Source organism: Takifugu flavidus, chromosome 11 (genome assembly GCF_003711565.1).
Source record: "Takifugu flavidus isolate HTHZ2018 chromosome 11, ASM371156v2, whole genome shotgun sequence".
NCBI classification, from domain to species: domain Eukaryota; kingdom Metazoa; phylum Chordata; class Actinopteri; order Tetraodontiformes; family Tetraodontidae; genus Takifugu; species Takifugu flavidus.
This window is the reverse complement of record NC_079530.1, coordinates 29,446-92,500: the sequence shown is the minus strand read 5'-3', so window position 1 is coordinate 92,500 and position 63,055 is coordinate 29,446. Positions and strand designations below refer to the sequence as shown.

The 63,055-nt window shown below is 54.4% G+C and overlaps 3 protein-coding genes and 2 long non-coding RNA genes across 5 annotated transcripts in view; all 5 read right to left on the bottom strand.

Annotated features, from left to right (window-relative positions):
* LOC130534248 (uncharacterized) overlaps positions 1-1,580 on the bottom strand; it is a 2,953-nt gene extending 1,373 nt beyond the window's left edge. The window contains exon 1 of the long non-coding RNA XR_008952848.1: positions 1-1,580. This exon is cut by the window's left edge and continues 183 nt beyond it. This is a non-coding gene — a long non-coding RNA (uncharacterized LOC130534248).
* Positions 1,581-16,490: 14,910 nt separating this feature from the next.
* atp6v1ba (ATPase, H+ transporting, lysosomal, V1 subunit B, member a) lies at positions 16,491-38,892 on the bottom strand. The gene is made up of 14 exons (XM_057047856.1): positions 38,650-38,892; positions 28,843-28,898; positions 28,414-28,512; positions 27,488-27,581; positions 26,853-26,930; positions 25,607-25,746; positions 22,548-22,649; positions 21,889-21,986; positions 21,691-21,814; positions 18,044-18,194; positions 17,617-17,699; positions 17,441-17,545; positions 17,135-17,264; positions 16,491-17,057 (listed from the first exon to the last, which is right to left on the bottom strand). The coding sequence occupies exons 1-14, from the start codon at positions 38,747-38,749 to the stop codon at positions 16,915-16,917; spliced, it is 1,503 nt and encodes a 500-aa protein (XP_056903836.1). The 5' UTR covers positions 38,750-38,892; the 3' UTR covers positions 16,491-16,914.
* On the bottom strand, positions 35,725-36,789 carry LOC130534007 (uncharacterized). The gene is made up of 2 exons (XR_008952772.1): positions 36,507-36,789; positions 35,725-36,441 (listed from the first exon to the last, which is right to left on the bottom strand). It is a non-coding gene; the product is annotated as an uncharacterized LOC130534007 (long non-coding RNA).
* Positions 38,893-45,164: 6,272 nt separating the features above from the next.
* On the bottom strand, positions 45,165-52,355 carry vax1 (ventral anterior homeobox 1). Its single transcript, XM_057048120.1, has 4 exons — positions 51,627-52,355; positions 51,304-51,548; positions 48,624-48,811; positions 45,165-46,883 (listed from the first exon to the last, which is right to left on the bottom strand). Exons 2-4 carry the CDS (start codon positions 51,503-51,505, stop codon positions 46,380-46,382), a joined length of 894 nt encoding a protein of 297 aa, XP_056904100.1. The 5' UTR covers positions 51,506-51,548; positions 51,627-52,355; the 3' UTR covers positions 45,165-46,379.
* Positions 52,356-57,145: 4,790 nt separating this feature from the next.
* Positions 57,146-59,707, bottom strand: LOC130534164 (GRIN2-like protein). The gene is made up of 2 exons (XM_057048132.1): positions 59,425-59,707; positions 57,146-58,915 (listed from the first exon to the last, which is right to left on the bottom strand). Exon 2 carries the CDS (start codon positions 58,770-58,772, stop codon positions 57,822-57,824), a length of 951 nt encoding a protein of 316 aa, XP_056904112.1. The 5' UTR covers positions 58,773-58,915; positions 59,425-59,707; the 3' UTR covers positions 57,146-57,821.
* Between the last annotated feature and the right edge of the window lie 3,348 nt (positions 59,708-63,055).

The following is a 63,055-nucleotide window of genomic DNA, read 5'->3' as shown; positions in this document are numbered from 1 at the left end:
CTGGAGAATACTGGAGCCTCCTGGAGAATTCTGGAGCCTCCTGGAGAATACTGGAATCAACACATTTGTCATAAATATGTTTCCTGCATGAAAAGAGAGGTTGAAGCAAACACACAACTTACTCTCGCTCGCTCGCACACACACACACACACACACACACACACACACAGATGTATAAAAATCGTATTATCGTTATTATCAAATGTTTATGAGCTCGAATATTTCAGGACTTTGTCCAGCATATATACATACACACACACACACACACACACACACACACACATATATATATATATATATATATATATATATATATATACATGTAGCTGCCATAGCAGATTTTTATCTAAATGTAGAACCAGCGAACATCTTTTTGTGATTTTGAAAAGAAACTTTGTCAACTGCAACTTTCCTGCCGACGCGTTTTTACCCTGTAAAACAAGGTTTGAGTCCCCTTTGACTGATTAGATCCTGAGTGATGCAGGAGAAGCTAGTTCAGATGGACGATAGGGCCCAACACACGACTACGAGTCTATAATATTAATAACATCAACACCAATATAATAACAACAACAACAATAATAATAATCATAATCATAATAATGATAATAACAATAATAATGATAATAATAATAACAGTAATAATAATAATGATAATAATAATATTGTAATGGTGATAATAATTATAATGACACTAATAGTAATTATAGTAATAATATAATGTTACAGTTTAATTTCCTAAGTCTCATTCAGGACATTTAATTAGGACGCGCGTTAAGAAGAAAAGATGCAGAAAAGTAAATGTGATTTTACAGAGTTTCCCCCCGTGAATGAAGCCTGATCATGAGGAATTTGGCTGAATTTTTCTTTCAGTATTTGGAGCCGCGTAAAGCAGCAGCAGCTTCGCGCCGTGAGCGCGCCGCGCTGCACCTGTGCGGCTGCTGCGCGCTCACGTGCGTCCGATTCATGAAAATGAGCTAAAAAAATTAAAATAAAAATCGGAAACAGGAGCAAAGTTGATGGAAATGAAGATAAAAACCAGGAGAGCTCGGAGGTGTCGGAACGGCCGCTGCCGCGCGCGTGATCTCGCGCGCCCAGAAGCTGAAGCTCCGTCCAGCCTCGGACTGGTGAAGGTCTGAAGCTCCGTCCAGCCTCGGACTGGTGAAGGTCTGAAGCTCCGTCCAGCCTCGGACTGGTGAAGGTCTGAAGCCCCGTCCAGCCTCGGACTGGTGAAGGTCTGAAGCTCCGTCCAGCCTCGGACTGGTGAAGGTCTGAAGCTCCGTCCAGCCTCGGACTGTGAAGGTCTGAAGCTCCGTCCAGCCTCGGACTGGTGAAGGTCTGAAGCTCCGTCCAGCCTCGGACTGGTGAAGGTCTGAAGCTCCGTCCAGCCTCGGACTGGTGAAGGTCTGAAGCTCCGTCCAGCCTCGGACTGGTGAAGGTCTGAAGCTCCGTCCAGCCTCGGACTGGTGAAGGTCTGAAGCTCCGTCCAGCCTCGGACTGGTGAAGGTCTGAAGCTCCGTCCAGCCTCGGACTGTGAAGGTCTGAAGCTCCGTCCAGCCTCGGACTGGTGAAGGTCTGAAGCTCCGTCCAGCCTCGGACTGTGAAGGTCTGAAGCTCCGTCCAGCCTCGGACTGGTGAAGGTCTGAAGCTCCGTCCAGCCTCGGACTGGTGAAGGTCTGAAGCTCGTCCAGCCTCGGACTGTGAAGGTCTGAAGCTCCGTCCAGCCTCGGACTGGTGAAGGTCTGAAGCTCCGTCCAGCCTCGGACTGTGAAGGTCTGAAGCTCTCAGAGCTCCGCTGACGGTTGCACATCAGAGGTTTTTACTTCTTTATTCAGTCAGTTACCTGAGAGACCTTCAGAGGAAGATTGGACCGCGCTGGTTCGATTTAGCTGTTTACTAGTTTGTTTAGCTGTTTATTTCGAAGGCAGTCTGGAGGTAATTACCACTATTTAATGATAATTAACATTATTTATCGTTATTTAATGATAATTATCATTAAAATGAAACCTCACGGCCGCGAATCAGACCAACAAAAGAGAGCAAACGGAAGTGTGAGAAATTTAAGAAATCATTGTTTCCGTCTCGACACACGACAGACAAGTCTGTACGTGTGTGTGCGCGTGTGTGAGTGTGAGAGAGTGTTTGTGGGTGTGCGTGCGTGTGGGTGTGCGCGTGTGTGAGTGTGTTTGTGGGGGTGCGTGTGAGAGTGTGTGTGGGTGTGTGTGTGAGAGAGTGTTTGTGGGTGTGCGTGCGTGTGGGTGTGCGCGTGTGTGAGTGTGTGAGAGTGTTTGTGGGTGTGCGTGCGTGTGTGTGTGCGTGTGTGTGAGTGTGTTTGTGGGGGTGCGTGCGTGTGTGTGAGAGAGTGTTTGTGGGTGTGCGTGCGTGTGTGTGTGCGTGTGTGTGAGCGTGTTTGTGGGGGTGCGTGTGAGAGTGTGTGTGGGTGTGTGTGTCTGAGTGTGTGAGAGTGTCTGTGGGTGCGTGTGTGTGAGAGAGTGTTTGTGGGGGTGCGTGCGTGTGTGTGAGAGAGTGTTTGTGGGTGTGTGTGTGAGAGAGAGGGAGAGACACTGGACACGCTCTGGTCCAGGACAACCTCTGGCCCAGGACACTGGACAACCTCTGGCCCAGGACAACCTCTGGTCCAGGACACTGGACAACCTCTGGCCCAGGACAACCTCTGGTCCAGGACACTGGACAACCTCTGGCCCAGGACACTGGACAACCTCTGGTCCAGGACACTGGACAACCTCTGGCCCAGGACAACCTCTGGTCCAGGACACTGGACCCCCTCTGGTCCAGGACACTGGACCCCCTCTGGTCCAGGACACTGGACCCCCTCTGGTCCAGGACACTGGACAACCTCTGGTCCAGGACACTGGACCCCCTCTGGTCCAGGACACTGGACACTTGCTGACATCCTAGTCAGCAAACAGAAAACCGAGATGGTTCCAGGACATTCCGTCTTCCCTGAGGTGCCAGAGTTCCTGAAAATGAGGGACATTTTCCACGCGCTCTGCTTTTCCCAGTTTAGCTGTCAATATGAACAGGCTGTTTCCATGGTAACCAAAAACACAAAGACTGGGGAGACTAATGACACCTGACAATAGTCTTAGTAAAGGTCTATTTAGTGTCTTTCTAAAGGAAGCAGGACAGCTTTGACGTTAAACACAGCTGTAGATTTTGTAGAGTTAAAGTCCCCATTTATGAGAACAAACACACAAACAAACAAACAAACAAACATATGTGTGGGATGATGATCAGTTGTATTCTCACTGCTGCTACCATCACCATTAATAACCTCTGTAGTAGCTGTTTAAATACTGTGTGAGCATATTTGGAGCTGGAGAGAACATCTGTGGATCCAGGTGCTGTCCTGACTGAAGGTGCTTCAGCAGGAGCTCAGAGGGCCCAGGAGGTGTCAGGGACCAGGAGGTGTCAGGGACCAGGAGGTGTCAGGGACCAGGAGGTGTCAGGGACAGACCTCTGAAGCTCTGTCAGGATGGACGGGGTCCCTGGTGCAGGTCTCTCCAGAGACGTTTGGTTGGGTCATGTCAGGGTTAGGGTTAGGGCTGGCCAACCTCTGGTCAGGTTGGCCATGTGATCAGAGGTCGTGACCTCTGGTCAGGTTGGCCATGTGATCAGAGGTCGTGACCCCTGAGGTTTGTGTTGTGGCCCTCTTCCCTGCTGAGACCCTCTCTGAACCTGGGTTGGGTGATGGTGGATTCAGTCCTCTCTGTCGCTGTGGTTGAAAACAGTGAACTCCTTCAACTGATCATCTCAACGACCCTCCAGTCGCACAAGGAGACGATGAGAATAACAAACAGCCCAACAAAAGCGGGGGTGAAGGACGCTGCGATCTGCTCACAAAACGAGTAGCAACTGAGTTCATGCGGCTTTGTGGGAGCGCGCGTGTAAAAGGTAGAGGCAGGATTTGAAGCTCTCGCTGAAAGACCAACACAAAAAAGATAATTTCTATTTGATTTTCATGGCTTCAAATTAATTCAGGCATGCAGGCTAGAAGGTGTGTCAGAATCCTTATGAAGCATGGAAAGCCTTCCTGTTCAGCCGTTCTTCATGTAGCATTTAGCGCTCCACAGCTCTGACCCGCCCGGCTCCCAGAGCTCCAGCGTAGAACAACGAGCAGCAGCGTTTAAGAACCCACAACATCAACGTCCTCATTGATTAGTCCAGACTTTCACACAAGTGTGCTAAAACACTGACGAGTTCATTAGGATTCTAACTCAAGCATACCTAAACAGTCTAAGGTCGAACAAGGTCATTTGAGCAATGTCGTGCAACAGCAGAGGAACAGGGGCCCAGGAACAGGGGCCCAGGAACAGGGCCCCAGGAACAGGGGCCCAGGAACAGGGGCCCAGGAACAGGGGCCCAGGAACAGGGCCCCAGGAACAGGGGCCCCAGGAACAGGGGCCCAGGAACAGGGGCCCAGGAACAGGGCCCCAGGAACAGGGGCCCAGGAACAGGAACAGGAGCTGATGCTCTGCTGTGTGCACGTGGACACACACTGTCCATGTCCTCCAGGGTCTGAACATCAGCCGACCACTGAGCAAGGACACCTATCAACCACCCGGCGAGGCTTTTAAGATAAGAACAAATATGAACAGAAACGCTCTGATTTGTGCTGGATCCTCTTTGTTTCACTCAATACGGTTTAACTCTGGTTACTGGTTATATTCAGTCATTATTTTAATCATCACTCTTTATCATTAGAATAGATTCAGTGTATTAATGTTAAACAATGAGTATCAAAGGATCCCTGCTGGGAGACCCTGGTGGAGAAAGTAGTTCTCCCACGGAGCGGTGGCGAAGGTCATGGGTTTCTGACCCCTAGTCCAGAAGGCCTGAGCCTCTCTGGTGAAACAAAGACGTTGTCCAGGCCTCTGCTATCGCTTCCAGCTGTGGATGTAGCACGGTAGTCACATGTGGTTAACCCTACTGATGGGTTAGGGTTACGGTTAACCCTACTGATGGGTTAGGGTTACGGTTAACCCTACTGATGGGTTAGGGTTAACCCTACTGATGGGTTAGGGTTACGGTTAACCCTACTGATGGGTTAGGGTTAACCCTACTGATGGGTTAGGGTTACGGTTAACCCTACTGATGGGTTAGGGTTAACCCTACTGATGGGTTAGGGTTAGGGTTAACCCTACTGATGGGTTAGGGTTAACCCTACTGATGGGTTAGGGTTACGGTTAACCCTACTGATGGGTTAGGGTTACGGTTAACCCTACTGATGGGTTATGGTTAGGGTTACCCCTATTGATGGGTTAAGGTTAACCCTACTGATGGGTTAGGGTTAACCCTACTAAAACCTACCTCCTACCCAAGAGGCTCCTTTAGCTCAGGAGACTGAACCAATGCTGGTCCAGGAGGAACTCCTGAGAGTGTGGACACTCCACCAAGACACCGTTGGGTAACTGTGGAAGAGAAAGATGCTACTGACAGATAGGCTGTGCCTCCTGTCCAAGGACCTGGGAGTGGTGCTGGACCTCGCCATCTCCCGTGTCCAGAGGGCTCTTCCTCAGCTCTTCTCTGAGGTAAGTGTGTCTTTTGGCACATTGCCTGATGTTTCCTGGAGAGTACTCTGTGTTTCCTGTTTCTCTTTTGTCCCACAGTCATGAGCAGGCTTGGATGTACGGGGCGGGAACGCTGAGGGGACCTTTAACTCTTGATATCTCTATTTCCACCACAATATATCCTCCTCAGGAGTATTCGGAATCAGCCAGACCCCAGAAGACTCCTGCATGGGGAGGAGTGATGGATCAGCGGACCCAGAACGCCGTTGGCTTCAATGTTACAGATCTGAGAGGCCGACAAGTCTTTCAGGTCTATTTAAGACCTTCCATTGTGGTCGCCCTGGCAACACTTTTGCCTTTATCTTCTGTGAGGCTTCCACACATTTGATGTATGAGCTTTTTATTACTCTTTCTGGCGTGCATGTTATTACGTGTCCATCTTCTCCAGATCTATGAAAAATCCAGTCATCTCATCTTTTAATAGCAGCAGCTTTTAGCTTAAGGGCTCCTCCATAGGAGTGTGCTGTTCCTCCCACGCTGATGTTCAGCCCAACAACAATGAGGAACCAGTCAGAGGAATGAAACCAGGTACCTGAACCCCAAACACCCACCTCCAACCCAGACCAGTCAGAACCCAGAACCTCCTGTGATGTGAGAGGCTGGAGGGAGAAACACAAAAGAAGGGTTAGGGTTAGGCTTCTATAGTTAGGTTAGGGTTAGGCTTCTATAGTTAGGGTTAGGGTTAGGCTTCTATAGTTAGGGTTAGGGTTAGGCTTCTATAGTTAGGGTTAGGGTTAGGCTTCTATAGTTAGGGTTAGGGTTAGGGTTAGGGTTAGGGTTAGGGTTAGGCTTCTGTAGTTAGGGTTAGGGTTAGGCTTCTGTAGTTAGGGTTAGGGTTAGGCTTCTATAGTTAGGGTTAGGCTTCTATAGTTAGGGTTAGGGTTAGGCTTCTGTAGTTAGGGTTAGGGTTAGGCTTCTGTAGTTAGGGTTAGGGTTAGGCTTCTGTAGTTAGGGTTAGGGTTAGGCTTCTGTAGTTAGGGTTAGGGTTAGGCTTCTATAGTTAGGGTTAGGCTTCTATAGTTAGGGTTAGGGTTAGGGTTCTGTAGTTAGGGTTAGGGTTAGGCTTCTGTAGTTAGGGTTAGGGTTAGGCTTCTATAGTTAGGGTTAGGGTTAGGCTTCTGTAGTTAGGGTTAGGGTTAGGCTTCTGTAGTTAGGGTTAGGGTTAGGCTTCTGTAGTTAGGGTTAGGGTTAGGCTTCTATAGTTAGGGTTAGGCTTCTATAGTTAGGGTTAGGGTTAGGGTTCTGTAGTTAGGGTTAGGGTTAGGCTTCTGTAGTTAGGGTTAGGGTTAGGCTTCTGTAGTTAGGGTTAGGGTTAGGCTTCTGTAGTTAGGGTTAGGGTTAGGCTTCTATAGTTAGGGTTAGGGTTAGGCTTCTATAGTTAGGGTTAGGGTTAGGCTTCTATAGTTAGGGTTAGGGTTAGGCTTCTGTAGTTAGGGTTAGGGTTAGGCTTCTGTAGTTAGGGTTAGGGTTAGGCTTCTATAGTTAGGGTTAGGGTTAGGCTTCTATAGTTAGGGTTAGGGTTAGGCTTCTATAGTTAGGGTTAGGGTTAGGCTTCTATAGTTAGGGTTAGGGTTAGGCTTCTGTAGTTAGGGTTAGGGTTAGGCTTCTATAGTTAGGGTTAGGGTTAGGCTTCTGTAGTTAGGGTTAGGGTTAGGCTTCTATAGTTAGGGTTAGGGTTAGGCTTCTATAGTTAGGGTTAGGGTTAGGCTTCTATAGTTAGGGTTAGGGTTAGGCTTCTATAGCTAGGGTTAGGGTTAGGCTTCTGTAGTTAGGGTTAGGGTTAGGCTTCTATAGTTAGGGTTAAGGTTCTGTAGTTAGGGTTAGGGTTAGGGTTAACCCTACCGATGGGTTAGGATTAGGGTTAAACCTACTGATGGGTTAGGGTTAGGGTTAGGTGTGTGTGTGCGTGCGTGTGTATGTGTGTGTGTGTGAGTGAGTGTGCGGGTGTGTGTGTGTGAGGGAGAGTGGGTGTGTGAGTGTGTGTGTGTGAGTGAGTGTGCGGGTGTGTGTGTGTGAGACTCTTCTATCTCTTTGATGCGTGCAGACACAACAGACTCTTCTATCTCTTTGATGTGCAGACACAACAGACTCTTCTATCTCTTTGATGTGCAGACACAACAGACTCTTCTATCTCTTTGATGCGTGCAGACACAACAGACTCTTCTATCTCTTTGATGTGTGCAGACACAACAGACTCTTCTATCTCTTTGATGTGTGCAGACACAACAGACTCTTCTATCTCTTTGATGTGTGCAGACACAACAGACTCTTCTATCTCTTTGATGTGCAGACACAACAGACTCTTCTATCTCTTTGATGTGCAGACACAACAGACTCTTCTATCTCTTTGATGTGCAGACACAACAGACTCTTCTATCTCTTTGATGTGCAGACACAACAGACTCTTCTATCTCTTTGATGTGCAGACACAACAGACTCTTCTATCTCTTTGATGTGTGCAGACAGAACAGACTCTTCTATCTCTTTGATGTGCAGACACAACAGACTCTTCTATCTCTTTGATGTGTGCAGACACAACAGACTCTTCTTTCTCTTTGATGTGCAGACAGAACAGACTCTTCTATCTCTTTGATGTGCAGACACAACAGACTCTTCTATCTCTTTGATGTGCAGACACACACAGCAAAGGCCTTCCAGTTTGGAACACTTGTTAACCAAAGGTAACAGAACCCTGAAGCTACGTTCCTGGAGGCCCAGCAGCAGTCAGGTGCTGCCGCCCCACCTTTGCTGCCAGGTCAAAGGTCACTAAAGTCCCTGTTCTTTCCTTTGTCTGGCGTGTTGAATTGTGGCCTTGAACAATCTGCGTTCAGCAACAATGACATTTCCTCCACAGAGCTGGAGATTAGCCAGCAGCTACTAGAGCCCAGGCTTTCATTAGCACGGAGCACAAAGGGTGATGGACATCAGCCGCATTAGCAGCGCTCATGTTTCCGTCCCGCTGGGCCGGCAGCGTTTGGGCAGGTGTCACATGAAACCAGAACCAGGCGCCTTTGTGGTTCAGGTCACACCCCCGTTCCCAGAGAGTCCCGGCTGATCCTGGCCTTCACAGCCAATAAGGACGGAAGCTTAAAGGGAAGATCCACTAAATCTGCTGTAACACTGTTGCTGCTGCTCACAGCTGATCCACTTCCTGGCCTTTGATCCACCTGCTGATTATTATGGGATGTGTAGGACCGGCACAAGATTAGAGCAGCACTAAGAACACTAAAACTGGACCTGTTCCCAAACCAGAACAGAACAGAACAGAGCAGAACAGAACAGAACAGAGCAGAACAGCAGAACAGAATAGAATAGAATAGAATAGATAGAATAATAAAATAGAACAGAACAGAACAGAACAGAACAGAACAGAATAGAATAAAATAGAACAGAACAGAACAGAATAAAATAGAACAGAACAGAGCAGAACAGAACAGAACAGAACAGAGCAGAACATAATAGAACAGAACAGAATATAATAGAACAAAATAGAACAGAGCAGAACAGAACAGAACATAATAGAATAGAATAGAATAGAATAGAATAAAATAGAACAGAACAGAACAGAACAGAACAGAGCAGAGCAGAGCAGAACAGAACAGAACAGAACAGAATATAATAGAACAAAATAGAACAGAGCAGAACAGAACAGAACACAACAGAACACAACAGAACAGAACAGAACAGAACAGAACACAACAGAACAGAACAGAACAGAACAGAACAGAGCAGAGCAGCTCTAGTCCCGTTACACACTGGTGCAATGACATTAAAAAGCAACTTGTTTCACAGTGCAGATAAAATATAAAGCAGATGTACAGGTGCACGGCGCACAGGTGCGCGGCGCACAGGTGCGCGGCGCACAGGTGCGCGGCGCACAGGTGCGCGGCGCACAGGTGCGCGGCGCACAGGTGCGCGGCGCACAGGTGCGCGGCGCACAGGTGCGGCGCACAGGTGTGGCTGCATGAATAAAGATGGTGCTAGCTCCAGCGTAGGTTATTAAACACTGGGCAGGAGCCCAGGACACATGGGACAGACCAGTCCAAGATCTGGGCACGAGCAGCAGGTTGGAGTCCAGGTGGTGTCGCTCCTGCTGAGCCTCCTCCAGGACCGCTGTGTCCCAGGCCAGAACCTCACCACCAAAGCTCAGGGGCAAATGTGCAGACTGAGAAGGTCAGAAAGAGCTCCTGCTCCCCCTCCTCCTCTCCCTGCTCCCTCTCCTGCTCCTCCTCTCCTCCTCCCCTCCTCCCCTCCTCCCCTCCTCCCCCTCCCTCCTCCCTCCTCTCCCTGCTCCCTCTCCTGCTCCTCCTCCTCCTCCCTCTCCTCCTCCTCCTCCTTCTAGAAGGACCCGTGATTGCTGTAGGGTCCCATTACCATGACTCCTCCTCCTCCTCCCTCTCCTCCTCCTCCTCCTCCCCCCCTGCTCCTCCCCCCCTCCTCCCCCCCTCCTCCCCTCCTCCCCCCCTCCTCCCCTCCTCTCTCTCCTCCTCCTCCTCCTCCTAGAAGGACCCGTGATTGCTGTAGGGTCCCATTACCATGACTCCTCCTCCTCCTCCCTCTCCTCCTCCTCCTCCCCCTGCTCCTCCCCCCCCCTCCTCCCCCCCCCTCCTCCCCTCCTCCCCCCCTCCTCCCCTCCTCTCCTCCTCCTCCTCCTCCTCCTCCTAGAAGGACCCCTGATTGCTGTAAGGTCCCATTACCATGACTCCTCCTCCTCCTCCCTCTCCTCCTCCTCCTCCCCCTGCTCCTCCCCCCCCCTCCTCCCCCCCTCCTCCCCTCCTCCCCCCCCCCTCCTCCTCCTCTAAAGGACCCGTGATTGCTGTAGGTCCCATTACCATGACTCCTTAAGTTCCTGAGAGGCTGAATTAGGGGTCGACGCTGCATCTGCTGAAAGGAGCGACGGGAAAGGAAAAGATGGCTTTTGTAAATAAACAGTAGTTTGACACATTATACTTATTTTTGCTCATTTAGCACTTAGAGGATAAACTGCAGCTCTTCCCGCCGCGCCGAGATGGCGGCAGCCATGAGCACATGCGCTGTGTAGCAGACACAACATTGGAAACACAATCATTTTGCTCCCTCATTACCTGAAATTAGCTGGCGGAGCGGCTCCTAATGCTAGCTAATTTGGCTGAGTTGTTATGGCGGTGAGCACAGATTAAAAGATGTCTTGGCCATATGTCATGTTTTATCAAAACAAGCGTCTGCTCGATTACCCCCTGGCTGATGGCTTTAAGAGCAGCCAACAATGCTTCCTTAACAACTGCGAGGGGGCAACTGCACTCAGGCTGGGGCTGGGACCACAACGCGCCTGTGGCCAGAATAACAGCACAAATTCTGCCGCCACTCAGCGCTGACCTTCTCTGCGCGGCCTCTCTCCAGCATGCTGCTCCTGCACTCTATTCCAAATCAAACCTCTTTTTCTTCGCCTCCCTTGACCTGATAAACAAAGATGAAACAAAGATTCTTTTCCATCCTTTTGCCCGGACTTTCACACTGATCTCAGGACGTGATGCACCTGTGGGCCGACGTGGTGCCTCAGGCAGATGTTGAACTGGTCACCTGGGAAGGACTTCCTCCAGGGGTTCCAGAGGACCCCTGAATACAGTAGTTCGTCTCTACCCTATAGCAGACGTGTACTCCTGAGTCATACAGGTGACCCTCATCTCCTCATCTGTCTCTGGTAAGTGTGTGTGTGTGTGTGTGTGTGTGTTGCAGCTCAGGCAGATTCGTTATCGTAAAGAAATAAAGACCCCAAATGTGTTTAAATGGTTTGGAGAGTCAAAGCGCCGACCAACCAAAGGACGCGTGAAATGAAATCCTGTGTGGAGGCAGGAACGGAGTTTTGGAGTCACCCCTGTGTCTCTGCAGATGTGTCCCATCAGAAAAATGTCTCTGTGATGGACATCGGAGCAAAGGAAAGCCTGCTCTTCTGCTCTTCCCAAACTTCACAAGATTACAGAGGAGGATGTGAATATTTGATTCTGCTGAAGATTGAAGCACGTGGACAATAGAACTCATCACAAAATGACCAGAAAGACGCTTTAAAGCCACACAAAAACAGACTCTGTAACGGGGAAGTCAAATCTTTTCCTGTGAAGTGCAGAGAAAAGAGGCCATTATTCCGGTGTCAGTGCTGAAGATCCTTGGGTGGCACCTATTCAACCCGTCTGTAATTCCAAAAAATAGTGTTTGCATAGTGTCCAATTCAGGCCGCAGGTATTCAGACGAGTGAAAGGGAGTGAGGACACGCGGGTGCTCTCAGACTACCTCAGTGTCCAGGCTGCTCCAGCGAGTCAAGGCTCCTCCTTTGTTTGCCCAAATTGAAGAATTTACCACGATGACCACAAAGGCCGCCGATGGAGATCAGACATCCTGGGCACCACTTGTTCAGCGTTTGTCTTTGTCACCAGAACGACGGATTTGTAAGGAAAGGCCGGCGGGTGCGACGCCGGAGGCAGGGGGGCGGCGACAGGCGGGACAAACCCACGCAGAGACAACACCCGCAACACTCGCCGTGTTCGCCGCACAGCAGGCGCCGGAACCGGATCAGAACCGGACTGGCTTGGATCCATACAACAGCAGCGCTCGCAAGGCCACCCGGCTCCTTCCAGCCAAGACCAGAACATCTGGACCCGCGAGGAGATCCAGGAGGCAGCAGAGGTGCTGCAGCCCCGGGCCCGGGAGAACCGCTGGGGTCCAGCTGAGAGGAGATCCCCTGAGCCGGGGTCTCCTCCCTGCTGAGGCTCTGGTCCATGAAAGAGAAGCTGTCGACCCATTTGGAGGCTGAGGTTAGCTCGGGAGGTAAAAGAACAGGAAAGAAAAAGCTTGGCGTGTTTAATGGACCCGTTTGGGATGGGGGTGGGGGGGGGGGACTAATTGCAGCCAGTTTGAACAGGTCCAATTAAAAGCTGCTGTTAAGAAAGTGATGTAAAAGTGTGCAGAAAGATGAAATCTATTAATCTAAAAGAGCTCGCAGCAGGAGCCGGCGGAGACATTTGCAGAGTGCTACTTACCTGGAAAGGTCATTGGCACATAAATGTGTTTTAGGGTGGCCTTTGTTCAGGCTGCTGCAGAGGAAGTCCACGTCTCTGTCCACGTCTCTGTCCACGTCTCTGTTCACGTCTCTGTTCACGTCTGTGTCCACGTCTCTGTTCACGTCTCTGTCCACGTCTCTGTCCACGTCTCTGTCCACGTCTCTGTTCACGTCTCTGTCCACGTCTGTGTCCACGTCTGTGTCCACGTCTGTGTCCACGTCTCTGTCCACGTCTCTGTCCACGTCTCTGTCCACGTCTCCTAAAGTGCTGCAGAATATCCAAAAATACCACCGGCTTTTTAACCATCTGCCAGCGTCTCCTGCTCATCTCAGCTGTTTGCTAGAGGAGGTCAGCATGATGTCCTGTCCTGCAGGACAGAGACACTTGGTGAGTCTGTGGACGAATCAGGACCAAGTCAGCCTGTTCGTCTCCTGAGGGACTCGGTGAGCTCCCCGTCCAGAGCTGAGCAGCCTGATGAGACAAGGGAGGGAAACCCATTAGCAAGGCAACGACTGCAGCAGCCGTTCATGAGGACGCTATGAGGGACAGGACGGGACAGGGACAGGACAGGGATGGGACGGGACGGGACAGGACAGGACGGGATGGGATGGGATGGGACAGGACGGGGACAGGATGGGACAGGGATGGGATGGGATGGGACAGGACGGGGACGGGACAGGACGGGACAGGGATGGGACGGGATGGGACAGGACAGGACAGGACGGGGACAGGACGGGACAGTGACAGGGATGGGATGGGACAGGATGGGACAAGACGGGATGGGATGGGACAGGACAGGACGGGGACAGGACGGGACAGGGACAGGACAGGGACAAATTTTTAAAATAAGTAAGTGTGAGTGTGTGAGACGCCCCCCCAGACTCCTCTCAGACTCCCCCAGACTCCTCCAGACTCCCCCAGACTCCTCCAGACTCCCCTCAGACTCCTCCAGACTCCCCCAGACTCCCCTCAGACTCCCCTCAGACTCCTCCAGACTCCCCCAGACTCCCCCAGACTCCTCTAGCCTCCCCCCAGACCCTCCAGACTCCCCCCAGACGGCCCCCAGACTCCCCTCAGACTCCTCCAGACTCCCCTCAGACTCCTCCAGACTCCCCCAGACTCCCCTCAGACTCCCCTCAGACTCCTCCAGACTCCCCCAGACTCCCCCAGACTCCTCTAGCCTCCCCCCAGACCCTCCAGACTCCCCCCAGACGCCCCCAGACCCCCCCAGACTCCGTCAGACTCCCCCAGACTCCCCCAGACTCCTCTAGCCTCCCCCCAGACCCTCCAGACTCCCCCCAGACGGCCCCCAGACCCCCCCAGACTCCGTCAGACTCCCCCAGACTCCTCCAGACCCCCCCAGATTCCTCTAGACTCTCCCAGATTCCTCCAGACTCCTCCAGACCCCCCCAGATTCCTCTAGACTCTCCCAGATTCCTCCAGACTCCTCCAGACCCCCCCAGATTCCTCCAGACTCTCCCAGACTCCTCCAGACTACCCCAGATTCCTCCAGACCCCCCCAGATTCCTCTAGACTCTCCCAGACTCCTCCAGACCCCCCCAGATTCCTCTAGACTCTCCCAGATTCCTCCAGACTCCTCCAGACCCCCCCAGATTCCTCCAGACCCCCCCAGACCCCCCCAGATTCCTCCAGACTACCCCAGATTCCTCCAGACCCCCCCAGATTCCTCTAGACTCTCCCAGATTCCCCCAGACCCCCCCAGATTCCTCCAGACTCTCCCAGACCCCCCCAGCCAGAGCAGAGTAAAACTCGGGATTAAAGGCTGAGGAACATTCAGATAAAAGGCCCCTGAGTCACCTTCAGCTAGTCCTGCTGCAACAGGTCGCCTACGGGGGCTTTTGTCCAGAAATTGAATAAGAGATGATTACAGTGATCAGCTCCACACCAGAGGGCTGGAATCCACAGCGCCCCCCCCCCCCCCAATCACTGCACACTTTAGCAAGGACTCCCGAGTGTGGTCGGAATCAGGAGAATTCACTGCAATTTTAGACACAAAGGGGCGGCGGCGGCGGTGGCGGCGGCGGCGCTGAAGGACCACAGAGTGCTGCTGATTGCAGCATCCAGGTCAAATGTGTCCAAACCAGAATTACTGGAAGCAGAAGATAATTTAGAACAGCTGATTTGAGCGTAGCTTAGCATTGACGGAGGGGTTAGGGTTAGGGTTAGACACAGAGGATCCGGGAGGACCGGGAGCATCCTGCAGGAGCTGGAAGGAGGGTCCAGGCTAATGGAGCGAGGAGAGATTAGCGCCATCGCTGTGGAAACCTGCTCCTAATTAGGGAGGGAGGGGACGAACACCAGCGCGCGCTAGCACGCCGCCACCCTCCCCAGGAGCAATTAGCTGCCAGTTTTCATCTTTGGGCCGTCTCCACGAAGCCGCCGCCACTCTGGGCGCCTGTGGAAGACGGCGTGAACTAAGTGAGGCGCTAATCATAATTACTGGTAGCCATGGTAAGTAAACAGGGGAGGAAGTGTTGGGAGTGAGCGCAGGAACACGGCCCCGCCGCCTCGTCAGCGACAGGCTTAATTGGGAGGTTTTGGCCTCCCCATAATCATCATCACTCCATCGTTCCCCTCTTTTTGACGCTCTTGTTGGTGCCCCTCCCAGGGGGAGACAGTGATTACCCCCGTGCCACCGGCGCCATAATGGTATCAGCGGCGCCGCCGAGCAGCAAATTAAACTGTATCTGCATCAGGCGTGAAGCCTTGATGAGGGCAGATGCCTTTGTGGCGTTCGCACCAGAACACAATGGTCATGTTGTCATCAACCTCGCCACTGACAATAGAAAAGCCTTTGATGTGTGTGGGGCGGGTTTCCTGCCCCCCCCCAAAAAAAACACTTGCCTGTGAATAGCAGCAATTTTGGAAGCTATGAAATCACGTAATAGGTCCAAATATGCAGCTGCTTGGCAGCAGCAGCCGGTGCTGCTGGAGGACTGAATAATCAGCCCGGAGCAGGCGGTCGGCAGGCGGTCAGGCCCGGAGCAGGCGGTCACAGGCCTGGAGCAGGCGGTCGGCAGGCCCGGAGCAGGCGGTCGGGCCCGGAGCAGGCGCGGTCAGGCCTGGAGCAGGCGGTCGGGCCCGGAGCAGGCGGTCAGGCCTGGAGCAGGCGGTCACAGGCCCGGAGCAGGCGGTCGGCAGGCGGTCAGGCCCGGAGCAGGCGGTCGGGCCTGGAGCAGGCGGTCAGCAGGCCTGGAGCAGGCGGTCAGCAGGCCCGGAGCAGGCGGTCAGCAGGCCTGGAGCAGGCGGTCAGCAGGCCTGGAGCAGGCGGTCACAGGCCCGGAGCAGGCGGTCGGGCCCGGAGCAGGCGGTCGGGCCCGGAGCAGGCGGTTGGCAGGCTGCTCCAGTAGCAAGCTAGCTCGTAGGACCTTCTGTCCTGCTCCGCCTTACTGAACCAGTCAGAACAGCCGGTCAGAACAGCCCGCCTTCATCCCATCAAGAAAAGACATTTGAGAGGCGTCTTTGGTCCGTGGGGACGGAGCAACGATGACGGTGGCTCTGGTTCTGGTCTGTTCTGGTTCTGGTCTGTGGTGCACGTGCAGCAGGTTGTCGTGTTATTAGCACAGATCAAAGACAAAGGTCCAGCTACTCAGCAGGGACCAGAGCTGGTCCTGGTCCTGGACCCGGAGCCACCTGGCTGGTCCAGCTGTGAGCAGGAAGCTCTGGGAGGAGCCGCTGGCCGAGCGGCCACTTTGAAGCGCTCGTGGAGGACAGCTGGAGGACGTCTGCGTCCATCATGTGGACGTGTGGACACTCAGAGCTGCTCACTCCCAACACACGCTGGCCTCACCGTTCAGCGGTCACATGACTGTAGCGCGATTAAACGACACGTGGACACACGAAAGATAATTTATTCATTTATTCAGAGACACTGTCACAAAGTCATTGTTGCGCAATAATCAGACACGGGGGCGATTCCTAAGTATACGTGAGCACAACACGCACGCTAGCACACGCTAGCGCACGCTAGCGCCACCTGGCCTCTGCAGGCGTGGTGGGAGCACGTGGTAGAACCTGCAGAGGACCGTGGATCTGGGGGGGGCCTCAAAATAAATAAGGAGTGGAAACGCCTCGGCATGTCCACCTTTTCCAAACAACGAAGACAAAACAGCAACACACAACGTCCTACGCTAGCGAACATCTACTGAACCGGGCTGGGACTGGACCCTCCACAAGACGACGGGAAGGAGAACCCAGACTCTACAGGTGGGTTCGGGTTAGGGTTAGGTGGGGGGCCGAGGGGGGCGGGCTGAGACCCAGAGCAGCGGCTAGTGGCGGCCGGTGGACTCCCTGGGGTAGAACTCCGACAGGGTGCTCTGGGGAATCCTCTTCAGCATCTCCTTGGGGAAGATGCGGAGCAGCTGCCAGCCGATGTCCAGAGTTTCATACACCGTCCTGTTGTCATAGGGACCTACGGGGGACAGAGACAGCTTCTCAGGACACCCCGTCCCACGGAAGACACCATGGCTCACAGCCTCACGTTCTTACCCTGAGCAATGAAGTTCTTCTCAAACTTCTGGAGGAACTCCAGGTAGAGCAGGTCATCGGAGGTGAGGGCCTCCTCTCCGACCACAGCCTTCATGGCCTGGACGTCCTTACCGATGGCATAGCAGGCGTACTGGAGACGACACACACACGCGCACGCACACGCACACACACACACACGCACACGCACACACACACACACACACACACCACACACGCACACACACACGCACACACCAGGGCTGATGAGCATTTGAGCCTCCTGCATGAACGTCACCCAACCAGACGCCGGGCTGGAGGACTGGTTACCAGCTGGTTGGAGACGTCGGCGTGATCCTTCCTGGTCATCCCCTCGCCAATGGCCGACTTCATCAGACGGGACAGGGACGGCAACACGTTGATGGGCGGGTAGATCTGGAGGGCGAGAACGACACGCTGCTTCATCTCATCTTAGAAGGTGGTGCTGGTGCTCACAGCTGTCTGACCTGTCTGTTGTGCAGCTGCCGGTCCACGTAGACCTGCCCCTCCGTGATGTAGCCCGTCAGGTCGGGGATGGGATGGGTGATGTCTGTGGGGGGAGAAGAACCCAGCAGGGAATCAGCTCCACGAGGCTGCTGCTCACAGACCTCCACAACGCTCCACAGCCCTCATGGAGGCTTCAAGGCTCCGCAGGAACATCTGCTCTGATTGGCCCAGATCTTTAAAGGCCGTCCCTCCCCACCCGGCCTGACCACCCTAACGTGAGACGGCCGTGCTGAACCGGTTGACTAGGAGGGAGGGAGGGAGGGGGGGAGTTCTACAGGGGTTGCCATGGTAACAGCACTCTCCCTGCTCCATTTCAGATGATCTTCTCTGATAATTGGAATGAAAGAGCTTTTGAGTCCTTTTGAACAGTGCGTGCAGGGCGCTCACCGTCGTTGGGCATGGTGAGGATGGGGATCTGGGTGATGGAGCCGTTCCTGCCCTCCACACGCCCCGCGCGCTCGTAGATGGTGGCCAGGTCCGTGTACATGTAGCCAGGAAAGCCCCGACGACCTGGCACCTCTTCCCGGGCAGCGGAGACCTGCAGGGCGGAGTCAGAGAGGAAGAGGACCAGAATCAGACCTGGGCTCAGACCTGGGCTCAGACCTGGGCTGGGGGGGGCCGCAGCGGACCGGGCGAGGGGACCGGGCAAGGGGACCGGGCAAGGGGACCGGGCGAGGGGACCAGTCGAGGGGACCGGGCGAGGGGACCGGTCGAGGGGACCGGGCGGGTGAGGGGACCGTCGAGGGGACCGGTCGAGGGGACCGGGGCGAGGGGACCGGTCGAGGGGACCGGGCGGGCGAGGGGACCGTCGAGGGGACCGGCGAGGGGACCGGGCGAGGGGACCGGTCGAGGGGACGGGCGGGCGAGGGGGACCGGCGAGGGGACCGGTCGAGGGGACCGGGCGGGCGAGGGGACCGGTCGAGGGGACCGGGCGAGGGGACCGGTCGAGGGGACGGGCGAGGGGACCGGGCGGGTGAGGGGACCGGGCGAGGGGGCCGGCGCCTCCGCTCCGGTGCATCAAGTCATCCAGACTCGGCCGACGTCTCTCACTACGGCTCCTAACACCGGGGGAGCTGTGAACACAGACTCCCTTTCTCCTCAGAGAAGGACAGGAAATAAAGAGCATCCTTTCATCTTCACGTGCACATCCTTTCATCTTCACGTGCACATGTTGACGGAGCCACAAACACTCGCGGAGCGCACGTTCAATTAAAAGCTCAACCTTCACGTGAGATTCCAAGAACCAGACTTAAGCCTTATTGTGGTCCTGGGCCTTTGTGCACGTTCAAGCAAAGCCCGAGTTCAGACACCAATGGTGCATGTGCACGTGCCAAGGTTAGGGAGCGCACGTGCACATGCACCATTCTCAACCTTGAATTGTGTTGACTTGACTGTACAGCATGAAAAGATCCTGACACATAACACACTCCGGCTGGGAGAGGAGGCCATCCCAGAATAACCAGTGAGTCCGGGTCTGAGCCACAACCAGGAGACCCTTTCCTGGGGGGTCTGAGCCACAACCAGAAGACCCTTTCATGGGGGGTCTGAGCCACAACCAGGAGACCCTTTCATGGGGGGTCTGAGCCACAACCAGGAGACCCTTTCCTGGGGGGTCTGAGCTACAACCAGGAGACCCTTTCATGGGGGTCTGAGCCACAACCAGGAGACCCTTTCCTGGGGGGTCTGAGCCACAACCAGAGACCCTTTCCTGGGGGGTCTGAGCCACAACCAGGAGACCCTTTCCTGGGGGGTCTGAGCCTCCATAAAAGACACTGATCTTCATGGTAGCACCCAGCACGGATCAGACAACGCAGAAGCTTTGATCCTCAAAGGCAGGAAGTGAGGAGGGAAACGCTCACGATGTGCTGTAGGGACCAGGAACCGCATCTCTAGTGGGCCCTGCCGGGTCTGCAGAGCTCAGGATCCACCATCAGGGTCCAACGGGCCACCTGCTGTGGCTCAAAGACCAAATGAACCAGCAACGTAGCCGCAGCAGCAGCTAACAGCTTCAGCTGGGTTAGGGTCACAGGGTCAGGGTCACAGGGTCAGGGTCACAGGTCAGGGTCACAGGGTCAGGGTCAGGGTCACAGGTCAAGGTTACAGGGTTAGGGTTACAGGGACAGGGTCAGCGTCACAGGGTCAGGGTTACAGGTCAGGGTCACAGGGTCAGGTTACAGGGTCAGGGTTAAAGGGTTAGGGTTACAGGGTCAGGGTTACAGGGTCAGGGTCACAGGGTCAGGGTCACAGGGTCAGGGTTAGGGTTAAAGGGTTAGGGTTACAGGGTCAGGGTTACAGGGTCAGGGTTAGGGTTAGGGTTACAGGGTCAGGGTTACAGGGTCAGGGTTAGGGTTACAGGTCAGGGTTACAGGGTCAGGGTTACAGGGTCAGGGTTACAGGGTCAGGGTTACAGGGACAGGGTTAGGGTTACAGGGTCAGGGTTAAAGGGTTAGGGTTACAGGGTCAGGGTTACAGGGTCAGGGTTAGGGTTACAGGGTCAGGGTTAAAGGGTTAGGGTTACAGGGTCAGGGTTACAGGGACAGGGTCAGGGTTACAGGGTCAGGGTTACAGGGTCAGGTTAGGTTACAGGGTCAGGGTTAAAGGGTTAGGGTTACAGGGTCAGGGTTACAGGGTCAGGGTTAGGGTTACAGGGTCAGGGTCAGGGTTACAGGGTCAGGGTTACAGGTCAGGGTCACAGGGTCAGGGTTACAGGGTCAGCGTCACAGGGTCAGGGTTACAGGGTCAGGGTCAGGGTTAAAGGGTCAGGGTCACAGGGTCAGGGTTACAGGGTTAGGGTTACAGGGTTAGGGTTACAGGGTCAGGGTTACAGGGACAGGGTCAGGGTTACAGGGTCAGGGTTACAGGGTCAGGGTCACAGGTCAGGGTCACAGGGTCAGGGTCAGGGTCACAGGTCAAGGTTACAGGGTTAGGGTTACAGGGACAGGGTCAGCGTCACAGGGTCAGGGTTACGGGTCAGGGTCAACAGGGTCAGGGTTACAGGGTCAGGGTTAAGGGTTAGGGTTACAGGGTCAGGGTTACAGGGTCAGGTCACAGGGTCAGGTTACAGGGTCAGGGTTACAGGGTCAGGGTTAAAGGGTTAGGGTTACAGGGTCAGGGTTACAGGGTCAGGGTTAGGGTTAGGGTTACAGGGTCAGGGTTACAGGGTCAGGGTTAGGGTTACAGGGTCAGGGTTACAGGGTCAGGGTTACAGGGTCAGGGTTACAGGGTCAGGGTTACAGGGACAGGGTTAGGGTTACAGGGTCAGGGTTAAAGGGTTAGGGTTACAGGGTCAGGGTTACAGGGTCAGGGTTAGGGTTACGGGTCAGGGTTAAAGGGTTAGGGTTACAGGGTCAGGGTTACAGGGACAGGGTCAGGGTTACAGGGTCAGGGTTACAGGGTCAGGGTTAGGGTTACAGGGTCAGGGTTAAAGGGTTAGGGTTACAGGGTCAGGGTTAAAGGGTCAGGGTTACAGGGACAGGGTCAGGGTTACAGGGTCAGGGTTACAGGGTCAGGGTCACAGGGTCAGGGTTACAGGGTCAGCGTCACAGGGTCAGGTTACAGGGTCAGGGTCAGGGTACAGGGTCAGGGTCACAGGGTCAGGGTTAAAGGGTTAGGGTTACAGGGTTAGGGTTACAGGGTCAGGGTTACAGGGACAGGGTCAGGTTACAGGGTCAGGGTTACAGGGTCAGGGTCACAGGGTCAGGGTTACAGGGTCAGCGTCACAGGGTCAGGGTTACAGGGTCAGGGTCAGGGTTACAGGGTCAGGGTTACAGGGTCACAGGGTCAGCGTCACAGGGTCAGGGTTACAGGGTCACAGGGTCAGGTTACAGGGTCACAGGGTCAGCGTCACAGGGTCAGGGTTACAGGGTCAGGGTTACAGGGTCAGGGTCAGGGTCAGGGTTACAGGGTCAGGGTCACAGCTGGCTCTCACAGCTCTGGACCCTGAGCCTGTTGGTGGCTAAAGCCCAACCTGCAGCCTGCCAGGAGACCCTGGGCCAGACCTTTGATCTCGCTTTGATCTCAGAAAGATGGCGTACCTCTCTCAGAGCCTCAGCGTAGGAGCTCATGTCCGTCAGGATGACCAGGACGTGCTTCTCACACTGGTAGGCCAGGTACTCCGCTGCTGTCAGAGCCAGGCGAGGGGTGATGATGCGCTCGATGCTGGAGGATCAAAGACAACTCAGGTTATTAACACCAAAGAGCAGAAGCTCACCTGAAAGGTTCCGGGATCTTACGTGGGGTCGTTGGCCAAGTTCAAAAACAGGCAGACGTTGTCCATAGAGCCGTTCTCCTCGAAGTCAGACTTGAAGAAGCGAGCGGTCTCCATGTTGACCTGGAGACAGAGCTCAGGTCAGCCTGGGTGCTCACCCAACCCTCAAGCTTTAGCCTCCTCCCATGAGCCTTTGCAAGTCCCCATGAAACAGGAAATCCCATTTCTAGATCAACTATTACCTGAGAACTTTGTCTCGTGTTGTGGTTGTAAAAAAAATGCCATTCATGAGTTTAAACCACAACAATAACACGCTTTCACCTGTCAGCCAGGTTAATCCAGCTGGGTTAGGATGGAGGGAGGGGTCAAGGTTCGCAAGTGAAATGAGTGTGTGTGTGAGTGTGAGTGTGAGTGTGTGTGTGTGTGTGAGTGCGTGTGTGTGAGTGCGTGTGTGTGAGTGCGTCACCCCCGCTGGGGGGTAAAAGAGGGACTTAAAGGGTAAATTATCTTAAAAGAGGGCAGGAAAACAAAGACTGGGTGTGATGGGGTTCAGGGCGATGAGTGGGAGGTTGGTAACTGGGGAGGGCGGGGCCGAGGGCGCGATCTGGGGAGGGCGGGGCCGAGGGTGCTGACTGGGGAGGGCGGGGCCAAGGGTGCGATCTGGGGAGGGCGGGGCTTCCTCACCCCCATGGCTGCAAAGACGATGGCGAAGTTGTCAGCGCTGTAGTCCAGGACATCCTTGGACTTCTGCACCAGCCCGGCCTGTCGACAGATCTGGGCAGCAATCTGGAAGAGAGGGGAGAGGGTCGTCAAGGTGTGTGTGAGTGGGTGAGAGGGTGGGTGTGTGAGCGTGGGAGTGTGTGAGAGTGGGTGAGAGAGGGTGGGTGTGTGAGTGTGTGAGTGTGTGTGTGTGAGAGTGGGAGTGTGTGAGAGTGGGTGAGAGAGGGTGGGTGTGTGAGCGTGGGAGTGTGTGAGAGTGGGTGAGAGAGGGTGGGTGTGTGAGTGTGTGAGAGGGTGGGTGTGTGAGCGTGGGAGTGTGTGAGAGTGGGTGAGAGAGGGTGGGTGTGTGAGTGTGTGAGAGGGTGGGTGTGTGAGCGTGGGAGTGTGTGAGAGTGGGTGAGAGAGGGTGGGTGTGTGAGCGTGGAGTGTGTGAGAGTGGGTGAGAGAGGGTGGGTGTGTGGGAGTGTGTGTGAGAGTGGGTGTGTGAGAGGGGAGTGTGTGTGAGAGTGGTGTGTGAGTGGGTGAGAGGGTGGGTGTGGGTGAGAGAGGTGGGTGTGTGAGCGTGGAGTGTGTGAGAGTGGGTGAGAGAGGTGGGTGTGTGAGTGTGTGTGAGAGTGGGTGTGTGAGTGTGTGAGTGTGTGAGAGTGGGTGAGAGAGGGTGGGTGTGTGAGCGTGGGAGTGTGTGAGAGTGGGTGAGAGAGGTGGGTGTGTGAGTGTGTGAGAGGGTGGGTGTGTGAGCGTGGGAGTGTGTGAGAGTGGGTGAGAGAGGGTGGGTGTGTGAGTGTGTGTGAGAGGGTGGGTGTGTGAGCGTGGGAGTGTGTGAGAGTGGGTGAGAGAGGGTGGGTGTGTGAGCGTGGGAGTGTGTGAGAGTGGGTGAGAGAGGGTGGGTGTGTGGGAGTGTGTGTGAGAGTGGGTGTGTGAGAGGGGGAGTGGGTGAGAGAGGTGGGTGTGTGAGAGGGGGAGTGGGTGAGAGAGGGTGGGTGTGTGAGTGTGTGTGTGTGTGTGTGTGAGAGTGGGTGTGTGTGAGAGTGGGAGTGTGTGAGTGTGTGAGTGTGTGTGTGAGAGTGGGTGAGAGAGGGTGGGTGTGTGGGAGTGTGTGTGAGAGGGTGGGTGTGTGAGTGGGTGTGTGTGAGAGTGAGTGTGTGTGTGTGTGTGTGTGAGTGGGTGTGTGTGAGAGTGGGAGTGTGTGAGTGTGTGAGTGTGTGTGAGAGGGGGAGTGGGTGAGAGAGGTGGGTGTGTGAGTGTGTGTGAGAGTGGGAGTGTGTGAGTGTGTGAGAGTGGGAGTGTGTGAGTGTGTGAGTGTGTGTGAGAGGGGGAGTGGGTGAGAGAGGGTGGGTGTGTGAGTGGGTGAGAGGGTGGGTGTGTGAGTGGGTGAGAGGGTGGGTGTGTGAGTGTGTGAGAGGGTGGGTGTGTGAGTGTGTGAGTGTGTGAGTGTGTGTGTGTGTGTGAGTGGGTGTGTGTGTGTGTGAGAGTGGGTGTGTGAGAGAGTGGGTGAGAGAGGGTGGGTGTGGGTGAGAGAGGGTGGGTGTGTGGTGTGTGTGTGAGTGGGTGTGTGTGTTTGTGTGAGAGAGAGTGTGTGTGTGTGAGTGGGTGTGTCTGTGTGTGTGAGTGTGTGTGTGTGAGTGAGTGTGTGTGTGCTAAGGTTCATCAAGGTCATTGTCATGCTTTATTCCACCTTTGATCAGGCCTTTGAAAGCCTTTCCTGTCTAGAATCATTGTTAAACCTGTTTTATTCTGATTCCAAAGAGTCGAGTGTCTGAAGGATGTTTCCAGCCACTTCTTGACCTCTGAGCAGCGACGTGCTGAGGCTCAGATGCAGATGTTTGCTAATGCTGAGCAGATTGGGCCCTTTGACATAAAAACAGTGTTTGTGCATCTGGAAGGAAAAGGACGACTTTCTCTCATCCTGACGGTCAATTAAGTTTCCCGGTTGGATTCCCTCAGTGGCTTAAAGCCGCGGCTTAGCCGCCACCCTCACGTTCTAGAGAGTTCTGCCAGCACATGACGCTCTGTTGGCTCTATAACCCCACTTTACACTCTTAAACACATGTATGCTTAAGTGCTGTGTTGCTACGGCAGCAGCTACAGCAGCAGCAGCTACAGCAGCAGCTGCAGCAGCAGCTACTACAGCAGCAGCTGCAGCAGCAGCTACTACAGCAGCAGCTACAGCAGCAGCTACAGCAGCAGCAGCAGCAGCAGCAGCTACAGCAGCAGCAGCAGCAGCTACAGTAGCAGCAGCAGCTACAGCAGCAGCAGCTACAGCAGCTACAGCAGCAGCTACAGTAGCAGCAGCAGCAGCAGCTACAGTAGCAGTAGCAGCAGCTACAGCAGCAGCAGCAGCTACAGCAGCAGCAGCAGCAGCAGCTACAGCAGCAGCAGCAGCAGCTACAGTAGCAGTAGCAGCAGCTACAGCAGTAGCAGCTACAGCAGCTACAGCAGCAGCAGCAGCAGCAGCTACAGCAGCAGCAGCTGCTACAGCAGCAGCAGCAGCTACAGCAGCAGCAGCTGCTACAGCAGCAGCAGCTGCTACAGCAGCAGCAGTAGCAGCAGCAGCAGCAGCTACAGCAGCAGCAGCTACAGCAGCAGCAGCAGCTACAGCAGCAGCAGCTACAGCAGCAGCAGCTACAGCAGCAGCTACAGCAGCAGCAGCTACAGTAGCAGTAGCAGCAGCAGCAGCTACAGCAGCAGCAGTAGCAGTAGCAGCAGCAACAGCTACAGCAGCAGCAGCTACAGTAGCAGTAGCAGCAGCAGCAGCAGCTACAGCAGCAGCAGCTACAGCAGCAGCAGCAGCAGCAGCTACAGCAGCAGCAGCTACAGCAGCAGCAGCAGCAGCTACAGCAGCAGCAGCTACAGCAGCAGCTACAGCAGCAGCAGCTAGAGCTACATTCCCTCACTATGGAGGTCTCCAGCATGGTCCTGGCCCAGGACAAAGGTGTTCCGGTTAAAAGGGTTTCAGGGACTGTTTGGACTAGTGAGCTGGACTTGGACTTGCTCTCAGTGTCAGCAGCAGGTTGGAATCCCACCTCATTATGAGGCAGCCCTGCAGCAGAGAAGATGGGGATCTTCTGTCCTCTGGCGATGCTGTTCATGCCATCGATGGCCGAGATTCCGGTCTGGATCATCTCCTCGGGGTAGATGCGGCACTGAGGGTTTATGGGCTGACCTGGTGGGAACAAACGGATGGAATCAAGCCACCTGTGGAAGGCTGAAGGTGAGGAGCCCAGACTGGAGGAGCGTGAGGAGTTCAGGTGTCGGGGCCTAGCCCACCTGGCCCAGGTCTCAAGCAGTGGCGTTACCCCACCTACCCCACCTACCCCGCCTACCCCGCCTACCCCGCCTACCCCGCCTACCCCACCTACCCCGCCTACGCCACCTACCCCGCCTACCCCGCCTACCCCGCCTACCCCACCTACCCCGCCTACCCCGCCTACCCCGCCTACCCCGCCTACCCCACCTACCCCACCCACCCCACCTACCCCACCTACCGCCTACCCCGCCTACCCCGCCTACCCCGCCTACCCCGCCTACCCCACCTACCCCACCTACCCCGCCTACCCCGCCTACCCCACCTACCCCGCCTACCCCACCTACGCCACCTACCCCGCCTACCCCCCTACGCCACCTACCCCGCCTACCCCTCCTACCCCGCCTACCCCGCCTACCCCACCTACCCCGCCTACCCCGCCTACCCCGCCTACCCCGCCTACCCCACCCACCCCGCCTACCCCGCCTACCCCGCCTACCCCGCCTACCCCACCTACCCCGCCTACCCCGCCTACCCCACCTACCCCGCCTAACCCGCCTACACCACACCTAACCCCACCTACCCCGCCTACCCCACCTACCCCGCCTACCCCACATACCCCACCTACCCCGCCTAACCCGCCTACCCCGCCTACCTCGCCTACCCCCCCTACCCCACCCACCCCGCCTACCCCACTACCCCGCCTAACCGCCTACCCCGCCTACCTCGCCTACCCCACCTACCCCGCCTACCCCGCCTACCCCGCCTACCCCGCCTACCCCGCCTAACCCGCCTACCCCGCCTACCCCGCCTACCCCGCCTACCCCGCCTACCCCACCTACCCCGCCTAACCGCCTACCCCGCCTACCCCACCTACCCCGCCTACCCCGCCTACCTCACCTACCCCGCCTACCCCACCTACCCCACCTACCCGCCCGCCCACACACTGCTCAGGGGAGACAACCTTCTCCCCTCTCCCTCTGCTCCTGTAGGCAACATTGCAACAACATTCCGGCCGTTCCTACCCATGATGTCCAGGTAGTCCTCGGCCAGAACACTGGGCCCGCGGTCGATGGGTTTCCCCGAGCCGTTGAAGACGCGCCCTGGAAGAGACGGTTGCTGAATGGGAGCGCGCAGAAATCGGCTCTTTCATTCAATACATCACTGCTGAATATGAATGTTGGCCTGAAAGATAATTACGGGATTCCAAGGAAAAGGAAACGAATTAGATGATCTATTGTGTGTTCAGTGAGACCCTAAACAGACGAGAGTGGTTCTGATGGCTCTTCTTCAATGTGCAAGTATCAGGAACAAATAAGTCGAAACGTAGCGACATAATTAATGATACTCCCCAGACAAAGGCGGCTCCCGTGGCACCGCCACTCAGAAGCTCACAACCTTGTGCTGGATTGAGATAATCACCCCGATTGAGATTTTCCATTTAGGTTCTACACTTTGAAAGGCTCTAACTCGCTGCCGTTACTGTCGCGGCACGCCCACGTGCACGTGGACATGCACGCCCACGTAGACGTGCACGCCCACGTGCACGGCGACATGCACGGCAGCGACGCCACAAAGCAGCTTGGGAATTGGAAGTGTCCTCACAAAGACAGGAAGGTGGGAGCAGAGCCGGGTTAGACGTGTGGCAGGGAGTCCTTACCCAGCATGTCCTCCGACACAGGTGTACGCAGGATGTCACCTGTGAACTCACAGGCCGTCTTCTTGGCATCGATGCCTGAAGTCCCTTCAAACACCTGCACACAGGCAGGACAAGGACGCACGTGGTAACATTACAGCAAGCTACAAAGCTTCTTCCTGTCCCTTGGTCCTCCAGCTGGAGCCCCGGCTGGACCCACAGCTGGACCCACAGCTGGAGCCCTGGCTGGAGTCCTGGCTGGACCCACAGCTGGAGCCCTGGCTGGACCCACAGCTGGACCCACAGCTGGAGCCCTGGCTGGAGCCCTGGCTGGAGCCCTGGCTGGACCCACAGCTGGACCCACAGCTGGAGCCCTGGCTGGAGCCCTGGCTGGAGCCCCGGCTGGAGCCCCGGCTGGAGCCCCGGCTGGAGCCCCGGCTGGAGCCCCGGCTGGAGCCCTGACTGGACCCACAGCTGGAGCCACAGCTGGAGCCCTGGCTGGAGCCCTGGCTGGACCCACAGCTGGAGCCCTGGCTGGAGTCCTGGCTGGAGCCACAGCTGGAGCCCTGGCTGGAGCCCTGGCTGGAGCCCTGGCTGGACCCACAGCTGGAGCCACAGCTGGAGCCACACCTGGAGCCCCGGCTGGACCCACAGCTGGAGCCCTGGCTGGAGCCCTGGCTGGACCCACAGCTGGAGCCCTGGCTGGAGTCCTGGCTGGAGCCCTGGCTGGACCCACAGCTGGAGCCACAGCTGGAGCCACACCTGGAGCCCCGGCTGGACCCACAGCTGGACCCACAGCTGGAGCCCCGGCTGGACCCGCAGCTGGAGCCCCGGCTGGACCCACAGCTGGAGCCACAGCTGGAGCCCCAAGATTGAGGTTTGACCACAGCAAACCAGAATTGGGTGGTTTCACCACAATGGCGCGGTTCCTTCCTCCAAAGTTGTCTCACCTGCACCACGGCCTTGCTTCCAATCACCTCCAGAACCTGCCCGCTCCGCTTGGTCCCATCAGGTAGAGTCAGGTGAACGATCTCAGCGTATCTGGGGAACTAGATCATTGAGGCCAGGTCAGCAGAGCCGCAGGGCGCGGGCATGCTAAAACACACCGGTACGCTAGCTTAAAACATGCATGCTAGCGTGGATTTAGCAATGTCGTCGCAGACATCATCTTCTGTATCCGAAATGGCTTCAACGACAGCCCAAAAGAATTAACGGAGTGTGGAACACAAGGCGCCCCGTCCACTTTGGAGCAAATGTAAGAATTTTAAGAGCGCCTCCTGGTGGCAGAACGCCGGTGCACGAGCATTCTGCAGGTGCTGCAGTGCTAGCAAGCTAGCGTCAGTGCTAGCAACTTAGCAGGGAGAAATGTCAGGCCTCACCTTCACATTATCCAGAATCACCAAGGGTCCATTCACCCCCGACACGGTGGAGTAGGCTGGAAGGAGGAAGCACAGTTGATGCTTCATTAAAAGGCCACAGCACAGGAAAATGACAGGAATTACAATGTTGCCGCTGCTTCCTGCGGCTGAAAGCATCCGTTTACACGCCACAACACGCGGGACTGTTCATAATCACAAGGTGACCTTTAATGCTGCCAGTTAACCTTCTCCAGGTACAAATGTCAAAGACAGGCAAATGCCAGGGAAATAGAGCAGCCGCAGTTCGCCCGTCCATTTAACTGCCCCGGAGGGGAAGAATGGAAGCAGTCATCTGCCCCTTCTGCCCCTCCAGCCTCGTGTCCACGAAAGGAGTCAAAACCAACAGAAGGACCGAGAGAGGAAAGCTGTGGAGACCTGTCTGAGCGTCCCTGTAGAGCCTGAACACACACACACACACACACACACTCACACACACGGACACACACACACTCACACACGCACACACACTCACACACACACCACACACACTCACACACCACACACACACACACACACACACACGGACACACACACACACACACACTCACACTCACACTCACACACACACCACACACACTCACACACCACACACACACACACACAACACACACACTCACACACACACACACACTCACACCACACACACACTCACACACAGTCACACACTCTCACACTCACACACACACGCACACACACTCACACACACACCACACACCACACACACACACACACACACACACTCACACACGCACACACACACACACACACACTCACTCACGCACACTCACACACACGGACACCACACTCACACACTCACTCACTCACGCACACTCACACACACACACACACTCACACACACACTCACACACACACACTCCACACACACACACACTCACTCACCACACACACACACACACTCACCACACGCACACACACTCACACAGTCACACACACACACTCACACACACCACACACTCACACACACCACACACACACACACAGTCACACACACACACTCACACACACACACTCACACACACTCACACACACACACACACTCACACACCCCCATCACTGAGCACTAATCCCTAACAATCACGATAAATCCAATAAAGGGTGATCAGACCAGGAAAAGGGTCTAGGCCTCTAGAACCTGGAGGTGGGCTGGTGCTCAGGTGTTGGAGCTTCAAGCACCTCACACGTGTCACCCCCAGTCCTGGAGGGCCACGATCCGGCCGGGTTTTCTGTCCCACCAGGATGAAAATGCATTCAGTGGGACAGAAACCCGGCCGGATCGTGGCCCTCCAGGACTGGGGTCTAGATCAGAGAGATCTTGTTGTGGTCTGGAAGAGTTCTCCAGAACTGAAGGAGAAGCTGGTGGCTGGAGCGGCACCGTCCTGGGGGGGGGGGGGGACGGGACAGAGCTGGAGCCACAGAGGAACAGTCCTGGGGGGAGGGACGGGACAGAGCTGGAGCCACAGATGAACAGTCCTGGGGGGGGACGGGACAGAGCTGGAGCCCACAGATGAACAGTCCTGGGGGGGGACGGGACCCAGAGCTGGAGCCCACAGATGAACAGTCCTGGGGAGGGGATGGAGCTGGAGCCCACAGATGAACAGTCCTGGGGGGGGGGATGGGACAGAGCTGGAGCCACAGATGAACAGTCCTGGGGGGGGACGGGACAGAGCTGGAGCCCACAGATGAACAGTCCTGGGGGGGGGACGGGACAGAGCTGGAGCCACAGATGAACAGTCCTGGGGGGGGGGGGGGACAGAGCTGGAGCACAGATGAACAGTCCTGGGGGGGGACGGGACAGAGCTGGAGCCACAGATGAACAGTCCTGGGGGGGGACGGGACAGAGCTGGAGCCACAGATGAACAGTCCGGGGGGGGGGGGGGGACAGAGCTGGAGCCACAGATGAACAGTCCTGGGGGGGGACGGGACAGAGCTGGAGCCCACAGATGAACAGTCCTGGGGGGGGGGGGGGGGGACAGAGCTGGAGCCCACAGATGAACAGTCCTGGGGGGGGACGGGACAGAGCTGGAGCCACAGATGAACAGTCCTGGGGGGAGGGACGGAGCTGGAGCCCACAGATGAACAGTCCTGGGGGGGGACGGGACAGAGCTGGAGCCACAGATGAACAGTCCTGGGGGGGGACGGGACAGAGCTGGATCACTTGATGCTACGGACACGTCCAGAGGAGAGGGCCAGGGACGGATGAAGACCGAGCAGATGCAGGGGTGCAGGGGCCCCCGGGGAATGTCTGCCAGGGTCCGAATGCACCCGACACCCTGGGAGCGTTCTCTGGCCCCCACCCGCCCACCCCACGCAGGACCACGTGATGGAGCGTGCGGTAAGGCTCCAGGAAGATCCTGGTGGCTCTCCCAGCCTGCGGGCCACTTGTGAAGTCCAACAGTCCACAGTATTGTCCCCCATAATGTTGCCTGATATGTCCCACCTGTTCCCTCTGGGAATGGCTATTGTCCTGCCAGACCCCCAGCAGTCCTGCAAGTACCCCGCTGGACCGAAAGCCCCTTTTGCTGACAGCCCACTAAGCTGGAGACAAAAGGCCGGTCCACAAAGGCCCCTGGACATGCTTGTGTGGAAGCCCAGCCAGGGACAAAAGTTTGCACATGTCTTTCCCAGGACAATGCCGGATCCATGGGCTGTATATACATGAGGTGTGAAGTAGCAACATTTTCTATTAGCTTAAAAAAAACTTTCTCCACCCCTCGTTTGCTACTTCAGCTCAAGTGCGGCGGTCCCCCGGCTCGGCGTGGAACAGGCGAGCGGGTCGCCCCGGGCCCGTTCAGCTGCCGGGGCCCTTTGTGTGCAGAGATGTTAATTGGTCCTAATCCGCCACTAGAAGCTGTTTTGGTAGCCTGACCTTGCACCCTGAAGGACATCGTGGTGTGAAATACTAAAGAGCCATTCAGGGCCCGAAGAAAGGAGGCACAGAGGATTCCAGCACAAAACATTTTTCAGCTGAAATGGGGTGTGTGGGGGTGTGTGTGGTGTTGTGGTGTGTGTGTGTGTGTGTGTGGTGTGTGCGTGGTTGTGGGTGTGTGCGGGGGGGCAGAGCGACGGTGGAGGTGGGGCCGCATCATCATTCTGACAATAAATGAGCACTACAAAGCAGCGCTAGCGTGATGTGCAGCCTAATCGTGGCGCCTTAGCCCCACTTCCAGGCCCCCCGGACGCCGCCATGCTAATTGCTAATTGCCTCAGACGGAGCAGCGGCGGCTCCGGCCCAGGATAAGGTTGCTGGTAATCATCCTCCTGCTCCTCCTCCTCCCCTCCTCATCATGCCCTGAGAATCCTCCTCTCCTCCTCCTCCTGCTCCTCCTCCTCCTCCTCCTCCTCCTGCTCCTCCTCCTCCTCTCCTCCTCTCCTCTGCTCCTCCTCCTGCTCCACAGCCACAGGTCGAGGGAATCAGGGACAAATGTCCAACTGTCTCGCTCGGAGCCCTGGTCACCTGCTGGGTGCTAGCGTAGCACGGCCCGCTCAACGTAGCATTTAGCATATCAACGCTACGTCTGCTGCAGACCCCAGACCCCCCCCAAAGAAAACCTGTCCTCACAGGCAGAAACCTTGAGCAGGACCGGGCCCACCTGTCTGCAGCTCCGGTCCATCAGCACCAGGAGCTGCAGACGAGTTTCAAGGACTGGTTTGATTGATATGGGGGGGGCTCCTACAGGTGGGGGAGGCTCCTACAGGGTGGTGGGGGGGGGGGCTCCTACAGGGTGGGGGGGGCTCCTACAGTATGGGGGGGGGCTCCTACAGGGTGGGGGGGGGCTCCTACAGTATGGGGGAGGCTCCGACAGTATGGGGGGGGGCTCCTACGGGGTGGGGGGGGCTCCTACAGTATGGGGGAGGCTCCGACAGTAGGGGGGGGCTCCTACAGGGTGTGTGTGGGGGGGGGGCTCCTACAGGGTGGGGGGGGCTCCTACAGTATGGGGGGGGGCTCCTACAGGGTGGGGGAGGCTCCTACAGGGTGGTGGTGGGGGGGGCTCCTACAGGGTGGGGGGGGGCTCCTACAGTATGGGGGAGGCTCCGACAGTATGGGGGGGGCTCCTACAGGGTGTGTGTGGGGGGGGGGCTCCTACAGGGTGGGGGGGGCTCCTACAGTATGGGGGGGGGGGCTCCTACAGGGTGGGGGGGGGCTCCTACAGTATGGGGGAGGCTCCGACAGTATGGGGGGGGGGCTCTACGGGGGTGGGGGGGGCTCCTACAGTATGGGGGAGGCTCCGACAGTATGGGGGGGGCTCCTACAGGGTGTGTGTGGGGGGGGGGCTCCTACAGGGTGGGGGGGGCCTACAGTATGGGGGGGGGCTCCTACAGGGTGGGGGGGGGCTCCTACAGTATGGGGGAGGCTCCGACAGTATGGGGGGGGCTCCTACGGGGTGGGGGGGGGCTCCTACAGTATGGGGGAGGCTCCGACAGTATGGGGGGGGGCTCTAAGGGTGTGTGTGGGGGGGGGGCTCCTACAGGGTGGGGGGGCTCCTACAGTATGGGGGGGGGCTCCTACAGGGTGGGGGGGGCTCCTACAGTATGGGGGAGGCTCCGACAGTATGGGGGGGGCTCCTACAGGGTGTGTGTGTGGGGGGGGCTCCTACAGTATGGGGGGGGCTCCTACGGAGGGGGCTCCTACGGGGGGGGGGCTCCTACAGTATGGGGGGGGCTCCTACGGAGGGGGCTCCTACGGGGGGGGGCTCCTACAGTATGGGGGGGCTCCGACAGGGTGTGTGTGGGGGGGGGCTCCGACAGGGTGTGTGTGGTGGGGGGCTCCTACAGTATGGGGGGGGGCTCCTACAGGGTGTGTGTGGGCTCCTACAGTATGGGGGGGGCTCCTACGGGGGGGGCTCCTACAGGGTCTGTGTGGGGGGCGCCCTACAGGGTGGGGGGGGGTCCAAATGAGAAGGACGGAGACAGAAACAACTCTTCCAGGTCAACGACAAAGCCCAAACCTCTTTGATGTGCTCCATCACCTCCAGGCACTGGGGGCGCTGTTGAGCAAGGACACCCAGCAGGAGCTGGACCACCCAGGACTGAAGACTGGTACCAGGGGCCATCTTGGAACCACCGTTCCACTGGTAGATGACATGACTGCAGAGGGACTGAGGGACCTACATCACCGAGGACCCAACACCATGTCTGTGGTGAGGAAGGACCAAGAGCCCACAGGTGGCCCTCAACAGGAGCCCGCAGAGGAGCACCACGGACACAGGTGCTGCCCAGAGGAGCACCACGGACACAGGTGCTGCCCAGTGGTGGCCCTCAACAGGAGCCTGCAGAGGAGCACCACGGACACAGGTGCTGCCCAGAGGAGACCACGGACACAGGTGCTGCCCAGTGGTGGCCCTCAACAGGAGCTGACAGGGGAGCACCACGGACACAGGTGCTTCCCAGTGGTGGCCCTCAACAGGAGCCTGCAGAGGAGCACCACGGACACAGGTGCTGCCCAGAGGAGACCACGGACACAGGTGCTGCCAGTGGTGGCCCTCAACAGGAGCTGACAGGGGAGCACCACGGACACAGGTGCTTCCCAGAGGAGCACCACGGACACAGGTGCTGCCCAGAGGAGCACCACGGACACAGGTGCTGCCCAACGCCTGACGACAACCAATCCCTGTCTCGCACACGTGCACGCGCACGCACACACACACACACACACACACACATTACATAATCTCACTGTGCAGACGACTTCTCTTCGTCAACGTCTCCAAATAAAGGACCCGTTGGAGAGGAACCGACCCTGGAGTGTGAGACGCCCGTCCCGCGTCAGATGGACGCTCACCCCGTCCCGTCAGAGGGACGCCCGCCCCGTCCCGTCAGAGGGACGCCCCATCCCGTCGGAGGGACGCCCGCCCCGCCCCGTCCCGTCCCATCCCGTCCCGCCAGAGGGACGCCCCGCCCCATCCCGTCGGAGGGACGCCCCGCCCCATCCCGTCGGAGGGACGCCCGCCCCGCCCCGTCCCGTCCCGCCGGAGGGACGCCCCGCCCCATCCCGCCGGAGGGACGCCCCGCCCCATCCCGTCGGAGGGACGCCCGCCCCGTCGGAGGGACGCCCGCCCAATCCCACCAGAGGGACGCCCGCCCCGCCCCGCCCTGTCGGAGGGACGCCCGCCCCGTCCCGCCCCGCCCTGTCCCGTCCCGCCCCGTCAGAGGGACGTCCGCCCCGTCCCATCCCGCCCCGCCCCGCCCCGCCCCGTCCCGTCCCGCCGGAGGGACGCCCGCCCCGCCCTGTCGGAGGGACGCCCCCCCGCCCCGCCCCGCCCCGTCCCGTCCCATCCCGTCCCGCCAGAGGGACGCCCGCCCCGCCCTGTCGGAGGGACGCCCGCCCCGCCCCGCCCCGGCCCGCCCCGTCCCGCCGGAGGGACGCCCGCCCCGCCCTGTCGGAGGGACGCCCGCCCCGCCCCGCCCCGCCCCGCCCCGCCCCGTCCCGTCCCGCCGGAGGGACGCTGCTTCCTGCTCCGGCAGCAGAGACGGTGTCAGCCCTCGGTGTTCAGCATGAAAGGACGCTAACGCCCACAGCCTCTTTTCTTCAGTGACAAGCCAGCAGCTTAAGCCTAATTAGAATGTGGATTATAGAAGTGTTATAAAAATAACATTGATTTTATAGAAATGATTTTCATGGTGACAGATGAGACATTTGTTTATCGTGACTACATTATTACCGTTAATTAAATCTTCACACGCTATAGAGCCTTGCTCCGTGTCTTTCATAGCAGTAAATGACAGAATGCACTTCTAAAACAAAGAGCAGCCGTTCCGTAGGCTAATAGCTTTTGTTGGATGTGACATGGGAGAGACAAAGGCCTCTTAAAAGGAACGACTGGGTCTGATGAGAAAATCTTTGTTTATTTTTCTGCTCTGTCGCAAAAGTAGCTTTTCAAAAAGTGCCTGGTTTCCATCTCTGTCACTCAAGACGCCACCGAGAGCTCATCGAAACACCGTGATCCTATAGACGCTGCCGAGTGGCGGCGGAACGTCGCCGCACCTTCCTTCCACATACTGGCAGTCTAAGACGCCATGACTGGAATCGCCACGGCAACGCCGCTCAGATACCATCGTTGGGTCCATCTGTTTGGTGGCTCCTCCAGCATGTGGAGGCACCTGGGAGGTTCTCCTGGTTCCTGGGCTGAACGCAGAGCTGGCCAAGAGATGCAGCCATCGCCACCTAGTGTCCGGAGGTTAGGGGACAACCTCCTGTCAATCAGGGGACAACTCCCCGTCAGTCAGGGGACACGTTCCTGTCAGTCAGGGGACTACTCCCCGTCAGTCAGGGGACACGTTCCTGTCAGTCAGGGGACAACTCCCTGTCAGTCAGGGGACAACTCCCCGTCAGTCAGGGGACAACTCCCGTCAGTCAGGGGACAACTTCCTGTCAGTCAGGGGACAACTCCCCGTCAGTCAGGGGACAACTCCCCGTCAGTCAGGGGACACGTTCCTGTCAGTCAGGGGACAACTTCCTGTCAGTCAGGGGACAACTCCCTGTCAGTTAGGGGACAACTCCCCGTCAGTCAGGAGACAACTCCCCGTCAGTCAGGGGACAACCTCCGGTCAATCAGGGGACAACTCCCGTCAGTCAGGGGACACGTTCCTGTCAGTCAGGGGACAACTCCCCGTCAGTCAGGGGACAACTTCCCGTCAGTCAGGGGACAACTTCCTGTCAGTCAGGGGACAACTCCCCGTCAGTCAGGGGACACGTTCCTGTCAGTCAGGGGACACGTTCCTGTCAGTCAGGGGACAACTCCCCGTCAGTCAGGGGACAACTCCCCGTCAGTCAGGGGACACGTTCCTGTCAGTCAGGGGACAACTCCCTGTCAGTCAGGGGACACGTTCCTGTCAGTCAGGGGCAACTCCCCGTCAGTCAGGGGACAACTTCCCGTCATTCAGGGGACACGTTCCTGTCGTTCGTTAGGGGACAACTCCCCGTCAGTCAGGGGACAACTCCCCATCAGTCAGGGGACAACTTCCCGTCAGTCAGGGACACGTTCCTGTCAGTTAGGGGACACGTTCCTGTCAGTCAGGGGACAACCCCCGTCAGTCAGGAGACAACTCCCGTCAGTCAGGGGACAACTTCCCGTCAGTCAGGGGACAACTTCCCGTCAGTCAGGGAGGGGACAACTTCCCGTCATTCAGGGGACACGTTCCTGTCAGTTAGGGGACAACTCCCCGTCAGTCAGGGGACAACTCCCTGTCAGTCAGGGGACACGTTCCTGTCAGTCAGGGGACACGTTCCTGTCAGTCAGGGGACAACTTCCCGTCATTCAGGGGACACGTTCCCGTCAGTCAGGGGACAACTCCCTGTCAGTTAAGGGACAACTCCCTGTCAGTCAGGGGACAACTCCCCGTCAGTCAGGGGACACGTTCCTGTCAGTCAGGGGACACGTCCCCGTCAGTCAGGGGACAACTCCCCGTCAGTCAGGGGACACGTTCCTGTCAGTTAGGGGACACGTTCCTGTCAGTCAGGGGACAACTCCCTGTCAGTCAGGGGACAACTCCCTGTCAGTCAGGGGACACCTCCCTGTCAGTTAGGGGACACGTTCCTGTCAGTCAGGGGACAACGTCCTGTCAGTCAGGGGACACGTTCCTGTCAGTCAGGGGACACGTTCCTGTCAGTCAGGGGACAACGTCCTGTCTTTGGACCAAGGGAGGACGTGGAAGTCCAGAGACAACAGGGCCAGGTCCACACGGACCCAGAGTCCTTGTTGGTCTGTCCAAGCTCCAACTACTGGACAGGACATGGACAGTTGTCTCATCAGTCTCTTATCAGGCATGAAAATATCTAAACACACTTTATCCATAAATCACGCACTCTTTCTACATGATCACAGAGCACACGCTCCCTTTGACGACACCATAGTGACTCCCCGTCAGTCAGGGTACATGATCACAGAGCACACGCTCCCTTTGACGACACCATAGTGACGTCAAAGGGAAAATCATGTGACCAGATCACGTGAGGGCCCGGAATCTGCCAACAGCTCCAGGATACCGACAACAGCAACATTTGGAGGGCCGGCGTGTGCAGCAGCAGCGGGGCGGCGGCAGCGCGGCTCCAGCCGCGGGGCTCCAGCCGCGGGGCTCCAGCAGCTCTGGGCCTGGCTGCTTCCATCAGAGTCAGCTGACAGCTAGCGACGCTTGCTAACAGTCAGCTGACAGCTAGCGACGCTTGCTAACAGTCAGCTGACAGCTAGCGACGCTTGCTAACAGTCAGCTGACAGCTAGCGGCGCTTGCTAGCGCTAGCTAACCCATTTCAAGGGTGACATTCAGGGTCCTGCAGCCTCGCTAACCGTGCAAAAACGATGATAGTGGAAACCGTACATTCAATTAACTGTACGGAATGTTTATAAGCAAGAAATGCATTTTTGCGTTAGGATAAAATTGTGACTTGATAATAAAGGATTTGATTAACGTGTCTACCATTAGCTGTTGCAATATGCTAACAGAGGTTGACAAAAACAAACCTACAGTTGACTTCACTGTCGAACAGACAGCATTTCAAACGCGGAGCAACAGAGGACTTCCCCAGCCATTACCTCAAATTCCTATTTTAACGTCGCTAATTTTTCAGCCCGGACTTTGTTGCCCGGCTCCAGGAAGCAGCTGCAACAGCGTTAAAAGCTTCATGGCAGCACAAGAAGAACCATCGTTCTTCTTCTCCTTCGCGACGGTCTGAGACATTCCTGCTTTTGACAACCGTCTTACTTTAAATATCGCCATAACAGGGAGCATCCTCTTAGCCAGCTGCTACTCACTTAGCCTGGGCTGGGAGATGTAATTCCTGGTCACGGCTTGCGTGTGCGTCCTGGCTCCCGCATTCACGTCCAGCGTGCGGTTCGCTACCAGCGTCGCCATCGTCGGGAAAAGACACGAAACAGACGCAAACTAACGTTAGATTTGTTGGGTCAAGAGCTCAACCGCGCTGAGTAGCCAAAAACGACAGACCGAGGGTCATATGACACAGGGGAACCGGAAGTGTGCACACGGCGCTGAGAAGGAAGAGCGCGTGAGACGGGGAGATGACGTAGCCAAAAGAGCAAACAAACAAACAAACAAACAAACAGAGCAAAGGAAATAGAGGTGATTTAATGGGACTGAATCAAAAAGCAATTTTCTGGTCAACGTGCAACCATAAATGTGCAGATGGTTAAGATCCTGGATACCATGAAGAATAGTGAATGAAGAATAATCACATCCTCATTCTCAGGGTTAGCTCGGTAGGGACAGTGCGTTCTTGGACACTATTTAGACAGATTGGAACTAAAAAGTCCTAATTCCAAGCAGGGTGAAAACAGAGCCAAGGTTGTGGAACGTGAGCAGACTCAGAAGCTGGACAGATGTTATTCTACCTGTTGAGACACAAGGAACAAGCCCGTTGAGATGATCTGGAGATGGGGTTTAGGCTGGCCAACGTCCTTCTGTCCCACACGCCCCCCACAGAGTTCAGCTGAAGTGTGACCATCCAGAGACACGTGCACGAGCAGCAACTGGAATGCAGGACTATTGTTCCCTTTAGCTTGTGTAGGACAGCTTTTACTGGAGAGAGTGTGGTTCGTATGGTCGTAGGACATGGGACGTCCACAGCCACATGATTGTCCTCACTGGAGATGATAAAGATCAGGTTCAACCTCAAATGAGGATTTACAATAACATTTAGGCCAAGGTGTGGGATTAAATACTCTCCTTTTTATCTTTCTACTCCCCGCCAAGCATGTCAAATCTAATCTTTTAGTTGGTTTCTATTTTCTATCCATGTGTGTCTCATCTTCTGTCAGTGTCCTTGACTTTATGTATATGCTTGAAGTAAAGATTTATCAATCACCCAGTCAACTGGCATTCCGAAGAAACGCTCACTTTTTCAGTGCAATGACAGGAGAAAGAGCATAATTTAAAGATCTAAAGCAAGACCTCGTCTATTACTCTGGACCTAGAGCAAGACCTCGTCTAATACTATGGATCTAGAGCAAGGCCTCGTCTAATACTCTGGACCTAGAGCAAGACCTTGTCTAATACTATGGATCTAGAGCAAGGCCTCGTCTAATACTCTGGACCTAGAGCAAGACCTCGTCTAATACTATGGATCTAGAGCAAGGCCTCGTCTAATACTCTGGACCTAGAGCAAGACCTTGTCTGATACTATGGATCTAGAGCAAGACCTTGTCTGATACTCTGGATCTAAAGCAAGACCTCATCTATTACTCTGGATCTAGGGCAAGACCATGTCTGATACTCAAGATCTAGAGCAAGATCTCGTCTAATACTCTGGACCTAGACCAAGACCTTGTCTGATACTCTGGATCTAGGGCAAGACCATGTCTGATACTCTGGACCTAGAGCAAGGCCTTGTCTGATACTCTGGATCTAGGGCAAGACCATGTCTGATACTCAAGATCTAGAGCAAGACCTTGTCTGATACTAGGGATCTAGAGCAAGGCCTTGTCTATTACTCAAGATCTAGAGGAAGACCTTGTCTAATACTCTGGATCTAGAGCAAGAGCTTGTCTGATACTCTGGATCTAGAGCAAGGCCTTGTCTGATACTAGGGATCTAGAGCAAGGCCTTGTCTATTACTCAAGATCTAGAGGAAGACCTTGTCTAATACTCTGGATCTACAGCAAGAGCTTGTCTGATACTCTGGATCTAGAGCAAAACCTTGTCTGATACTCTGGATCTAGGGCAAGGCCTTGTCTGATACTCTGGACCTAGAGCAAGACCTCGTCTAATACTCTGGACCTAGAGCAAGACCTCGTCTAATACTCTGGATCTAGAGCAAGACCTTGTCTACAGTTCATGTAATTGAGGTCGTACCTGTTGCCAAATGAACACCTTCTAAGTGCCAGTGCTACTGCTCAGCTACTCAGTCTCCTGTGGGGGAGGCGAAACATCATCCACATCAGCTGAGGACAGTGACCGCGGCTCCATAGTGCAGAAGAAGGTTAAGACAAAGCCTTTCCTCTAAAACCACCTGGTCACTGCAAACAGCTGTTCTTGCTTGCAGATGAAGGGTGGTTGGACTGACAAGTTGAATAGACTCAAGAATAAAGAGTAGATAAAAAGTTTAAACAAAGGTTGAAGCCAAGGCCAGTCAGAGTAAATTAGTCACAAGCACAGATCATCTAATCACTAGTAATTGTCGGCCAAAGAAAAGAAAATCAAAGTCACTCTAAGAACAAACACATGGGAACAATGTTGGTCCACAAATTTCCATGATTTGACCACACAAGCATGGGGAGAAGGGAAGTCAGCTTTTATATCCACAGGGTTGTAACACAAGTGAGGACTGATTAGATTGATGAGGGAGGGTGAAGAGAACCAAGCACAGACGAGATCACAGACCTAACTGGCTGACCTAGTAATCAACTGAACAATAGGAGAAGCAAATGACCCTGAAGAGGAGTCGGCTGATAGTCAACACGTTTCTTCCATCCCCTTAATCACCAAAGTGTTTGTGTGAGGACGAATCACAAGGATTTAACATTTACGGGGACGAGTTCAGGACAAGTCAACTCCTGTCGTAACTCGTATCGTAACGGACGGTATTGTTGTCCCTACCACGAAGGTCTGTTCGACAGCTGAAATAGGAACCGAGCAGGTCCGGTTCATGACTCCAGAACTGTTAGGTTTCCTTTCAAGACCCATTTATTTCATCTAGCCTACAGAATTCTGGGTAAAGGGACATACGTACGTATATGTGTATATATGTATGTATATGACCAGCGAGAGGGATCTCCTTCTGGGGATCAGAGCCAGTCTTCAGTGGCAGGAAGAGTCCATGCGTTATACCTCTATCACCTTGGTGAGATGCCCTTAGTCGTGCACATCTCTGTTCACTATTTAGCCTCAGTGGGCACAATACTGAGAACGTGCACGTTGTTGGCCCGTTTTTGGCCTTAAAACGTAGTCATCATGAGTCGCGGCTGTTATTCTGGTGGCCTGGACAGACCTGCTTGTCCTCCATTTTCTTTTATTTTGACTGATAAATTCTGTTATTTTATTTCTCTCTGACTGACAAGAAAAATGACTTGATAGCTTTATCGTCCAGCTAATAGCAGGAGCAGCTCGGTGCTTCCTGTTTATTAATATTTTAGCCTTTCATTTGTCTGCACAATCAATTGGAAGCAACTGTGTGAAGATGTTTTTGAACCGTGACCCCTGCAACGCTAGCGCGCCGGCAGCCACATGCAGATGAAGCGCAGCTCTGTGATGGTGGAAAAGCTCTACACACTGAAGTGGGCAGTGCTGCCATGCTGAGGCTCACCGCTTTCCCCAGAGAGCTCATTCAAACATTTCAGCCCACATGCAAAAAATAGCAAATTAATGCAGGTGAAGGGCTCCTGCCTACAGGAGCAGCGCTCCCCTTTTAAACATCCCTGTTTTCACTCCACTCCTTTGTGATGAGGAGGTTAGGAGTTCCCACCAACTCATCACATCTTCCATCTACTCAATGAAGTGTCATAATAGTGATGCATCGGGCTGCCGTGGCCACAGAGCTTCAGCCCCACGGTGACATCAAGCTCATGTGGCACGTCAGATGCAGCAGAACTGAGGTGGCAACGCTTGGTGAAGTTCTGACACAAGTGTTGAGGCAAGTGTAATGGATGCAGCTACGCCCTGCCCCCTGATGGGTACTACTTTCCTCTGGACGAAGAGCACCTTCTGGACACGAGGCTGTCTCCCAACACCAAGTCTTGATCCAGAAACGTCAGAAAACACCAGAAACACTTCAGGTTTGATCCTGCGGGGTTACCTGATGCCTGTTTTCAGCTTCCCTCAGTGCTCAAAGGCTGTGGTGTCAGATCCCGAGGCCAAACCCGAGTCCACTAAGAGGATTTTACGGGCAGAGATCATATGACCCTCCCCTGGTTTGTGAGGGTTCAGGCAGACTGCGTTCACCTGAGTCCAACCAGCTCCACAGGTTCAGGTTGGACCAGTGTGGAATCCAATTATTGTTGGTTTTTTAACACACTGACACACATCAAGGTGCTTCGTGAGGCAATGTGCAAACCACAGAAGGATATGTGGACCCTGTGGTCACCAGGGTCTGAGAGTGACCCCCGAGCTGGAGGAGTGGCTCCGGCAGATCCAGGATCAACACCTGAGATGTGTGTCCAGAAGAGAGCAGAGCTGGGAAGAGATACGTGTGTATATGTGTGTGTATGTGTGTATGTATGTATGTGTATGTATGTATGTATGTATGTATGTATGTGTGTATGTGTGTGTGTGTATGTATGTGTGTGTGTGTGTGAATAATGTAAATGAATGAAACTAATATAACAATGACCACCAGGCTGAAGGCTGGTCTGCTCTCTGAATCTCTGCCTCCAGGTTACTGTGAGGATGATGAAGATGAAGCTGGGGCTTCCAGACTTTGCTTTGCTCTGTAGAGGCGGAGCAGCTCCATGAGACCTACCTTGGACATTTTCCTGCTCATCTCAGCGTCTCGTGGAAACGCGACCTCGGGTCACTTGTGCTGATGTAGTTCGGCCTTCAGAGAGGTTCCATCACAGCAGAGCAACAAAGGCCTTCATCATCACGCCCCCCTTCATGGGGACGCTCGCCCTCATCTTCCCACTGGAAGGGTCCTTGGGCCGCAGCCTTCAGCCCAACATTCATAGAGAGCCGACCAAGCATTTATTGGAACATGCATGAAGAGGAGCTGATGGGACACTCAACGTTGGACGACCAAAGGAGGGACGCTGAAGGTCTGCCTGTTCCGGGTCTGTCTACCCATCTCTGGTGATTAGAACTTCAAAGGTCAGCTTGTTTCATAACCGGATTAATGGCGTTTCTGTTGACAGTGACGAGCGCTGTGATTCCACCTGTGGACACGCAGGAGACTCGTCCCACCTTATTGTCCTCCTGATCGGGACTGTGGCGTCTCTCACGACCTTGTCTCCCTCGCTGGGACCTTCTCCCAACCCGGGTTCTTCTCTCTGCTTCTTGAGCTTGCTGATGTTTGAAGCTGGGAATTTCTGAGGCAGTAATAAAAGATGTGAATGTATTGTGGGCAGGTAATTAGGGTAATTAGGGTAATTGGGGTAATTGGGGCATGGCTACATTCCCTCTAAGTATGTAGATGCAGGTGGTGGATGCTGTAGCAGTGGAAGGAAAGAGCTCTTCACACCTGGAAGCCACTGAAGCTTCTGGAAATGTGTCGGTATGTTAAAGCTTCTTCAGGGTTAAACACCAGCGGCGGTTGGTGGTCTGTAGCCGGGACAGCTGGGTGTCCGTCCCTGTCCATCTGGGTGGACGCGAGACACACTCTCACCAAAGAACCCTCTCTCTGCCACACACACACACACACACACACACACACACACACACACACACACACACACAGTCTAATTGGACGTAGGTCGGGGGGAGAGGGAGGAAGGAAGTGTAAATGTGGATCCCCAACGAGGGCCTTCCCAGCAGGGAGTCTTGCTTTCTTTGAATGTGCTCACAAAAGAGCCTCAGTTTTCTCTCCGACTGTGTTCTTCGGTCATTTGTCTCTCAGAGGAGACGGAGGACACGACACTGAGGACGCAGCAGCTAAGGGTCTGGATCACACACCGAGTGGTGACGACTGACAGCAGAGCCGTGGGTGTTGGGGCCCCGCCAGCCCTCAGCAGTGTTCAGCTCACCTGCACTCGCCACGGCAACGGCCAGAGCCCCGGTCGGCAACTTCACGCTAATCTTTTCCAGGCCCTTCAGATGAATTCCTTGGATGGAAAACCAGCATCCGGTTGGGCTGCTACTGAAAGGTGGCGGGATCGCAGGCTGGGGGCGGCACACGGCCGGAGGAGGTAGCAGGAAGAGAGGCCTTCCTGCGTGGACTCCTGGGGACGTGGGTCTTTCCTCTGGGTTCCTGTAGCTAACCCTGAAGGGGACTAAACGAGCCTCAGATTAACTGGAGACCTGTTGTTGCTCACAGGGGACAGGTGGGTGGACGTAAGCGACTGGTCACAGAAGACGCCAAATTAACATCCTGGGTCCAGTTTCATCCAGCTCTGCTCCGGTTTTAGATGTCAAGAGGCGACCGCCTAAATGGGACCTGCGTGAAATGTCCCTCCGTCCCTCCGTCCCTCTGTGCAGGTGTCTCTGAGGAAGACCTTGATTCCCTCATTGAAGTCTTGCTGATGTCCTTCAGTGAAGACAAAGCACTGCTGAAGCGTCTCCTCCTCGTCCCTGTATGCGGACGTTTTTGAGGACGCAGGGACGTTTGGGGACATTTGGGGACATTCAGTTAACTGTGGTTAAATCAAAGATCACATCTGGACGGATGGACTCTGCTTTCATCGTCGTGTTTAATCACTCTTCATCTCATTCCAACCACTTCCATGTCGTTATTCTTGGATAAATAAAACATTTAGGACCATACAAATTAGGCTATAGTCTATGAGGTATAACAGTCATGGACTCATAACGTTATTCATATTAACGAGGGTGGGGGGAGGATGGGAAACACATCTTGGTCTGTAGCCATATACATAATAGATATGCACATTTGTAGCACACACTTTACAACAACAGGTTCCACAACAACAGCACAGACACCTTTTCATTCATTCCTTCATCCAAATAGACTAATTATCTATTAATTACACAGTGAATAATTTACAATAAAATAACAATTAGAAGGTACACTCGGCATCTGCAGGACTTTTCTCCTGCTAGAATTCTTTTCACTATTAATGTGCATCAGTAGCCAATCGACACAAAACGCGGAATAAAAGCTGTGGTTTTCAAACGTTCACACAGGAAGGAAGGAAAGACGGAGGGAAGGAAGGAAGGAGGGAGGGAGGGAGGGAGGGGGGAGGGGGGAGGGGGGTAGGGGGGGGTTATGTCCTAATGACTGGGAAAACTATTTGTAGTGTTGAACAAAGCGAGTGGCTTTATTCTGGCCGCCCAGGCTTTCTACACAATTCCCTTCTTTCAACAACACATTCCTGCACTTAGTTCCAGCAGGGAAGAGAAACAGAACACCAGCGGCAGCAGGATTATGCCCGGCGCTGAAAGGCCAGTGTCTGGAGACAAAACGGCCCCACGGCCAAGCTGCACAAGTGGGAATAAGAATGCCGGCCAAGGTAAGAAGGGACGTCTCTGGGGCGTCTGCATTTGGGTTTGAACTCCTCTTTTGGTCTTTTCATCAGACACATCAGACCCTGGACCAGCAGCGAGGCTTTTCTACCTCCTCCTGACCACCTCCTGGTTCCTGGTAGGTTTGCTGACCCCACACACGTGCACGGTGGCAGCCCGTGTGCACGTGGCCCAGCTGAGCGGGTGGTTGGGCGTCCTTTCCCTCACTAACCTCAGCAGGTGCCTCTAAACCTCCTTAAATGTGTCTGCTGCCGCTTTGTCTTTGTGTTTGAACCGTGTGGATGTTTCTACTCAGAGGCAGCAGATGTGCAAATGGAGTCGATGAAGTGCTACAAAATACGACAGACGGGTGAAGATGGGGCGACCACCAAAGCTCAGACGACCGCCGCGGCGTGCTGCGGCATCATTCCAGGAGTTTCTTGTCCGACGAGTCCTTGCCGCTGCTCCGAGAGTACGGCTCAAAGGCCGAGGAGCTCAGGTAGCGCGAGGAGAGTTCCTGCAGGTTTCCAGTCAGTGACATGGGATTGGAGGAAATTCGTGTGGCCACGCCGCTGAGGAGGGAGGGCATCCGGAAACTGAAGAGGCCGTGAGCCGCCGCCGAGCCCTGCAGGCCCGCCACTGTCCCTGAGCCGGCTGGTAGGGGAGGACTGCTCGCAGCCGCTCCGGCGCCGCCGCCGCCGCTGCCGGTCGCTGCCATGGACGGAGTCCGCAGAGCGGAGCCCAGCGGGCCGCCACCGCAGTGGGGCAGCAGGCCCGGCAGGCCCGGGGGAGTCAGCAGGCGGCCCTGCTCCAGCAGTCTGAGGACACTGCAGGTGGCCGCCGTCTCGGACACCACAGAGCGGAGCTCCGAGTCCTTCCCCTGGTCCTTCTTCTGCTTGGTGCGGCGGTTCTGAAACCAGACTTTTACCTGAGACAAACACAGATGAGAGGAAGAGAGAAACAAAGCTCTGTTGGCAGGGAACGCTCAAGGAAAGCACATGTAAGAGCAGACGGAGCAGCCCCCCCAGGATGGAGCAGCCCCCCCAGGACGGAGCACCCCCCCCCCAGGACGGAGCAGCCCCCCCAGGACAGAGCAGCCCCCCCAGGACGGAGCATCCCCCCCCCCCAGGACGGAGCAGCCCCCCCAGGACGGAGCATCCCCCCCAGGACGGAGCATCCCCCCGCCAGGACGGAGCATCCCCCCCCAGGACGGAGCATCCCCCCCAGGACAGAGCAGCCCCCTCCCAGGACGGAGCATCCCCCCCAGGACAGAGCAGCCCCCCCTAGGACGGAGCAGCCCCCCCAGGACGGAGCATCCCCCCCAGGACGGAGCAGCCCCCCCAGGACGGAGCAGCCCCCCCCCCAGGACGGAGCAGCCCCCCCCCAGGACGGAGCAGCCCCCTCCCAGGACGGAGCATCCCCACCCCAGGACGGAGCAGCCCCCCCCAGGGCGGAGCCTCGTGGCCGAGGCGGCTCCATACAAACAAGCTCAAAAAGCCCAAATCTGACTCTGCCAACGGCGCCGTTCCCACCCAAACCGTCGGCCAGCCTGTAAACGGAGAACGTTGCGTTCACGTTAGCAGACAGCAAATAAAACAATCGAGGATTTTCTTGTAAAAATGAACAAAAACGGCGCCGCGACACTGGTTCAAATGATCAATTTTCTGTAGGAAAGGAAGTAAAATAGAGATGCATCCTGCAGCAAATCTGCCTGGAACCTTCTAAAGACGCTTCATCCTCCTCCATATGTCCTGCGGTCCATATGTCCTGCGGTCCATATGTCCTGCGGTCCATATGTCCTGCGGTCCATATGTCCTGCGGTCCATATGTCTCTGAACACCTCCGTCTACAAGCTCTGCCTCCATTATGACAGGAAGCTGCCTGTTACCCTGTTTGTGGGGACCGACGAGGTGTTTCACAGCCAGTTTAATCCGGTTTAATATTTGACCGTGTCAGAACACAAACGCTGTTTGAGTCTAAACAGCTGAAGCAGCGTTTGAGGTTAGCATGAACTCATCCTGCAGCGCTCCGTCACGGATGGACGGAAAGATCTGATCCCAATAACGGCTCTGCTAGTTTGGGCTCATCGTGGAGGAACAGGAACCACACCAAGCTCATTTCAGCTCGTTCCATCGGGACCAGAAGCAGCCGCCAGGCCCTTCTGGACCATCGCTGCGATTGAATTACACAAACAAATGCTGAGTTGTGGGCGGCCAAACAAGAAAGGACGAAATAATTCCTAAAAACCTCAAGAGACGGACGTGGCTGAGGGAGCCGGAATGTGTGTGAAGGCCACAGAAAACGGGGTTTTCACGCTGATTTGCAATTCATCAACGACTCAAATCAAACGTTCCTGACTTGGTTTGGTTGTGGACACGACGTGATCCAGCTCTGAACACACACACACACACACACACACACACCACACACACACACACACACGGGCGCTTCTGAGCAGAACCAGCAGTCTGACAGAACCTCAACACAACTCGGTTTCAAATGTCCAATTTACAATTATTTATAGATATAATTCATATATGTTTCTGTGTGTGTGTGTGTGTGTGTGTGTGTGTACACACATGGGGCTGCGTGTTCCTGCCATGAGTGTGTGTTTTATATCCAGGTGAGCGTAAAGAGGATGTGGATGCAGCAGCGGAGCAGCACTGACCTGTGTCTCCGAGAGGCTGAGCTGCCGGGCCAGTTCTGTCCGCTCTCTGCCCACCACGTACTGGCACCGCTGGAACTCCATCTCTAACCGGTACAGCTGCTCAGCAGTGAAAGAGGTTCTGGTGCGTTTGGGTCGGTCCAGATCTAAACCCTTCGGCAGGATGATTTCTCGGATTGAACCTTTAGCATCTGAAACAATGAGTGCCGAGATGAGAACCAGGAACAGAGCGGCACTGGACACACAAGCCTGGCTTTATTATTGTTGTTGTAATTACTGTTGTTGTTGTTGTTATAAGTACTATTATTGTTAACATTATTGTTACTATTATTGTTAACATTATTGTTACTATTATTGTTAACATTATTGTTACTATTATTGTTAACATTATGGTTACTATTATTGTTAACATTATGGTTACTATTATTGTTACTAATATGTTACTAATATTGTTATACTATTATTGTTACTATTATTGTTACTAATATTGTTATACTATTATTGTTACTATTATTGTTAGTATTATTGTTAACATTATTGTTAACATTATTGTTGCTATATTGTTGCTAATATTGTTACTAATATTGTTATACTATTATTGTTACTATTATTGTTACTAATATTGTTATACTATTATTGTTACTATTATTGTTAGTATTATTGTTAACATTATTGTTAACATTATTGTTGCTATTATTGTTACTAATATTGTTACTATTATTGTTACTATTATTGTTAACATTATTGTTGCTATTATTGTTACTATAATTGTTATTATTGTTAATATTATTGTTACTATTATTGTTACTATAATTATTATTGTTAATATTATTGTTAATATTATTGTTACTATTTTTGTTGTTGTTACTACTATTCTTATTGTTATTAGTATTAATGTTGTTACTACTGTTGTTGTTATTGTTGTTACTAGTATTGTTATCATTAGTAGTATTCTTATTGTTGTTACTAGTATTATTATTAGCAACACTAACAATAATCCTACTAATAATATCATTATTATCATTGTTATTAATATGATTCATGCCATCATCACACATATATTACACATATATCAGCGTTCACAGTCAAATTAAGAACATTAATGTTACATTAATGCATTTTATAAATTTATCATTAAACAAACTAAATTAGTTCATTGGAAATTTTATACATTTATAAAAAGAATTTTTTTCCCTCTTTCGGATAAAACAGAAATCTTTAAATGTACTTAAAAAATAGTGTCGTTTTGCTGCCACTAATAATCTGAAAATACCTGAATAAGTAATAAAGAGAAGCCTTTAGACTTTATTAACCGGCCTGATTAATTGTGGGCACGCGCCTTTAACCAATATTACATTTTTATACATGAATTCATTCAGATCTTTATGTAAATATAATTACAAATTAGCAGCTGCTTTGATGTGTGTCAGTTTCATTTGTGCCGTTGTTGTGTTGCAGCATCACTGCGTCACCGCGAACGCCGACGTTCAAATGGAGACAAACGGAGATGGCGGAAAGTCTCCTCTTTCTCTTTACATGTGTCTTTACGTTTGTCTTTACATGTGCCTTTATATTTCTCTTTACATGTGTCTTTACGTTTGTCTTTATATTTCTCTTTACATGTGTCTTTACATGTGTCTTTACATTTGTCTTTACGTTTGTCTTTACATGTGTCTTTACGTTTGTCTTTACATGCGTCTTTACGTTTGTCTTTACATTTGTCTTTACATGTGTCTTTACATGTGTCTTCATATTTGTCTTTACATGTGTCTTTACGTTTGTCTTTACATGTGTCTTTATATTTCTCTTTACATGTGTCTTTACATTTGCCTTTACATGTGTCTTTGTATTTGTCTATATGTTTGTCTATGTTTGTCTTTACATTTGTCTTTACGTTTGTCTATATGTTTGTCTATGTTTGTCTTTACATTTGTCTTTATTTTTGTCTTTAAATTTGTCTTTACATGTGTCTTTATATTTGTCTTTACATTTGTCTTTACATTTGTCTTTACATGTGTCTTTATATTGTCTTTACATTTGTCTTTACGTTTGTCTTTACATGTGTCTTTATATTTGTCTTTACATTTGTCTTTACGTTTGTCTTTATATTTGTCTTTACATTTGTCTTTACATGTGTCTTTACATTTGTCTTTACATGTGTCTTTACATTTGTCTTTACATGTGTCTTTATGCTCTATTGCTCCACATTTATTTATTATCTTTCAGCCCAAAACAAAGGAAAGAATATAAAATTGCAGAAGTATTTTAATTTCGGACTGATTTTGTACAGCTCTGAAATACGTCAGAATAAAATGGGCCGTATTTATATTTATATTTAGTCACATTTAATGGCGATTTATTCTCTGAGCCTGGAATCCTGGAATCCTGGAATCGGTCTGTTTTTAATGCCTTGCTCATTCTAAGAGACGTAGATTTTAGGGTTTATTTCTTTCCTGTTCCTACATTTAATTATTATTCTTTGACGCTACGGCTCGTTTTTGATTTTCGTCGACCTTTTAGAGGGATAAGGACTTTTGTTACGACCTCTCAATCACAGATGACCCAGATTGATCATATGTGGAAAATTAGGATCCTACTCCTCTTGCCTAAAAAATATATTTTTGATTTTAATGCTTAATGTGCGAGTTTCCTGAAAAAGCAGCAGAAAGCCCACGAGTCTCACCTCGAACCAGAATTCTGCGGCAGTAGTCCGGATCGCCGGCGCTGCCCCGGTGTTTCTCACAGTTTTCCATGGTTCCAGAGGGGGAAACGGAGTCATGCTGCTCCTTGAGGAAGCTTTTGGAGGACTCCTTGTCATCTTTGCCCCTCTTCAGCCCGTTCTTCAGCCCCATCCCTTCCGCCTCCTGGTTGTACCGGACATCCATGCTGTGTTCCTCTTGGAGCTGTCGCTCGCCTCCTTTTCTGTCCCTTTGTGAGATGAAAACAGGAGATTACGGAGAACCTGTAGCAGGCTGTCAGAACTCGTCTTGAGTTTCAGAGGAGTACCTCTGCAGGACACCGTCAGCTCTCAGATGTTTGCTCAGACCGCCGCCACTTGATAGAGGAGCGTTTTTATGACTGACCTAGCTCCATTACCCAATGATGACGGACTTCTCCACAAAACTCAGCAGCAGTTCCTTCCTGGATCCACGGACATCAGGCTGATAGAGGATCTCCGACTGATCAAAGCCGTGGACCTTCAATAGCTGCTTCACTCGATTCTCCTCATTTTGCTGCCTCCACATTAGCGTGAGACTATAAATGCGTAAGGTTGTTTGGGCAAAGAAATCAGGTCTTAATGGAGGGGCTTGTTTGTCCCGTCCCCCTCAGTTCGCTGCTCTCAGCCCAGAGAATGAAGACAAATGATTGGTCTAGTTTCACACCAAGCCTCTCTGATCCCCACACCAACGAGGGATCAGAGGGATCCGACTCTTCCAGACCTGGGAAAAGTTCCCGTCAGCTTCGTTCTTCTTTGACCGGCACACAGCCGGACTCCCTCCTTCAGGGAGCACCTGGCGGCTGCCGCATGTTAGCCAGCGTTGATCCGCCTCACTGGCGCGAAGTTGGAAACGAATCCTCGTCCACCAAATCTGGAGGGGTCCCGGGGTTGTCTGGAGGACCCGGCTGTTCGTGGTCACACCTGCAGCCCACCGTCAGGGTCCTCTGAGAATTGAATGTGAACGAGCGCTAACTCCCTCAACATTGTTTACACCACCAAAATTCTTGTTCTCACATTCCCCTACCTCTCTCCACTACTTGCCTTGCAGGCCCCCACACCCGCCACCCACCCACCCACCCACAACTCTATTTTCATTGTCAGTGCAACAATATCTCTGAACACAGCAGTGGCCAGTAATCCAATAAGACCATTGATTAGGCCACAATGATTCAATTCAGCCCTGTGGCCCGGTGCAAGGGGCATTCTCCTGCCCTTCTTGTCACCTTAGCTGACCACAAGCGCTCTTCAAGTTGCCCCCCTCCCTGAGTGCTATTCATGCCTTTATGGGAAATAGAGAGGAAAGGGAGTGAAAGATGGCAATTATCTAATTGGACCATTAAAAAACAATTCTGTGAGTGTGGCTGCCTGGCAGCCGCCTTCGTGTGGCTTTAAGGACGGCTTGTTGGACTAACTTTGTTCACTAAGTGTCTCAGGGACGAAGACTTTGTGTGAGCAGACCCAGCGTCTCCAGTGGGAGCCACTGGAGGGAACTGGGATTTCCCAAGCTCAGTTCAGAGCTCCGGCTGGGAAACATCTCACACAAAGACAAAAGTGTCACTTTTTACTTCCTAAATTTCAGCCGTCAACAGATTTCAGAAGAAGAATTCCTGACATTCGATGGTTGATCAATCACTCAATTTAATTTCATTTAAATAAAAAGTATTAAAACATATATAAAAAGTAAAAAGTATCCTTAGATCAAATGATTTATCCAGGCTAACATTTGATCATTCTAGGTATGTTTTCTTTAAATGGAGGCAGCATTAGCACATGCTAACGTAGGCAGAGATGCTGCGCTGGTCCATGATCAGGACAGACGGACCAGCCGCTGTCAGCACTTCTGAATATGATCAACTACCACGTAGTTGTCAGTAGTTCAAAAAACTACAAATGTTCTCGTATTAGAAATATTGAAAGCTACAGAGACCCCTTAGGTCCTGAACTGCTGTAAATATGAAAAAGCTAAAGCTAAAGAGAAGTGTGTTCAAACCTGTTTAAACTACAGTATGAGTAGAGCCACGGGAGTGGGATTCAAACCAACAACCTCCTGATTAAACTACAGTATGAGTAGAGGCACGGGAGTGGGGTTCAAACCAACAACCTCCTGATTAAACTACAGTATGAGTAGAGGCAGGGCAGCAGGATTCAAACCCACCACCTCCTGATTAAACTACAGTATGAGTAGAGCCACAGGAGTGGGATTCAAACCAACAACCTCCTGATTAAACTACAGTATGAGTAGAGCCACGGGAGTGGGGTTCAAACCAACAACCTCCTGATTAAACTACAGTATGAGTAGAGCCAGGGCAGCGGGATTCAAACCAACAACCTCCTGATTAAACTACAGTATGAGTAGAGCCATGGGAGTGGGATTCAAACCAACAACCTCCTGATTAAACTACAGTATGAGTAGAGGCAGGGCAGCAGGATTCAAACCAACAACCTCCTGATTAAACTACAGTATGAGTAGAGGCAGGGCAGCAGGATTCAAACCAACAACCTACTGATTATACTACAGTATGAGTAGAGACAGGGCAGCAGGATTCAAACCAACAACCTCCTGATTAAACTACAGTATGAGTAGAGACAGGGCAGCAGGATTCAAACCAACACCTCCTGATTAAACTACAGTATGAGTAGAGCCACGGGAGCAGGATTCAAACCAACCACCTCCTGATTAAACTACAGTATGAGTAGAGCCAGTGAGTGGGATTCAAACCAACAACCTCCTGATTAAACTACAGTATGAGTAGAGCCACGGGAGCAGGATTCAAACCAACCACCTCCTGATTAAACTACAGTATGAGTAGAGCCAGTGAGTAGGATTCAAACCAACCACCTCCTGATTAAACTACAGTATGAGTAGAGGCAGGGCAGCAGGATTCAAACCAACAACCTCCTGCTTAAACTACAGTATGAGGAGAGCCAGGGGAGCGGGATTCAAAACAACAACCTCCTGATTAAACTACAGTATGAGTAGAGCCACGGGAGTGGGATTAAAAACAACAACCTCCTGATTAAACTACAGTATGAGTAGAGGCAGGGCAGCAGAATTCAAACCAACCACCTCCTGATTAAACTACAGTATGAGTAGAGACAGGGCAACAGGATTCAAACCACCACCTCCTGATTAAACTACAGTATGAGTAGAGCCACGGGAGCAGGATTCAAACCCACCACCTCCTGATTAAACTACAGTATGATTAGAGCCAGGAGAGCGGGTTTCAAACCCACCACCTCCTGCTTAAACTACAGTATGAGGAGAGGCAGGGGAGCAGGATTCAAACCCACCACCTCCTGATTAAACTACAGTATGAGGAGAGCCAGGGCAGCAGGATTCAAACCAACCACCTCCTGATTAAACTACAGTATGAGGAGAGGCAGGGCAGCAGGATTCAAACCCACCACTCCTGATTAAACTACAGTATGATTAGAGCCAGGGGAGTGGGATTCAAACCCACCACCTCCTGATTAAAGTACAGTATGAGGAGAGGCAGGGGAGCGGGATTCAAACCCACCACCTCCTGATTAAACTACAGTATGATTAGAGCCAGGGGAGTGGGATTCAAACCCACCACCTCCTGATTAAACTACAGTATGAGTAGAGGCAGGGGAGCGGATTCAAACCCACCACCTCCTGATTAAACTACAGTATGATTAGAGCCAGGGGAGTGGGATTCAAACCCACCACCTCCTGCTTAAACTACAGTATGAGGAGAGCCAGGGGAGCGGGATTCAAACCCACCACCTCCTGATTAAACTACAGTATGATTAGAGCCAGGGGAGTGGGATTCAAACCCACCACCTCCTGATTAAACTACAGTATGAGGAGAGCCAGGGGAGCGGGATTCAAACCCACCACCTCCTGATTAAACTACAGTATGAGGAGAGCCAGGGGAGTGGGATTCAAACCCACCACCTCCAACAGGATAATGGGTGACTTCCCTGCTGTTTGGTGCCGCTGCTCCGTCAACGTGAGCAACAGTGAGGTGACATAAAGACCTGATCACATGACTGGTCACGTGCGCGCTGCTTTGACAGCGATTATTTTACTGCAAACATCCATTTCAGTGCTGGGGCCTGTGGAGACATGATTACGTCTAATGCAGCGCCGCTATAATTTGACTCTTTGTGATCTCTGGCACTTTGTAGCGAAGCCTTTTAGACGTCTAATCGAAGGGAGCTGCGGTGGAGCGGAGGCGCCGTGGAGCCTTGAGCTTTCATGCTAGCTCCAGATGAATGCTGCCATTGAAAGCTCTGCTTAATGCTTACAAATGTGACGATTATGCGCCACAATAACACAACGAGCCGTTCTTGAACCCTCCCCATGAAGAGCTCATTTCCATCTGCTGGAGGAGGCCGTTGTTGTGAAGGCGAACGTCCCGACTCATTAGTGCCGCAGCGTCTCCGGCTGGTTGTGTAGCAACGTGTTATCAGTTGTGGATCATCTCCAGAACCCTTGGGAGGAGAACCTCTCGGCCACCCCAGAACCCTGGCTGACTGTAGGAAATGACGACTTTATGTTGTATAAGGACGGTCGTCGGCTCTCGTCACCTGCTGCGGCCCGTTTTGGTGACGATGTTCGCATCCCAACGACGCCCCCTGGCGGTAACGGTGAGAACAACCTCTCCGTATCAGCAGAGGGAGAGAAAAGGCCGTTGGTGCTCAGATGGGTCTCGAAACAGCGTCTGATGCAGGTGGGTGAAGATCCTCTGGGACCTGCTCACTGGCTCTGGACCAGGACACTCGCTGGTCCCTGATGGCGTGTTTTTCCAGTTTCTGGGAGCCGCTTTAGCACAAAGCTAACGGAACTGTGTCTTTGTGTCCGTGACCCGGTGAACATGCCCCAGAACACAGCCGTTCCTCTGAACACGCCGGTTCCGACCCGCCAACGCTGGGTTTTGTTGCTCTCTCACCACGTCTAGGGTGCTGAACCCAGCCTCACCCTCTCAGAACAGACCTCAGGTTCTGATCCAGGCCCAGCGGACACAAGGGAGCGGTGCTGTTGGAGCCTGGAGAGGAGCAATGAAACCCAGTGGTTTCTAGTGCCTAACAGAACCAAAGCCCCCGGGGGGCTTTAGGGGGCTCAGGACCAGAGGGGTCTGGGTTCAAGCCCTGAAGTGGACAAACACAGGTGTTCTGGTAGCAGGGGGACACCTTCAGAACACCACCGAGGTACCCTGGCTGAGCTGGCCCCTCATTCAGGGGTGCAGGTGGGTTGGGCTCTTTTCTGAGCAGAGTCCAGCCGGTTCTGTCCCGTTACTTGGGCCAGAAATGTGCAATGAACCAGGATTTGTGCTGGTCCAAGAGCTCAAACCTGGTGGTCATGAATCACTGCTGAGCCTTTGGTGCCCCCGTGTGGCCGCAGTGGGTAATAACACTGCAATAACAGCATAACAACACATTCCTACCGTAAAATCCACAGTGGAGAGTCAAAGACTTTTGTCCCATCTCGACGTAGCGACACCACCTTCGGTACCGAGAGGCCCACCGCTCCGTCCCATCGGGTTCCCCCGTCGGTCCCCTTCACTCAGAACATCAACGGGACGGTCCAATTTAAACCGACGTTCATGAACCCAGTGGATCACGAGACAGGGAGCCGGCGTCAGCTGTTTGAAGGGATGTTCCAGATGTTCCGACTCCCTCCTCTTCCTGCTGCCTCCAGAGGGACCTTTGATCCCGAGTGGCTCCAGCAGAACCTGGAGACGACCCCCGCCACATCCTGAACCACCATCGTCGTACTCCACCAACCCAGCTAGGCCCATTCAGTGTGTCCAGAGGACAAAGAGTCCAGAACCGACAACAGTGGTGACAACATCTGCTTTAATACCAGTCAGCTGGTGCACCTCCAGGTTGTTGAGGTGTGACAGAAATGAAAGGACATCAAAGAAGTCACAGATACAGATCAAACATCAGGCCTGGCGCACGGTTTCCGCCTGGTGGGGACAACAATGACAGGAGCACGCCAACACAGACCACGAGGACCTTCGGGAGAAACCATCAAAACACACATTTACACTGTCAGAGGGGCCAGAAGCTGCCAGAACCTGGGTCAGGAGGAGCCCCACATCGGGAGAGGGGCCCTCAGCCACCTGAGGAGAGGAAGGGTGGAGCAGGAGCAGCACCTTGGACCGGTTCTGCAGAACATCAGTGTTCAGAGGTTCGACCTGAGCCCCCACAGGTGTGAAGCTGGGTCCGAGGTCATCGGGGTCACTGAGCCCAGGTCACAGTCCAGCCTGAGCTCAGCAGAACCCAGCTGCTCCGTCTTCTCCTGGTTCTGGATCTCATGGATGATAGATTCATAGCGGACGTTAGAAGTGACAGCTGATGTCACCTGATGCAGGATAAGGAGCCACAGGCAGGCAGGCAGGCTGTGGTCCACCTGTGTGGGCGATGGGGGACCCTGGGGGGCAGTTCTGACCACCTGGCCGGAGGGCCGCGGGCCACAGTGATCCGGTCCCGTCCGTCAGTCAGGTCCTCCGTTACTCCACAGCAGAGGGGCTCCGAACACAGCAGGTGGCGCTCCGGAGGAGGCCGCTCACCCTGCTGCTCCTCCTGGTCCCTCGGGAAGCTCTGGGATTCTGAAGAGACCTCTTGGCCGCCAGGCTCGCGGTCTCTTTGATCTGCAGCTCCAGGTGCTTCTGGATGGCCAAGCCCAGCTCCTCCGGGTCCACGGAGGCCCCGTACACCTCCCACGTCATGCCTTCAGCGTCCCACTTCACCTCCTTCACCGGAGACTTGGGAGCCGGGTTCTCTCCGCTAGCACGGGTCGGTTTTGGAGCCTGGCTCGTCTCCGCCAGGCAGATCTGCGGGAAGACGTGAGCAGTGACCCCTGAGCCCACCTGGACGCCAACGTCTCTCAGCTCCTTGTGGACCGTCATGGTTCCCACGTCCTGCTGTGGCCGGGCCTTGGTCCAGGAGGAGCCCGGGGGGCAGCAGGGCAGCAGGTGTTTAGCATCCAGTCCGGACTCGCTGATGGACGAGCTGAGCCGGGGAACGCTGAGCTGGTGGAGGCCTGGGGCTGGGATGGAGGTCTGCTGAGCACCACAGCTCCACAAGGCTGGGACCACCTGAGCCTGGCAGCAGGCGGCAAACGCGTCCTCCAGGTGATGCAGGCGGCCCTCACAGCAGGAGGTCCTGTCCCAGGAAGGGGGGAGGACGTCCTGCCTGTCCCCGGCCTCCATCCTGGGGGAGGAGATGCAGAAACACCTGGCTGGAGGCCGCTGGGCTCCTCCACCATCGGCGTTCATGTTGCAGTGTTGAGGCCACTGGAGCTGCCTCCAGCTCAGCATGACGGCATCATCTGGGATCTGGATGCAGTTCTGGACGCAGGTGGAACCAGCTGCAGCTGTGGGCGGGGCCACCTGTGGGCGGGGGCCACAGGCGTCACCGTGTGTGGCCGTGGGTGCAGGGGCGTCGGCGTCGGCCTGCATCGTCGCTCTGCTCTGCCCCTCACCTCCACCCAGGAGGCAGCTGGAGGTCCGAGGAGCTGGTCATGGTCTCGGGCTTCTGCCGCCACAGGTGTTGAGCCACAGACGTCCAGGAGCCCGGATCAGGTCCCAGGAGGCGGACACACCTGAGGAACACAGACACCAACAAAGGAGTCAGCTGGGACAACCGACCACACACCAGGGTCCTCCTACCCCCCCAAACCAGGAGGTGAACCACGCCCCCTTCCCCCCCAGGTGGGGGGGGGGGCTGCCCCCAGGTGGGGGGGCTGCCCCCAGGTCTAAGCCGCTCTGGTCTCAGCCAAACACGTCATTTCCTCCTCGGGCCACATGATCAAGAGGATCCGGTCCGATCTGCCGGATCCTTCCTGCGGACGCTCTGGGCCGAGGCGCTAGCACGAGGACCCAGGAGGCTGGAGCAACATCTGGGCTCGCAGCCATTTCCAATCATCACGGATCGGAGCAACAGGTTGGCTTTGATGACCCGGCAGCAGCAGCCTTTGAAGTCTTAACTGGATCACATGATATTGTGGCAGATAAGTGCAGGTGAGACCCAGACGTCCACGTTTGTGAGCGAGGAGCAGCTGACGCTCGTTAGCAGCTCGTTCGCTAGCAGCAAGCGTGTAGCATCACGTACCCTCACCACAGCGAAGCTTCTCCCGTCGGCTCAGACCAGGCTGGATTTATGGCCGCCGCCGGACGCTGGAGCGCTCCTTCGTCAGGTGACCTCTGCTCATCTTTGGCTCCGCCTCCTCCTCCTCCTCTCCAGCTGTGCCAACATGGAGGAGCGCTGATAATCCTCCAGCGCCGTCTCTCAGATGAGCTGGAGCGACAGAAGCTGAGCTTCACGCTCACTCCTGCTCTCACACACACACGCACACGCACACACACACACACACAGCCTATCCCTGTTGCTATGGAAACTGCAACACTCAAAGGGCCGCCGCTGACGACAGAGCTGCCCACGCTGAGCACGTCCTGGTGAACATGCCACGCACAGCACACATCCCATAATGTTGCCTAGGCAAAAAGAGGGAGGAAAAGAGCAGGAGAGGGAGAAGGAGAGGAGGAGAGTGAGGGGGGGAGGAGAGAGGAGAAGGGGAGGAGAGGTTGAGACCGGCGAGAGGAGAGGAGGGAAGGAGGACGAGGAGAGGAGAGGAGAGGGGGGAGGGGAGGGGAGGGAGGGAGAGGAAGAGAGGAAGGAGAGGAGAGGCAGAGGAGGAGAGGAGAGGAGAGGAGAGGAGAGGTAGGAGAGGATGGGGGGAGGAGAGAGGAGAGGGGAGGAGGGGAGGAGAGGAGAGGAGAGGAGAGGATGAGCGAGAGAGGAGTGAGGGGGGGAGGGGGGAGGAGTAGAGGAAGGAGACGGAGGGGAGGAGGGGAGGAGGGAGGGGAGGAGAGTAGAGGAAGGAGAGGAGGAGAGGAGAGGAGAGGAGGAGAGGAGGGGGGAGGAGGAGAGGAGGGGGGAGGCGAGAGGAGAGGGGAGGGGAGGAGGGGAGAGGAAGAGGAGGAGAGGAGAGAGGAGAGGGGGGAGGGGAGGAGAGTAGAGGAAGGAGAGGAGGGGAGGAGGGGAGAGGAGAGGAGAGGAGAGGAGAGAGGAGAGGGGGGAGGGGAGGGGAGAGAGGAGAGGAGAGAGAGGAAGGAGAGGAGAGGAGGAGGGGAGGAGAGGAGAGGAGAGGAGGAGAGGAGAGGAGAGAGGAGGAGAGGAGGAGAGGAGAGGAGAGGAGAGGAGGAGAGATGGGGGAGGTAGTTGTCTGAACTCAGATCATCTTGGTTTCATGTCTAAAAACAGGAAGTGAGATTAAACCACAGATGAAGAATGTTGGAGGATTCAGTTTATTACAGAAGAATAAAATGTTATTAAAGGTTCTGGGGCTCCTGCTATTAAAGGTTCTGGGGCTCCTGCTATTAAAGGTTCTGGGGCTCCTGCATTAAGGGTTCTGGGGCTCCTGCTATTAAAGGTTCTGGGGCTCTGCTATTAAGGGTTCTGGGGCTCCTGCTATTAAAGGTTCTGGGGCTCCTGCTATTAAAGGTTCTGGGGCTCCTGCTATTAAGGGTTATGGGGCTCCTGCTATTAAGGGTTCTGGGGCTCCTGCTATTAAAGGTTCTGGGGCTCCTGCTATTAAAGGTTCGGGGGCTCCTGCTATTAAGGGTTCTGGGGCTCCTGCTATTAAGGGTTCTGGGGCTCCTGCTCTAAAGGTTCTGGGGCTCCTGCTATTAAAGGTTCTGGGGCTCCTGCTATTAAGGGTTCTGGGGCTCCTGCTATTAAAGGTTCTGGGGCTCTGCTATTAAAGGTTCTGGGGCTCTGCTCTTAAAGGTTCTGGGGCTCCTGCTATTAAAGGTTCTGGGGCTCCTGCTATTAAAGGTTCTGGGGCTCCTGCTCTTAAAGGTTCTGGGGCTCCTGCTATTAAAGGTTCTGGGGCTCCTGCTATTAAAGGTTCTGGGGCTCCTGCTATTAAAGGTTCTGGGGCTCATTTCTGGCCTGTTGCCTCGTTTTCTGATTAATTAATCAGCAACTTTTCATGCTGGAGCAGCAACAGACGGACTCTTATGTCAGACTTAAGCCGCTTACACAGATCAGGCAACCGTGCCTCCGTTATCCAGAGGGGGGGGGTCCACCCTGGACCAGTGGGGGGGGGGTCCACCCTGGACCAGTGGGGGGGGGGTCCACCTGGACCAGAGGGGGAGGGGGGGTCCACCCTAGACCAGACGGGGAGGACCAGAGTAGGGGGAGGTCCACCTGGACCAGAGGGGGAGGGGGGTCCACCCTGGACCAGAGGAGGGGGGGGGGGGCCCAACCCTGGAGCAGAGAGGGGGAGAGGGGTCCACCCTAGACCAGACGGGGAGGACCAGAGTGGGGGAGGTCCACCCTGGACCAGGGGGGAGGGGGGGGTCCCCTGGACCAGAGGAGGGGGAGGTCCACCCTGGACAGAGGGGGAGGGGGGGGTCCACCCTGGACCAGAGTAGGGGGGGGTCCACCCTGGACCAGAGGGGGAGGTCTAGGGACAGGGTTAGTGTCCCGGGAGGCAGGACACCAGTGCAGGAAGTGACGCTACATCTTCTCAGGATATTTAATGCACGTTGCCGTTAGCAACCTTCTATATTCCCACGTTAGCCTCAGTGGGGGGGCAGCTGGTGTCCAGCAGTGTCCACGTTCAAGGCCGGAGCTCAGATCGGACCCGTCTCACCTCTCAGAAGAAGCTGGTTGGCTGGAGCTTTTTGTGGCCTCCTGAGCAGCTCAGACCCAAACCGTCAATCACCTGCAGAACTGAACAGTGGGATCTGAGGTGGATGAAGAGTTCCTGGTCACAAGGGGTGGGGAACAGGTGGGGAACAGGGGGAGGAAACAGGTGAGGGTGGGGAACAGGTGAGGGAACAGGTTGAGGGTGGGGAACAGGTGAGGGAACAGGTGAGGAACAGGTGAGGGTGGGGAACAGGTGAGGAGGAACAGGTGGGGAACAGGGAGGAAACAGGTGAGGGTGGGGAAAGGTGAGGGTGGGGAACAGGTGAGGAACAGGTGAGGAACAGGTGAGGGTGGGGAACAGGTGAGGGAACAGGTGAGGGTGGGGAACAGGTGAGGAGGAACAGGTGGGAAACAGGTGAGGGTGGGGAACAGGTGAAGGAACAGGTGAGGAACAGGTGGGGAACAGGTGAGGGTGGGGAACAGGTGAGGAACAGGTGAGGAACAGGTGAGGGTGGGGAACAGGTGAGGGAACAGGTGAGGGTGGGGAACAGGTGAGGAACAGGGGGGGAACAGGTGAGGGTGGGGAACAGGTGAGGAACAGGTGAGGAACAGGTGGGGAACAGGTGAGGGTGGGGAACAGGTGAGGAACAGGTGAGGAACAGGTGAGGGTGGGGAACAGGTGAGGGTGGGGAACAGGTGAGGGAACAGGTGAGGAACAGGGGGGGAACAGGTGAGGAAAGGTGAGGGTGGGGAACAGGTGAGGAACAGGTGGGGAACAGGTTGAGGGTGGGGAACAGGTGAGGAACAGGTGGGAAACAGGTTAGGGTAGGGAACGGGTGGGGAACAGGTGAGGGTGGGGAACAGGTGAGGAACAGGTGGGGAACAGGTGAGGGTGGGGAAACAGGTGAGGAACAGGCGAGGGTGGGGAACAGGTGAGGAACAGGTGAGGGTGGGGAACAGGTGAGGAACAGGCGAGGGTGGGGAACAGGTGAAGGTGGGAACAGGTGAGGGAACAGGTGAAGGTGGGGAACAGGTAAGGGTGGGGAACAGGTAAGGGGGGGAACAGGTAAGGGTGGGGAAGGAACAG

What these genes read in the sequence shown, in the direction of transcription:
- atp6v1ba (XM_057047856.1), bottom strand. Translation starts at nt 38,749, where the DNA reads ATGGCGACGCTGGTAGCGAACCGCACGCTGGACGTGAATGCGGGAGCC. An exon ending in TGATTCTGGATAATGTGAAG is followed by an intron (nt 28,513 to 28,842) that starts GTGAGGCCTGAC and finishes TCAATGATCTAG; the next exon opens with TTCCCCAGATACGCTGAGAT. An exon ending in CCGACGTCTCCAACCAGCTG is followed by an intron (nt 17,265 to 17,440) that starts GTAACCAGTCCT and finishes TGTCGTCTCCAG; the next exon opens with TACGCCTGCTATGCCATCGG.
- vax1 (XM_057048120.1), bottom strand. Translation starts at nt 51,505, where the DNA reads ATGGATGTCCGGTACAACCAGGAGGCGGAAGGGATGGGGCTGAAGAAC. An exon ending in CCGCAGAATTCTGGTTCGAG is followed by an intron (nt 48,812 to 51,303) that starts GTGAGACTCGTG and finishes TCATTGTTTCAG; the next exon opens with ATGCTAAAGGTTCAATCCGA. An exon ending in TCAGCCTCTCGGAGACACAG is followed by an intron (nt 46,884 to 48,623) that starts GTCAGTGCTGCT and finishes TGTTTGTCTCAG; the next exon opens with GTAAAAGTCTGGTTTCAGAA.
- LOC130534164 (XM_057048132.1), bottom strand. Translation starts at nt 58,772, where the DNA reads ATGCAGGCCGACGCCGACGCCCCTGCACCCACGGCCACACACGGTGAC.